Source organism: Colossoma macropomum, unplaced genomic scaffold (assembly GCF_904425465.1).
Source record: "Colossoma macropomum unplaced genomic scaffold, Colossoma_macropomum, whole genome shotgun sequence".
Classification (NCBI taxonomy): domain Eukaryota; kingdom Metazoa; phylum Chordata; class Actinopteri; order Characiformes; family Serrasalmidae; genus Colossoma; species Colossoma macropomum.
This window is the reverse complement of record NW_023494798.1, coordinates 9,798,768-9,869,153: the sequence shown is the minus strand read 5'-3', so window position 1 is coordinate 9,869,153 and position 70,386 is coordinate 9,798,768. Positions and strand designations below refer to the sequence as shown.

At 41.9% G+C, this 70,386-nt stretch overlaps 6 protein-coding genes across 8 annotated transcripts in view; 5 read left to right on the top strand and 1 right to left on the bottom strand.

Annotated features, from left to right (window-relative positions):
• LOC118818550 (zinc transporter 1) overlaps positions 1-5,490 on the top strand; it is an 8,074-nt gene extending 2,584 nt beyond the window's left edge. The window contains exons 2-5 of the mRNA XM_036585796.1: positions 1,273-1,926; positions 2,841-3,182; positions 3,700-3,736; positions 4,762-5,490. Coding sequence (XP_036441689.1) covers positions 1,278-1,926; positions 2,841-3,182; positions 3,700-3,736; positions 4,762-5,455 — 1,722 coding nt within the window. The 5' untranslated portion in view covers positions 1,273-1,277 and the 3' untranslated portion in view covers positions 5,456-5,490. The remainder of the gene's footprint in view (positions 1-1,272; positions 1,927-2,840; positions 3,183-3,699; positions 3,737-4,761) is intronic.
• Positions 5,491-10,045: 4,555 nt separating this feature from the next.
• Positions 10,046-17,003, top strand: selenot1b (selenoprotein T, 1b). The gene is made up of 6 exons (XM_036585431.1): positions 10,046-10,232; positions 12,400-12,510; positions 12,598-12,724; positions 13,868-13,955; positions 14,104-14,266; positions 16,641-17,003. The coding sequence occupies exons 1-5, from the start codon at positions 10,102-10,104 to the stop codon at positions 14,226-14,228; spliced, it is 582 nt and encodes a 193-aa protein (XP_036441324.1). The 5' UTR covers positions 10,046-10,101; the 3' UTR covers positions 14,229-14,266; positions 16,641-17,003.
• Positions 17,004-18,707: 1,704 nt separating this feature from the next.
• LOC118818040 (trypsin-3-like) lies at positions 18,708-19,547 on the bottom strand. Its single transcript, XM_036585144.1, has one exon. The coding sequence runs from the start codon at positions 19,495-19,497 to the stop codon at positions 18,754-18,756; it is 744 nt and encodes a 247-aa protein (XP_036441037.1). The 5' UTR covers positions 19,498-19,547; the 3' UTR covers positions 18,708-18,753.
• Positions 19,548-23,405: 3,858 nt separating this feature from the next.
• On the top strand, positions 23,406-27,486 carry tsen34 (TSEN34 tRNA splicing endonuclease subunit). The gene is made up of 4 exons (XM_036585666.1): positions 23,406-24,134; positions 25,348-25,483; positions 26,422-26,703; positions 27,206-27,486. Exons 1-4 carry the CDS (start codon positions 23,793-23,795, stop codon positions 27,409-27,411), a joined length of 966 nt encoding a protein of 321 aa, XP_036441559.1. The 5' UTR covers positions 23,406-23,792; the 3' UTR covers positions 27,412-27,486.
• Positions 27,487-30,960: 3,474 nt separating this feature from the next.
• On the top strand, positions 30,961-40,432 carry bcl7bb (BAF chromatin remodeling complex subunit BCL7B b). Its single transcript, XM_036585584.1, has 6 exons — positions 30,961-31,128; positions 34,762-34,837; positions 34,918-35,020; positions 35,218-35,391; positions 37,022-37,101; positions 39,533-40,432. Exons 1-6 carry the CDS (start codon positions 31,037-31,039, stop codon positions 39,602-39,604), a joined length of 597 nt encoding a protein of 198 aa, XP_036441477.1. The 5' UTR covers positions 30,961-31,036; the 3' UTR covers positions 39,605-40,432.
• A 4,602-nt stretch (positions 40,433-45,034) lies between these two features.
• On the top strand, positions 45,035-67,287 carry baz1b (bromodomain adjacent to zinc finger domain, 1B). Of its 3 annotated transcripts, XM_036585028.1 has the most exons (20): positions 45,036-45,805; positions 47,495-47,611; positions 50,516-50,660; positions 52,131-52,320; positions 53,219-53,541; positions 53,803-53,991; positions 54,670-55,611; positions 55,939-56,137; positions 56,820-56,958; positions 58,212-58,375; positions 58,502-58,622; positions 59,082-59,180; positions 59,823-60,000; positions 61,017-61,202; positions 62,038-62,185; positions 63,404-63,554; positions 63,652-63,758; positions 63,902-64,080; positions 64,498-64,604; positions 66,350-67,287. In XM_036585028.1, exons 1-20 carry the CDS (start codon positions 45,687-45,689, stop codon positions 67,032-67,034), a joined length of 4,488 nt encoding a protein of 1,495 aa, XP_036440921.1. In that variant the 5' UTR covers positions 45,036-45,686; the 3' UTR covers positions 67,035-67,287. The 3 variants fall into 3 exon arrangements, with proteins under 3 accessions (XP_036440920.1, XP_036440919.1, XP_036440921.1); XM_036585027.1 differs by having other exon boundaries at positions 45,035-45,805; positions 54,670-56,137; positions 63,407-63,554; XM_036585026.1 differs by having other exon boundaries at positions 45,035-45,805; positions 54,670-56,137.
• Positions 67,288-70,386: the final 3,099 nt, after the last annotated feature.

Genomic DNA, 70,386 nt, shown 5'->3' with positions numbered 1-70,386 from the left:
GATTGTGACCCAGTTTAACCAGAATAAAACAAGATGATGCTATAATGGCCTGATACCCAGTCAGCTACTTGTCACTATACACTTCATGCTGTCACTGTACTCTAGTTGTTTACAGGCTCTCTTTTATGATGCATGCAATTGTTCATTGTTCTAAAAGTACTGACGATAGATAGGACTGGGCAATATGACAATATTTAACATTATCATGATAAATTATGTCACAATATGTTTTTCTGAGCATAACGTTGATATCATGAGTACTTACAAACACCTCCCAACTGCATGTTTCATTACAAAGATAGTATAATTGGTCCTGTTTTAATGGATTGTGAAACATTAAGTACAAATCACTCATAGCTGTTGACAGTATTTATTAAATGTGTCACTACTTAGTTTCAATGTCTGAAAAAATAAACATTGTGACCTCATGTATCGTGAAAACTTCTTGAAGTATTGTGATATTAAGTTTTGGCCATATCGCCCAGCTCTGACAATAGCCATAATATAGCCTGTTTTTACCCTGTTCTTCAGTGGTCAGGACCCCCATGGACCCTCACAGAGCAGGTACTATTTGGGTGGTGGATCATTCTCAGCACTGCAGTAACACTGACGTGGTGGTGGTGTGTTAGTGTGTGTTGCGCTGGTCTGAGTGGATCAGACACAGCAGTGCTGCTTGAGTTTTTAAACACTGTGTCCACTCACTGTCCACTCTATTAGACAATCCTACCTTGTCAGACCACCTTGTAGATGTAAAGTCAGAGACGATAGCTCATCTGCTGCACAGTTTGTGTTGGTCATCCTCTAGTCCTTCATCAGTGGTCACAGGACGCTGCCCACAGGACTCTGTTGGCTGGATATTTTTGGTTGGTGGACTATTCTCAGTCCAGCAGTGACACTGAGGTGTTTACAAACTCCAGCAGCACTGCTGTATCTGATCCACTCAGACCAGCGCAACACACACTAACACACCACCACCACGTCAGTGTTACTGCAGTGCTGAGAATGATCCACCACCCAAATAGTACCTGCTCTGTGAGGGTCCATGGGGGTCCTGACCACTGAAGAACAGGGTAAAAGGGGGCTAACAAAGTATCAGAGAAACAGATGGACTACAGTCTGTAACTGTAGAACTACAAAGTGCACCTATATAGTAAGTGGAGCTGATAAAATGGACAATGAGCGTGGAAACAAGGAGGTGGTCATAATGTTATGGCTGATGTCTCTATTTTGAAAACACTGTGATTAATATTGCGCATTCGTGTGCTCGTAAAGGTGAAATGGAAAGATCGGCTTTCTGGGGCAGCTGCACTCATAGGTGCCTGCTGGTGTTCACCTCCGTCCTCCTGCTGTGTGAGATCGTGGTCGGCCGTCTCTGCAACTCCCTTATTAACACAGTGGACAGTTTCCACACCCTCTATGTCCTCATGCACTTAACCCTGCACCCATTGGAGACGCCGACAGGAGCTTCTGTGACCTCGATTACAAACCCCTACACCTCCCCAGATCCTGACGGACCGGTGCCACAGCATCTTACGTCGACCGCTGATGGCCCAGCACTAACTCCAGACTCAGCTTCAAGTACAACCCAGAACGATCACACTGTCACTGGTTCCGCCACTGACAGTGCCGCCTCTGAGGAAGACCAGTACAGTACTCTGCGTCTGCAGCCCTTCGGAGCTGCAGTCTCAGCTCTCCTACTGGGCTCTCTTTGTGTCTCCATCAGCCTTGAGATCATTACCCATACACTGCAGCCCCATGTCATAAAGCGCCCTCTGCTGGCCACGGTGGTAGGTGCGGCTAGCCTGCTGTTCAATACTCTAATACTGATCTGGAGAGGAGGCAGAGAAATGGATATAGGACTTGGTGGGATTAGCAAGGAGCTGACAGAGACACAGAGTGAGGCCTTCACCACAACAAATGATAAAGGTAGTATGCTTCATATTATCCTCTCAAATTCATTGACACAAGACATTGTTTTTCGATACTGTTGCCAATATTGAAACCTTAAAGGGCCCAAATCTTGTATTTTTTTGTCGATTTTTTTCTAGCATTTTTTAGCCGGAATGGAATCAGCCAGAAATGAACCCAATACCATTCTCCAAACTACATGGGCTGTAAGATGCTTTACAGATTGACTGGAACAAAACAACATTAATATTGATCTGGCAAAAAATGACAAAACTGAGCTGAACTTGATATTGCGGCAGTTTTATGGCTCAATCTGATTTGGTCAGACTCTGAAGATCAGACTACACGTTTGGCGAATGGTATGGGGTTCATTTCTGGCTGATTCCAGGTTGTTCGGCTGTTCTTCTGTCACAGCTGCCGACTGAAAAGCTGCTCAGTGGTGATGACAGTTTGGGAATTTAGTGTAAGGAGCTGGAGAACGAACTGCCGGCTGTGCAGCGAGTGAGCAGAGTTCGTTACTCTGACGTAGCAACAAGCTGCTTGTTAAGGAGCTATAATTTGGTGAAGGAACTGCGAACATTAAAACATATTAAACGCCGCGTTCACGGCCCAGTTTATTAATTTATTACTTTATTTATTTAACTGTTGTATAAAAGCAATAGAACACTCGAGGAGTGTGTTATCGCCAATAACATCACGGCTGTGATGATCTATGGCGACCAAATCACAGCCGTGGTGTTATTTCGCGATAACACACTCCTTCTCGTGATCTATTGCTTAATCACAATACATTGTTACACTACAATTCTGTTTCATTCTTTTTTTCCTTTGATATCTGATATTTTCTGCTGGTATCGACCCAATACTGATACTAGGTATCAGATCGGCTCCACCCCGAGTTAAGACTAAAATCTTGTTCTGTTTTGTCCTAGCAAAGAATAGTCAGCTTGGAGGGGGCACTACCACAGTGGAGGAGATGGGTCATCATGATCATTCAACTCTAGAAGGTTCTCTTTATGGTGGTGCACTGATGTTCTGTAACCCTGGAGCACCCAGTGTGCTGGATCCAGGCCAGTGCTCCAAAGAATGCTGTTCTTCCGTCTCAAGTTCTGAAACCCCAACAGCTCCCACCACTCACTCCTACCCACAGTCCAACCATGCAGAGAACTCCATCTCCCATCATTCCAATGATTACCAACAACCTCAACAGACACCTCAGCTGACAGACCCACTGAATGAGGTGGACAGCTACAATGCCTGTGTCGTCCACACTGGTGAGGAAAGCTTCTTAGCAACATACAGTCTTATAATGTTTCAGACACGTTGACTGTGACATTTGTAACTTTAGATAGAACAATTTACACTCATTTCAGATCATATACCTCATATCAGATAACAACCACTGAATTGATCTATCCATGCTCTGGCCAGTGCATTCAGTGCATTCTTTCATAGGCACTGTTGGTTGGACAAACTTTGCAGAACACTGGCAAAAACCCTATTCAATCTGATGAGACATTATAGCATACTGCTCAGTTCTGTCTAATGCCTACATTTAGAGTGCCTTATTAACTTGTAGTGTGTCTTGTAATATCACTGTGTCTTAACAACATAGGCTTTGTGTGGCTTGAAGGGACGCTCCAGCCAAAACGACAAATACAGGGTGATTTAAAAAGTCAATCCGATTTCAAAGTGCCATATTTTACAGCTGTGAGGCACCTAGGAACCAATCAAATACCAATTGTAAGAGGGGGTCATAGAGTTTCTGACAGTGAACCTCCAACAGCTCAGAGCGTTCGTCGCTGGTACCAACAGTTCCAAGAAAAAGGTCACCAGCATCACCAGATCTCACACCGTGTGACTGTTTTTTGTGGGGGTACGTTAGGGATTCTGTTTATGTGCCACTCCCAACAAAACTGGATGATCTCTGAAATCGCACTGAAAGAGCTGTGAGTGCAGCGACACCCGACATGCTCAATCCAGTATGGGGTGAATTTGACTATGGCGTTGATGTTGTCTGTACAGCTGGAGGAGGTTCACACTGAGACCTTGTACAACTACATAAACTTTATGCTCATTTAAACCATTTACAGTTTACTGCATTGATCTGTAATGATTTACAAGAGAAATCAATCATTTTGAAATCTTCATGGCAGCATCATGGAATAGGGGGAGACATTATCTGCTACAAAACAACTAATTTGTGGGCACAGCATGGATAGATCAATTATTGAAAAAGCTGAGATTTGGCATATCAACACACACCGATCAGGCATAACATTATGACCACCTCCTTGTTTCTACGCTCATTGTCCATTTTATCAGCTCCACTTACTATATAGGTGCACTTTGTAGTTCTACAGTTACAGACTGTAGTCCATCTGTTTCTCTGCATACTTTGTTAGCCCCCTTTTACCCTGTTCTTCAGTGGTCAGGACCCCCATGGACCCTCACAGAGCAGGTACTATTTGGGTGGTGGATCATTCTCAGCACTGCAGTAACACTGACGTGGTGGTGGTGTGTTAGTGTGTGTTGCGCTGGTATGAGTGGATCAGACATAGCAGTGCTTTACATCTACAAGGTGGACTGACAAGGTAGGAGTGTCTAATAGAGTGGACAGTGAGTGGACACAACACATACAAAGTATGCAGAGAAACAGATGGACTACAGTCTGTAACTGTAGAACTACAAAGTGCACCTATATAGTAAGTGGAGCTGATAAAATGGACAATGAGCGTAGAAACAAGGAGGTGCTCATAATGTTATGCCTGATTGATGTTTACTCTACTAACATACTCTGCTAATGATGTTTTGCACAGGCTGGCGTAACCAGGTGAGCAGCAGGCTGAAGAGGCAGAAGCGAGGCTGTATGAACAGCATCATCGCTGTGATACACAGCCTGCTGGGTTCCGTCCTGGTTCTTGCTAACGGCCTGGCCCTTCTTCTGTTTGGTGCTGACTGCCTGCAGCCTCACTGGGCTTGTCGTCTACTCCCTTATCTGGACCCAGTCTTCTCCTTGGCGACCGTGCTGGTTCTGATAGCCAGGGCCCTGCCAGAGCTCCGGCAACATGCCTTAATGCTGCTTCAGGCTCCCCCAGCACACGTGCATGTGGAGGAGCTAACAGCCAGCATCGGTCGTGTGCCGGGTGTGTTAGCGATTCACGAGCTTCATGTGTGGCAGCTATCTGAGACGCGTCTCGTGGCGTCTGTCCATGTTCACTGCCCATCGGGAATGGGAGCGCTAGAGTGTTCTGAACTCCTGGGGGCGGTCACAGAGGTCCTTAACCGTTTTGGTGTGAGTCGCTGCACTGTGCAGCCGGAGTTTGTCGCCATTCACAGTAACGATCCTCAGTCTCAGGCACGGTCAGCAGTGCCAGACACAGTGGACGCTGCAGTGCAGCCATACTGCAGCCTACGTTGCGGGAAGGAGTGTGCTAGGAAAATGTGCTGTGCACCTCCAGAAGTGCATCCCTGCCCTACAGCGCCCTCTGCTGTGGACATGGATGTGAGGCATCAGGACGTTGTCATTGAGAACACATACCTATAATGGCGATAAAGAAATGTCACTAAACGTCAGTGGAAACCAGCAGGCATCAATTAATACAGTTCCATTTGCTGAATGCTAATTGGTGCCTGTTCGTTTTCATGTAGTGTTAAGGGCGAATTAAAATATCTACATAATTTAATCATCGAGATGTAAACAGTGTCATTCAGAGTGGTTTGAGTGAAACACTCGATCCCTTGCCCCTCTGAGGGCTAACACCCTTCACTTGAGCTAATAAAGCATAGATATACATACCTAGACGCCGCATTGGGTCCAGTCAGGCACGTCAACGGTGCCGCCATTTTAGGGAGGTCAACATCGCTGCTGGACTGCGTTCAGTACCATTACAGAGCGGCAGTTTAAGAAAGATACTGTCCAAAATTACACTGTTTCAGGAACATTACACTCAGAAAGTGGGATAGGATTATATAACAGAGGGAACGCAGTGATCCACACTCATGTTTGTGTGATGCGGATTGTTTGTGTGATGTTTATGTGTAGATATGGTTGTGTGGTTAATGAGGCACAGAGAACCTGATGATGTGATTGTTTTTCCTTTGGTTTTATATTAAGCTTATTTCATTCCGCACCATTTAAGGTGGAACGGGAAAACTCGAAGAAGCTGGCGAATAGGAAGCTACCTTATTTTTATGTGTATTAAGATTAGAAGTGATTCACTCATTGATGGATTTGCTGATGTGTCTGATTATGTTTCTCGCGCTAAACTCGGTTTTTAACGTCAGGTGCAGACTAAATACTTTCCTGCTGGTCTGAATGGCTAATTATCACGATCAGTTACTAAAGTAATAAAAGCTCCCGAGAGCAGATCCATGCAGACTAGATTAATCTGTGTTTGAGGATTATAACAAAACAAATGTGGTGAAAATCGGTTGAGTAATAAGGAAGTTGTGGCCGATTTAATCCTGAGACTCGTCATTTCTTAATACAAGTGAATTTGTTTATAAGCAGATTATGACCTCTCCAACATGGCGGACATGCAGACGTATCGCCTCAGATAGAGAACAACAGACAGCGTGTCATCTAGGAATGTGTATCTATGGAACATCCCTAAAGATGGCGCCAGGGATTCCCTTGACAGGAAATGATGAGGCCCAGTGGATGAGGATTTGTTAGAATCGGTATAGAAACCGAAAGCAGGAACTATTTTTCTCAGTGGCATCTAGATAAACATGGCAAAGCGAGCTCTCCTATTGGTTTAGAGCTGAAGAGAAGGCCCAACACTACAAAGTAAATAAATATGCTTATATGTCATAAACTTCAAATAAAATATGTAATATCTTTTAGAAACTTTAAATGTCTGTGTTTAATTTAGAACCACCTTTCAAATTTACCGTTCCACCTTATATGGTGCCAAGTTGCTGTTAGCTCAGCGCTAACAAGCTATTAGACTTCACAGATGCTCGCAGATGTTGGCATAAATGTTGAGGTGGTTTTTTCCTCATGTTTTGACCTAGTTTCCACTTTAATGGCCTGATTTGAAGTCCTATTTCAAATAGTCGCGGTTCACCACTGGCTTTTAGAAGCGGCTCTTCCTGTCACCACCACTGTGGACAGTTCTGACTCTCCACAGCGAGCATTTCACATCAAACCACTGGCTTTGTTTTCATCTTAATGGTTTCATTATGCAGAAGTAAAAAATCGATGAATTTACGTTTCTGATTTTTTTATTGAACTTTTCCTTTAAGTGCTACATTTCTTACAGACGTCTCTCATTTGCTGTGATCACAAAGTGAAATATGAAAGAATGGCACTGTAACTTTGTATATCAGTGTTGTTGGATTTGCATGATGGTAACGACTGTGGTGTAACTGTACCAGGTGTCATACAGCCACAGACAACAGAGTGACGTTGTGAGCTTGTTGTTTCTTACTGCTTGACCAAAGATTCCTTTTTATAATAAATGTAAAATACTGCAAATTTCACCAAAGACAACACAAAGGGCTAAAAAAGATACTCAAAGATTCTCATTTCTCTAAGATTATATTATGTACAGCAAGTTTTAGAAGTTACAAATGATATTTGTTACATGTTCTTGAAATATACAGATCAGGCATAACATTATGAGCACCTCCTTGTTTCTATGCTCATTGTCCATTTTATCAGCTCCACTTACTATATAGGTGCACTTTGTAGTTCTACAGTTACAGACTGTAGTCCATCTGTTTCTCTGCATACTTTGTTAGCCCCCTTTTACCCTGTTCTTCAGTGGTCAGGACCCCCATGGACCCTCACAGAGCAGGTACTATTTGGGTGGTGGATCATTCTCAGCGCTGCAGTAACACTGACGTGGTGGTGGTGTGTTAGTGTGTGTTGTGCTGGTCTGAGTGGATCAGACACAGCAGTGCTGCTGGAGTTTGTAAACCCCTCAGTGTCACTGCTGGACTGAGAATAGTCCACCAACCAAAAATATCCAGCCAGCAGCGTCCTGTGGGCAGCGTCCTGTGACCACTGATGAAGGACTAGAGGATGACCAACACAAACTGTGCAGCAGCAGATGAGCTATCGTCTATGACTTTACATCAACAAGGTGGACCAACAAGCTAGGAGTGTCTAATAGAGTGGACAGTGAGTGGACACAGTGTTTAAAAACTCCAGCAGCACTGCTGTGTCTGATCCACTCAGACCAGCGCAACACACACTAACACACCACCACCATGTCAGTGTTACTGCAGTGCTGAGAATGATCCACCACCCAAATAGTACCTGCTCTGTGAGGGTCCATGGGGGTCCTGACCACTGAAGAACAGGGTAAAAGGGGGCTAACAAAGTATCAGAGAAACAGATGGACTACAGTCTGTAACTGTAGAACTACAAAGTGCACCTATACAGTAAGTGGAGCTGATAAAATGGACAATGAGTGTAGAAACAAGGAGGTGGTCATAATGTTATGCCTGATCAGCGTATGTAACATATTTTAAAATATTTTCTTTAACTCCATGAAGTCTGATTTCTAAACATTTCTAAACATCCATAACATTTATTTATTGTATTGTATATTGCAGTATCTATAAATATTGATGTATTATTTTATTTTTCTGTTTCAGATTTACAGTGGTATGCAAATTAGATTTTGTAAGTAAAAATAAGTTAATCAACCACAGAGAACACACTGCTGCACATTTTAATGCACAATTACTGTTTCTTGCTGAACATGTGGCCTGTGCAAAACTTAGAGCACATTTTGTATTTCATATTTAATTTTTTTTCCCAGTATGTTCAACTGAGCAAATAAATAGAAATTGTGCATCTTATTGAAAAATGTCATATTTTTATTTGCTCCCTGTGTGTAAACTTATTTTCACTCATAAAACCTACAAAATGTAATTGGAGCAGGAGTGCCCAGACCTTTGCATACTGTGTGCATATTATATATTTTAACTATACTTATATATAAAACATTTTTATTTCAACTACTTCAAACAACTGCTTGTTTTTATTTTATTGTTTAATTTTATTTTAACACAAGGTGGCATTTGTTTGCTATATATTAATATGTCACATACATAACATTATACATGCACACACACACACTTTCTAAACCGCTTATCCTCCTGGGTCTGTTGAGTGCTGGAGCCTATCCCAGCAGTTACATAACATTGTTATTCATTAATTGTTAAAATATGTTTATCATTTTATTCAATAATTTTACTGTTTTACTTTATTTTACCACATGGTGGCAGCTGTGAATTTGTTGCTAAATTTTGAAATACATAACTTTATCTTACCTGTCCGTCTCTCTGTCTGTCATTTATTTTATTTTATCTTACCACATGGTAATATATACAAAATACATAATGATGTCATATTTCTTCGTTTTTTCATTTGCTGAATTATCTTTTTCTTTATTTTGATTATTTTACTTTGAAAAATGCATAACTTTATCCTGTCTATCTATCTATCTATCTATCTATCTATCTATCTTTTCTTTTTTACATTTTTACTTTGTTTTATTTTATTTTACCACACAGTGGCAGCAACGTATATACACCGATCAGGCATAACATTATGACCACCTCCTTGTTTCTACGCTCATTGTCCATTTTATCAGCTCCACTTACTATATAGGTGCACTTTGTAGTTCTACAGTTACAGACTGTAGTCCATCTGTTTCTCTGCATACTTTGTTAGCCCCCTTTTACCCTGTTCTTCAGTAGTCAGGACCCCCATGGACCCTCACAGAGCAGGTACTATTTGGGTGGGGGATCATTCTCAGCAGTAACACTGACGTGGTGGTGGTGTGTTAGTGTGTGTTGTGCTGGTACGAGTGGATCAGACACAGCAGTGCTGCTGGAGTTTGTAAACACTGTGTCCACTCACTGTCCACTCTATTGGACACTCCTACCTTGTCAGTCCACCTTGTAGACATAAACTCAGAGACGATAGCTCATCTGCTGCTGCACAGTTTGTGTTGGTCATCCTCTAGTCCTTCATCAGTGGTCACAGGACGCTGCCCACAGGACTCTGTTGGCTGGATACTTTTGGTTGGTGGACTATTCTCAGTCCAGCAGTATATATATATATATACATATATTGTTCGACCACACGGGGCAGCAGTGTACGTGTTGCTGTGCGAGCTGAGCGGAAGAGCCGCTGCTGTCTCAGAGCCACCGCAGCGCCGCGGCAGCAGGATGGGGACTCGGTGTTTACCGCTCTTCTTCCTCTCCACACTCTTCCTCTTCCACGCTGCGGCCGACAACGGCAGCGTTAAGAAGCTCAGAATGCAATACACGACCGGACCTCTACTCAAATTCCAGATATGGTAAGGAAAGAGCTTCGAACAGGCGAGCAACGCAGGTAGTTAGCCGAGTGGCTAACAGCGCTAACAGGTTCGCTCCGTTCGAACTCAGCACGTCTTTCTGCCGAACTTAATATCGGCCGGTTAAACGTTAAACTCCCGGTTTATAGGTTTAGACACGCAGTCCGGTAAGTTGTTCTAGCCTAATTAGAGAAAACGCGACGTTTACTGAGTGAATTTGCTGTTATTACGAGGCTGAAGTTCTTCCTATTCTCCAGCTTCTCGTTCGAATTTTCCCGGTCCACCTTAAACGGTGCAGCAGTTACATTCTGCTACAACATTTAAGGTGGACCGGGAAAATTCGAACCATAAGTGGACTCGGGCTTCGGTATTATTTCTGAGTGAATTGTTGTGTTTCGTTAGTTAACCTTAGTGGAGCTAAGCTGGCTTACATTATTTGACTGACTGGATTTGGTGCTGAAGAGAAAAGGTCAGTTTACAAAGGAATTGTTTTGTCCAATTTATCGATTTGTAGCGTCTGAATTACGATATGAAGTGTCTGCTCGAGCTGTAGAGTATAGCTAGTTATCTAATGAGTACCTGTACTTTAAAGCAGATTCCACTGATTGTTAAAAATTGCATTATTACATTTTGAAAAGATGTTTAAGATGCAGTGAGGGTCATTCAGAGTACGACGGCGTTTTAGGGCCACTGTTAATAAAAATAAAAACAGTAGACTTCGAGGATAAAGAGGTCTAACTGTAGGGGGGCTGCCATAACGCGTTGGGGTCTCGGTTGCTGTACTGGCGCCGGAGCTCCACTCACTCCTGTCTCTCTGTGGATCATTCTGATCATCATTCTCACTGTCTGTGAAACTTCATGCCCTCTTTGAATGGTGTGGAGATGTAGCCGCGATAGCCGTGTAGACGACCCTGCCTGAGATTCTCCTTCAACAACACAGACAGACAGTTTCCTCCGAGTCCGTCTGGCTCTTTATTCTAGATAAACAGTTTCCTTCTCAGCCGTTTCAGCCGGTTCTTATACTAATAACAGGCTGGTGCTGATGTGCAGGAGAGACAGGGAGACTGAGTGTTTCTTTATGGGTGAATCGATATGAAAGTGTAACTCCACCAACTCACCGCCCCTCATTTAACATGAGGAGGTGCTGCCTTCACTTCGCAAAGCCTTTGGCCACAATATTGACCTTTCCTGGTGTTAATGCCACTTTAATGTCCTAATTCTACAACTTTTTTCTCGAAATAGTACGACTTTATTCTCGAAGTCTACTATTTTTATTTTTATTAACAGTGGCCCTACAGCGCCGTCGTATTCAGAGTGGTTAGATGTGTTGTAGAGAAATTACAGAGTTAGAATTGTTCACCGTGCTGGTTATAGCAACCAGACATCTGTAGTGTTTGTTGCTTCTAAAAACTAATGTTTTTTCCCCAAAACTTTATTACACAAAATGGTTGTGAATACACTGCCTGATGCCTGAGACACTGCTCTATGATAGTTTTGACATTGTTTTGGCCTAAAACATGTTTTAAAATCCATTCATGGTGGTGTGGTACATGCAGGGCACTGAACGGCAAAATAGTCTCCAATGAAACCTTTTCTTTTTCAGATTTACCATCATCAGCATTGCATTTAAAAACAGAAGAAATGTGTAGATTCACTTGCCATTTTGGATAGTAAATAAAATGGCTGTATTTGCGCGGTACACATTTTCCACTACATTTATGGCTCATTTATCCAGCGCGACTTAAAATTTTTGATCATTTTACACAGGTAGGTGAAGGCAGTGTTAGGAGTCTTGCCCAAGGACTCTTATTGGTATAGTGTAGGGTGTTTACCCAGGTAGGGATTGAACCCCAGTCTACAGTGTGGAAGGCAGAGGTGTTACCCACTACACTATACCAACCATCATCACATTGCATCACAACCCCTGGTTCCAACCACTGCCATTGTAAGGAAAGGAGTCGGTGAATTTCTCTACACTGTACAGTTTCCTATCACACTGCTCTGAATGACTTTACATCTCACTGAGTTTGTGGAATTCACCTTTTAATCAAAATACTGTTTCGTGTTATATTTGTTTAGCTTAAAAGTAGAAATACGAACAAACACTGTTGTTTTTCCCTCCCTTCCCACTATATGCTGTGAATCATGTGTGTCACGTCTTTGTCTACAGCATATCCTGAGGATATAAGCGGGTGTTTGAGGAGTACGCTCGGGTTCTGAACCAGAGGTACCCAGACATCCGCATAGAAGGGGAGAACTACTTGCCCCAGCCTATATACAGGTGAGTGGTCTCTTTATGTGTATTTAAGTACAGCGTGTGCCTTATGTATATGTTTTCTTCAAGCATGTCTTCATTTTCCCCTTGCAGACACATTGCTTCCTTTCTGTCCATGTTTAAGCTCGCTATAATCGGCCTCATCATTGTGGGAAAGGACCCGTTTGCACTTTTTGGTGTGGAAGCCCCTGGAATCTGGGCTTGGGGTCAGGAGAATAAGGTAAGGATATGTAGACCTTTAACAAGTAAAGAGAATAAGGGAATAACGCCGGGACTCATGGGGTTTTAAGGTGTAGCCCACATCATAGGTCCTATTGGGATGTTGTTAATCATGTCTAGTGGGGGGGTTTGCGTCAGCCTCGGTTTCTCTTGGTAATCGTGAAATAGGAGTGTGAAGAGCTGAGGGCCATTATTGTTTTTGACTGAAACTTGCATCCAAATGAATGCTTGCTGCTTATGATACTGCAGATACACCAATCGGGTATGACATTATGACCCCCTCCTTGTTTCTACGCTCATTGTCCATTTTATCAGCTCCACTTACTATATAGGTGCACTTTGTAGTTCTACAGTTACAGACTGTAGTCCATCTGTTTCTCTGCATACTTTGTTAGCCCCCTTTCACCCTGTTCTTCAGTGGTCAGGACCCCCATGGACCCTCACAGAGCAGGCACTATTTGGGTGGTGGATCATTCTCAGCACTGCAGTAACACTGACTTGGTGGTGGTATGTTAGTGTGTGTTGCGCTGGTCTGAGTGGATCAGACACAGCAGTGCTGCTGGAGTTTTTAAACACCTCAGTGTCACTGCTGGACTGAGAATAGTCCACCAACCAAAAATATCCAGCCAACAGCGTCCTGTGGGCAGCGTCCTGTGACCACTGATGAAGGACTAGAGGATGACCAACACAAACTGGGCAGCAGCAGATGAGCTATCGTCTCTGACTTTACATCTACAAGGTGGACTGACAAGGTAGGAGTGTCTCATAGAGTGGACAGTGAGTGGACACAGTGTTTAAAAACTCTAGCAGCACTGCTGTGTCTGATCCACTCAGACCAGCACAACACACACTAACACACCACCACGTCAGTGTTACTGCAGTGCTGAGAATGATCCACCACCCAAATAGTGCCTGCTCTGTGAGGGTCCATGGGGGTCCTGACCACTGAAGAACAGGGTGAAAGGGGGCTAACAAAGTATGCAGAGAAACAGATGGACTACAGTCTGTAACTGTAGAGCTACAAAGTGCACCTATATAGTAAGTGGAGCTGATAAAATGGACAATGAGTGTAGAAACAAGGAGGTGCTCATAATGTTATGCCTGATCGGTGTATGTTAAGTTCAGTCTTTTCTCTCTCTTGTAGGTATATGCTTGTATGATGGTGTTTTTCCTGAGTAACATGATGGAAAACCAGTGCATGTCTACCGGCGCCTTCGAGATATCACTGAATGGTATGGGCTTTTTTGTTTTTGTGTTTTGTTGGGTGTCTTTTGTTGATTTATATGAAGATTTTTTATGTCTTGTAGTTGTAATATGCAGAAAAGTTGTGAATTTTTCCAGATGTTCTGCAAACTGGCCTTGTTCTGTGTTTGAGTGCAGATGTGCCTGTTTGGTCCAAGCTAGAGTCCGGCCACCTTCCCTCCATGCAGCAGCTGGTTCAGATCCTAGAGAACGAGATGAAGCTGAATGCGCATATGGACACTCTGCCCCTCCAGCGCTCTTAAGTCAAGATGGTTGGGCAGTCAGAGTTATGCCCTTTCCTGTAAGTAGTAGGGAAACTACTGGTGAAATGATTGTTCATTTTTAGGATACGTTCACACAGCAGGTAAAAGTGGACCAAGTCAGATTTTCTCATCAAATACGATGTTTTTGTTTGGCTGTTCAGATTATCTTTTAAATGTGATCTGTACGAGACATCAGTCTGAACAGATCAGCTCCTAAACTGACCCACATGCACAAAAGAACAGAGCATCACGCTGCTTCACGGCTCATCCAGAGGTAAACAATCACGACCGCCAACGAACGCCAGTCGCTCCCAGAGGATCAGCTTCATCTTCACCAGCATCACAGGAGCCATCATGAAGCTTCGCTGACTGACAGCTGGGCTCATCACCCAGAATGTGTTCAAGCTCACCGTTAAAAGGGCACGGTCACTTCTTTGGTTTGCGTCCTCAGATTCTTTAAACTTTTTTATTTTTGACGCTGCAGCCTCATTTTCCTACGGCTGCGTTCGGCTGTTTTGTTCGCAATCTCTTCGAACACAAAGTGTTTTTGGAGTCTCTTCTAATTTTTGTATAGAAACATCAGCCGAAATGTTTATAAGTCTGAGCAGCGCAAAATTATGACAAATGCCGAATTGGATTGACATAAAAGTCTTATGAATTCATGAGTCGCATTGCCGCAGGTCGGATACGTATCGGATTTCAGTACCACATATGAAAGCGTCTCAAATCGGAACTGAAAATGTCAGATTTAGTCTGTTTATCTGTTCGTACTGAAACACAACAGGGAAATTCTCAGTGTTACGGCAGCAAAGGGAGAGCAAGACACTCAATAAAAGAAATTTAACAAGAAGAGAATTAACAAGCAAGTAATTAACTTTGTTAATTACTTAATAAGGTTTTTACAGTTTGTTACGGGTTACTATATAGACGATATATATAACTGAAAGTAAAAAATAAGATAAAAATATAAACTATCCTTCACAAAAAAAAATAATATAAAGAATTATAAATACAAAGAAAGCTAAGATATTTACACTATAAGGATATTTTGCCTGAAATTCATATGGAGTTTTGCACATGAGGTACTGGTTTATATTACACATGGAAATGGTGGGGAGTTAACAATAAAAACATTATAAATAGAAAAGCAAATAATCAGGCCCAGATATTATATATGGACGGATAGTTCCGTCTCTAAAATCTGTTTGGTTGAGCCACATATGAAGCTCTTGTCATACAGTCACTTAATTCTGTTAATGAATGCACCAAGTTATGAAATCCTCTTGTACTTTTCATGTCAAGTATGAAAAAGATAGGAATCACATGCATGCAAAAGAACTTTGTATAGAGTCCTAGAGCCCATGTAGTCTTATCAGGTAGTTCAAACACTACAGAACGAATCCAAATGTCTGTAAGCAAAGGGACTCGCAGTGTAAATAACATGCAGAAGTTGTGTAATTTGGAGCTGTAATGTATTTTGTAAAGCCAGCCATGATTGCAAAATAAACTATTTCATTTCCCTTTTTGGAATCTTTGACAGCTACAGCTACCATGTTAGTAAAGCTTGAACCACAACCTTCAAACCTTCAAATGTGATTTTGAGCCCAGCCCCAGTTTCTGATTTTATCTTGAGTCTCTTTATGAGATGTTAAGTGGCTTAAAACTGTACATTTTTGGCGATTTCCCTGCTGTAGCTCCCTAGAATAAACTTATTACATAGTCATCATGGGTCTCCAGCAATGAGAGCGGAAACCAGAAAGGTCTAAATTATTCTCGAAATACAGGGTGATTCAAAAAGATTCATCCAATTTCAAAGGGGCATGTTTTTACAGCCGTGAGGCGCCTAGGAACCAATCATAATCCAATTGTAAGAGAAGGGCTTAGAGTTTCGGACAGTGAACCTCCAACAGCTCAGAGTGTTCGTCGCTGGTACCAACAGTTCCAAGAAAAAGGTCATCAGCATCACCAGATCTCACGCCGTGTGACTGTTTTTGTGGGGTACGTTAGGGTTTCTGTTTATGTGCCACTCCCAATAACACTGGATGATCTCCGAAATCTCACTGAAAGAGCCACGAGTGCAGTGACACCCGACATGCTCAGTCGAGTATGAGATGAGTTTGACTATGGCGTTGATGTTGTCCGTACAGCTGGAGGAGGTTCATACTGCGATCTTGTACAATTACATAACAAACTTTATGCTCATTTAAACCATTTACAGTTTACTGCATTGATCTGTAATGATTTACAAGTGAAATAAATAATTTTGAAATCGCATTAATCTTTTTGAATCACCTGTATATAAGCCCCTGTCTGCTGGTCACTTTAATACTTGTTCGCTGTTACGTTTGAGATTTAGTGCTGACTGTTTTTAACATACCTGCCCTCACTCTCTCTCTCTCTCTCTCTCTCTAGGTATACGACGGGAGTTCCCGGTCAGTAAGGTGGCTCTAATGAAGGTCTGCACTGAAGGCAGTGCGTCTGCTAGTGTAGACTGGATGTCCTCGTCCGTTTTACTGCTACTTGTGGGATTCCTGACGTGCACAGTGGGTTAACCGCCTCTGGCTTAGCAATGGTTTTATCGTAACGGTGGGAAGTCTTATTTGAAACGTGCTTGTGGACTCTAAACAATATGCAGTAGGCAATATCTTACTAAGTTTAGCTATTCATTGTTAATCAGTAAGCAGTTTGATTAAAGGTGCTGTCAGTCAGTGAGAGTGAGGGATGTGCTTTTCAGTAAGTTTCCCATCATATTAACTGTATTTCTGTAAGACGTTTTGAGGGCCAAAGTTGTATGTTTATCACTGAAAACACACTTTTTCCATGCAGCTTTTTTTTTTGATACTTATGCATAATTTTACAGATTGAATAATTTTGTCTGATGGTAAACAAACAAACAAACGCACAGGTGTAAATTATTGTGAATTTGAATGGTCAAAGAGTTTTATCTATATCCAAATCTTAGCTGAATACAAATGAAATATGTTTATGCATATTTATCCAGATCATGAAATGTACTTCAGACTTAATATATTTCAATTTGTTGTGAATTTTTTTTTCAATGTTTCTTTTTATATGCTTAATTGAAATAAAATAACATGTCTAAAGTTGCTGTTTGCAGGCTGGTTTATTAAGTGAAAACGCAGCAGGCTACTTAACTCATCGTTGATGATGGGTAGATTGTGCAGTTTTCATAAGAGTGACAGAAAGATTTAATGAAATGTTCCTAATTATTAATAATCAATAAACTAAATATTAGCTAACTTGAGCATTTGGAGGTCTCCTGACAAAGGTAATATTGGGAAACAGGCTATAGACTGCATGCATTTGGGATGTCACCTCTAAAGACAATGAACTCAATGAACTCTTGAAACTCACAAAAAAGAAACTGTACAAAGTGTAGCTGCAAATTAGGGCTGAAAGGAGGGGAATTGTTGGATGGCAGTATAAACTATAAACTCCTTGAGACCACCGGTGGTTCCAAAACGCACTTCGTCATATTCTTCATTACTTTCATATTTCATAAACTACATTCTAAAGGTGGGGGTCGTATGAGAGCTGTAACTGTCTTCTTTCCAGTCAAATAGATGGGTCATGTCATTTTAAACCATTATAATAAAAGAAGCTGAACTCAAAATTTTTTTTCTACTGAAAGTCGCCTCATTTTTCCACAAATCTGGGCTATAAACTATAAACAGATGGCGTCTCTTCAGTGATCTGCTCTGTAAAAATTATTTTTATAAAAAAACACAAAGAGCGTCTAAGATTTTTGGCTTTCAGCAGTAAATTGTAAGCATATAGCAATATGTGATCATAAAACACATGTTCTGTTAATTTGAGGGAAACTTTTACAAAAAAATGAATGAATAAAATAAAAATTTGCATGTATTTCATGCAGTTACTGAATAATTTGCCTTACGATTTGATCATGTAAATTCAGATGGACAAACCAAAATATACCCTGGAGAATAAGAGGTTAAGTGAAAACGAATAAAGGGGGAATTGTGTTAGATGACAGTACAAATGATAGCTGAAGTGAACTCCTGAACTTGGGTGAAGACGCTGTGTAAGATGACCCTGTGAGGGTGGAACAGCCTGGTACAACCAGGTCAGAATGGTTTTAAAAAGAAGGACATCATGAGCGTTTGGTTTTAAGGGTTGCCAAAAAGGGTGCAGGGTTTGGATACAATGGGGACTAAGGTGGTGCCACTTAAAGCTCAATAAAGAGAGGGCCTTTTCCTTCCTTCCACAAGACTCAGCAGCTGAAGTCTTTTATTCCTTTTTATTCATTTTTATCCTTTTTTATCCTTTTATTCCTTTAATTCTGTTTAAAGAAGTTAGACTACAGTTAGTTATTAGGGCAATAGTATAGAACCTATTAGAGACACTCATATATGTCTAGACCCTGTGCAGAAGAGACAGCTCTTGGTCACAAGACTACAGACAGAATTGAGAAACAGCAGTGAACACAGAGACGCTGAATATTTTCGACTTGGTTTTATTGAGATGAGCTGCTGCGCTTTAGGATTTAATAGGAATTCATGGTGTCCCTGATCCAGGCGTTGTAGTTGCAGACCTTGGCGTAGACACCGGGCTTGTTCCTCTGGGCGCAGCCGTAACCCCAGGAGACGATGCCCTGCAGCTGGCCGTTGCACACCACGGGGCCGCCGGAGTCACCCTGGCAAGAGTCCTTGCCTCCCTCCAGGAATCCAGCGCAGAACATGTTGGAGGAGATCTGGCTGGGGTAGGAGTTCCTGCAGGAGCTGTCGCTCAGGATGGGGGCGTCCAGGCACATCAGGCGGTCGGGGTAGTTGCTGCTGCTGCTGCTGGTGTTGCCCCAGCCGGAGATGAGGCAGCGGGTGCCGGCGGCGGCGCAGCTGGTGGGCAGGGCCACGGTCTTCACGTAGCTGTTCAGGGTGGCGGGTTGGCTCAGCTTGATCAGCATGATGTCGTTGTCCAGGTTGCTGCTGCTGTAGCGGGGATGCCTGACCACCACGGCGGAGCTGATGAACTGCTCGGTGCCCTCGTTGACGGCGATGTTGTGCTCTCCCAGGCGCACCTGGATGCGGGACTTGTAGCAGTGAGCGGCGGACACCACCCACTGGCTGCTGATGAGGGAACCGCCGCAGAAGTGGTAGCCGGCGTTCAGGGACACCTGGTAAGGCACGGCGTTCTTCCTGCACTCGTAGCCTCCGACGATCTTGTCGTCGTCACCGTCCAGGGGGGCGGCGTACGCCGCGGCGCAGAGAGCCAGGAGAATGAGAGCCTTCATGGTTTGTGCTGGACTGGAACGTCTTGCTGACTTTGGGCATCCTCGGACCCTCCTTATATACCCCGCGGACAGCAGTTTGCTGATCGTGCACAAGGTCACCAGGTACATATGTTTCCATACCCAAACATGCCAATAACCAGTGTGTGAACTGACATATGGTTATTGATAAGGCCTCATGTACAGAACCCTTTGCAGCACGTCCGAACTTCAAATGAGTTGCATATGCAGCACTTTTTGTGTAGAATCATGGAAAATATGAGGCCAGAGCAGTTGGTACAGGTTGTGCTTAGTGATATGTGACCTTACTGTAGCTGAATGAAAAAATACACCTAAACTCTTATTACTGAATAACTGTTTCTGCTGTTTGTCATTAGGAGTTAATATATTAGTTAATATAATGATTAATATATTCTGTTAAGCCAGTTGTTCCCCTTTTTGTTAAGTGAGACCTCTAATTACATGATGGTCATAAATTAAAATGGAAAATAGAAGCAACAACACAATAGGTAGTCTGTTCAACCAGTTGCTATTAATTATATAACAATAATCAATTAATTAGTTGTCCATTTTTTAAAAAAGTAGTAAAGCCAATAGTTGTACGTAGAGCGACGATAAAGCACCATTCGAATGCTGAAATGGTTCTTTGCATGGTTTAAATGTTCTTCTCTATAATGGACAACCTACCGTCTCAGCTTTCGCTTGTATATGTCACCAAAAACTCCTATGGAAAATAAATACATGCCAAATATTTGTATTTAATGTGTTTAGAAATGTATGGAAAATGTTTTTTGTTTAATGTACTTAAGTGATTGGAAGAGAACAGTGTATTTAAAATGTGTCTCCCAAATAAAACCAATATATACCCATGTATTTTTCCCATATGTTACGGGTTCCTCTATTGTTGGCCATAGAACGCTTATGGTACTGTATAGAACCGTATTTAAGAATGTTCCTTGCTCTCTTGGCTTTGACAGTGCGCTTTGTAGATGACCTTCTGTTCTTTCTTCTTTTGATAAAACAGTTCAGACTAGATCAGATTATTTGATACTGTGTGGGAAACAAATGGTTGAATCTTTGTCTCTGGAACTGCTTTCATAAACCAATAACTTCTATATTTGTTTTCTATGAAGTTGAAAACATGTTTGATGCAGAAAAAGTGTTGTTACATCTATTTAATGCTATAAAAATGTTTTCAAAACGTATTCTTTTCTATTTGTGTTTACCAGGGGTAGAAAAAGTACAGAGAGGCTGTACTTTCTCAAAACCTTATTAGTTTTATTAAAAATTGAATTAAAACATGAATTAAAGTTAGAATGTGTTTACTTGTAACCAAAATCAAGTATATAAAAGCAAATGTTTTAATGAATAAATTCAAAGTTTTCTTTGTTGTGAGCAGGATCGTTTTATGCACTGGAACTCGACTGATTTGCAAGAGAAAAGAATAACCTGGCCTTTGAAATTTGAGTCGTTGGAAGGTCTAAATGAAAATATAAGGAGTAAAAAGTATTTTTCCTCTTTGCTATGTAACTGAGTAAAAGTACAGGTATTCAATTTCAATAAAACCTGATTCAATTACAGATTGTCCAAAATAATACTTAAGTACAGTAATGAAGTACAGTTACTCAAGTATTTTTCGCCCCGGCGTTTACAGGTTTTAATCCAAGAACTAAAAATCCTATTTTTATGTGTTCAAGAAGATAAAGCATCAATAGTATTGATATGGGATTAAAAAGAAATTTGGTGATGTCACCAGAGTCGGTTTATGACTTATCGCCCGCGAGCGAACCCTCGCTGAATGTGAGTGAATGGAGCTAAGTGGCTAAAAACGAAAGTCAAAATAGTCTCTAACCAAGACCTTCCTTTAATTTAGGAAAGTATACGGATGTATTTCACTAAAAAGCAAATAAAACGTACCTTTATTTTTCCTTTTTTCTACAGCAAACGGGTTTTAGGCAATAAAACACCAGCATTGCTGCTACTGAGTGCTGACTGGTTGGCGAGCGGAGTGAAGCGGTTCGCGCTCACTGACGTCATGAGGTACATGAGGCGCCTCCTATAGCTCGAGTTCAAAAGCTCTTAAAAATACAACAGCAGTGTTAAAATGCTTTATGCTGTTCTGCATTCAGTAAATAAATGCATTCTTTATTTTATTCTCCAGGGTATAATTTGGTTGTTCCATCTGAATTTACATGACCAAATCGTAAGGCAAATTATTCAGTAACTGCATGAAATACATGCAAATTTTTATTTTATTCATTTATTTTTTTGTAAAAGCTCCCTCAGATTAACAGAACATGTGTTTTATGATCACACATATTGCTATATGCTTACAATTTACTGCTGAAAGCCAAAAATCTTAGACGCTCTTTGTATTTTTTATAAAAATAATTTTTACAGAGCAGATCACTGAAGAGACGCCGTCTGTTTATAGTTTATAGCCCAGATTTGTGAAAAAATGAGGGGACTTTCAGTAGAAAAAAATTGTGAGTTCAGTTTTATTATAAGGGTTTAAAATTACATCACCCATCTATTTGACTGTAAAGAAGACAGTTCTCATACGACCCCCACCTTTAGAATGTAGCTTATGAAATATGAACGTTATGAAGAATATGACGAAGTGCGTTTTGGCACCACCGGTGGTCTCAACGAGTTTAAAAGGTTAAAAATCGCCCATCTGTACGCATAGATATACACACCTAGATGACGCGTTGGGTCCAGCCAGGCACGTCAATGGCGCCGCCATTTTGGGGCGGTCAACATCGCGGCTGGACTGCATTCAGTACCATTACAGAACGGCAGTTTAAGAAAGATACTGTCAAAAATTACACTATTTCAAGAATATTACACTCAGAAAGTGGGATAGGATTATATAACAGAGGGAACACAGTGAGCCACGCTCATGTCTGTGTGATGTGTATTGTTTGTGTGATGTTTATGTAGGTATGGCCGTGTGATTGGTGATGCTCAGAGAACCTGTTGATGTAATTGTTTTTCCTTTGGTTTTATATTAAGATTATTCCATTTAATAGTCTATTCATGGGATCTTAACTTTATGTAGTAGTTATTTATTTACAATGATGGTTAATACTTCATAGGTAAATTATAGTATTCCTTAATCCATGTAGACATTTACAGTAGATTAATGTTAGCAGCTTCTTACACGATGCTGAAGTCAGCGTCTTATTTGCCAGCTTCTTGTTCGAATTTCCACCTTAAATGGTGCATCAGCCAGCATCTTGTTTGAATTTTCCCATTCCACCTTAAGCGGTGCAGATTCAGGCACCAGAAACGGGAACAAGAAACTGGCGAATAGAAAGCCAACTTCAGCTTCGTCCTTCTTACTGTGTTTTGGGGGGTTATTTTATTTGTATGTGTATTAAGATTAGAAGTGATTCACTCATTGATGGATTTGCTGATGTGTCTGTCTGTGTTTCTCGCGCTAAACTCGGTTTTTAATGTCAGGTACAGACTGAATATTTTCTTGCTGGTCTGTATGGCTAATTATCACCATCAGTTATTAAAGTAATAAAAGCTACCGAGAGCAGATCCATGCAGCCTGGATTAATCTGAGTCTGAGGATTATAACTAAACAGATTTGGTGAAAATCGGTTGAGTAATAAGGAAGTTTTGGCTAATTTAATCCTGAGACTCATCGTCTCTCAATACAAGTGAATCTGTTCACAAGCGGATCTTGACCGCTCCAACATGGCGGACACGCAGACGTATCACCTCAGATAGAGAACAACAGACAACGCGGCATCTCGGTATATATATATATATGTATATGTATATATATATATATATATATATATATATATATATATGTACGTAACAGAGCCGAGAACCTTTGGTTAAAGCCTATTGGGTGAAGTGCTAGATAAGAGTCACGTGTCATGCAGTGACGCGGATGTAAACACAAGCGGGGAAGTGAGTGATGGAGGAAGCGGGGCTGCTAAAGCAGCGCGGTGAAGTGAAGATATAAAAGTCCTACTCGGCATTTAATGGTTTATTTCTTATTTAAATTAAAAAAAGATATATATTCATTTAAGTTGATTTCAGGTTGGAATTGAAGGCCAGTAGCACCGCTTTGCAGGAGTAAATTAGCTTAGCACACACAGGCAGCTGAAGCTGCTCTGGCTGGCCATGTGGTCCAATTCAACCAAAGCAAAAGTGACTTAATGACCAGGACTTCGGTGATTTACGGTATTTACGTTCGTAATAACATCATCTATAAGTACCAGGATGGTGACACCGCATTCGAGGTGAAGCACCGAGGTTGAACGAGAGGGGATGTGATGGATCGGGAGCACCGCGCTGAAGAACGGGGCGCTCCGAATGGAAACGCAGCTGCGGAGAGGAGTGAAGAGGAGGGCGCTCGGACTGAGAGTGACCGGGACGCGGAGTCGGAGCGACGTCTCAGCATCAGCTTTTGCGGAGACGCGCCTTTCCTCTGGAGGGTGGGCGACATTAAGAGAGCCAGGGAGGAGGACGGGGTGGTCGGGGCTCTGGTGGGCTCTCTGGCCAGGCAGCCGAGGCAGAATGTGCGGTTAGGGAGACCGCTGGAGGTCCTTCAGGAGGAGGCGTGTTTGCTGCTGGAGAGACGGAGAGCTGCTGCTGTTCGACATAAACACAAACAGGTGACTTTTGTTTTTGGCAAGGCTAATATCCCAGTACCGACACAGATATCCAGTAATACTGTTTACATTTCTACTGGATTCTGTGGCAGCCCGAGAAAAATATATAGCCATTTACTAAGTCATGATAACGAGAAAGTTTTCCATAAGTATGACTTATCTCATATTCACGACTTGCTATCTCAAATAATGAGATTCTACCTCATTTCATAATAATAAGAAAGTTTATCATAATCATGACTCAGTATCTCATAATAACTACTTTCATTATTATGAGAAAGTAAGTCATAATTGAGATGGCATATCCTAATTATGACAGTCATTATTATAAGATTCAATCTGATTATTATGAGAGCCATAATTATGAGACAGAAAGTCGTAATTATGAGATACGAGTCTTCATAATCGAGAAAGAATCTCAGGATGAGTTACCATGTCAACATTATGAGAAACTAAGTTGCATACAGTCTCATTATTATGTGATAGTAAGTCATAATTATGATGCTGTAACCTTTGCTAAGTCATAATTGTGAGATACTCATAATTATGTCGTCATAATATGAGAAAGAATCTCAGTATGGGATAGCAAGTCAAAAGTATGAGAAACTAAGTCATATATATAGAATCTCATTATTATGCGATAGTAAGTCGTAATTATGAGATAGTAAGTCATAATTATGAGATACTCATTATGTGTTCATAATTGAGATGGGATCTCATTATGAGATAGCAGGTCAAAATTATGTGAAACTAAGTCATATAGAATCTCATTATTATGTGATAGCAAGTCTTGATTATCAGATATCAAGTCATAATAACAGGCTTCTATGGGATTCTGTAAGAATCTTGAAAGTAAGGTTGGACCATTGGGGGTGAGAGAAGAGGGTGGAGGGGGAGGAGGAGGGTTGAGGAGAGAGGAGAAAATGCGGAAAATGCCGGTTGCTGCGCAGGACACCTTGTGACTGATAGTCCGGCCCCCACACCTTTGGCTAACCTGAAACCACACCTGAAACTAGTAATGATAATTAAGCTGTAGGTTCCACAAGACAGCCTTGTAACTAACAAAGCTAAAGAAAGTCTCATATCAGAGCCTGCCTTTACCAGCAGAAAGACAATATCCCAGTTAGAAGACACAAGCACCTTACATCTCCATTTAAAAAAGTTTCCTTGTGCTTCGTGGAGTGGACTGACTGTTCATGCTGCTCTTTTTTCATAGGAAAATGAAGAAAGCCGTTTGAAGGCTGTTCAGGAGTACCAGGCCAGACTAGAGCGCAGTTATGAGGAGCAGTGCTATCTGGCCCTAGAGGACAAGAAAGCAGTGCTGCAGAGAGTAATGAATGAGAAACAGAATGGTGAGTGACAGTCCAAAATACAGGGTGATTCAAAAAGATTCATCCGATTTCAAAGCGCAATATATTTCCAACTGTGAGGCGCTGAGGAACCAATCACAATCCAATTGTAAGGGGGGGTCATAGAGTTTCTGACTGTCAGTCTGGCAGTGAACCTCCAACAGCTCAGAGCGTTCGTCGCTGGTACCAGCAGTTCCAAGAAAATGTCACCAGCATCACCAGATCTCATGCCGTGTGACTGTTTTTGTGGGGTACGTTAGGGATTCTGTTTATATGCCACTCCCAACAAAACTGGATTATCTCTGAAATTACACTGAAAGAGCTGTGAGTGCAGCGACACCCAACATGCTCAATCCAGTTGTGATGATGTTGTCTGTACAGCTGGAGGAGGTTCATACTGAGCACTTATAACATTACATAATACACTTTATGCTCATTTAAACCATTTACAGTTTACTGCATTGATCTGTAATGATTTACAAATGAAATCAATCATTTTTAAATCGAATAAATCTTTTAGAATCACCCTGTATATCTAGAACTAATCACAAAATCACAGGATATTTAGTCTTTGTTTTATTTAGTTGTCGCTGCTGTTGGAATAAAACCTAATGTCAGTATCATTTGAAAACATTTGCCCTAGTTGAAAATTTCATAATTTCATTATTCATCTTTAACCGCTTAATTCAGCTAGAGTTGCTGTTCTTCTTACACTAACATTAAAATTTTAATGTTTTTTTTTTCCTGAAAAATTGTTCTGACAGTAATTTTGTTCTTCAGTTCAAATTCTGTGAAGATTTTTAGGTATAATAATGAAATAATTGATAATTCAAGTTTTCCAGTTTTTAGAAAGGCTATGAAAGTTCATCCCAGTGTGTAAAGTGATCTGAAACTCTCTCAGGTGCCATATGTCGAACTCTTTTCTGTGTCCTGTTGCTCAGATCACTCAGGTAATGGGGACACAGAGCGGGCAGTGAGAGAGCGTCTCAGCTCCCTGGAGAAAAGCTTTTGCTTCCCCCGTTCCTCCATGGCAGTCCAGCTCTGCACTGCCCGCGCTGGTTTCGGTCACTGCCCTGAAGAAGTCGGCTTCCTGGCTGCCGACTGGCCAATGCCTAGAGACAAGCGGTCGGAGACGAGGTTCCGGGTGTACAGGGACCTGAGGAGGAAGGGTTTCTACCTGACTTCAGCGGGGAAGTTTGGGGGAGACTATCTGGTGTATCCAGGTTAGTTTGAGATGGGTGGGGTTTCATGTTGTTTTGACTGTGTTTGTAGACATTTTAAAAAACATTGATTAATAAATGATTTACTTAATCTTATATTATCATTGGCATCCAAAAAAAGTATCAATTTTTTCCCCAATTTTCATTTTTCTACATAATTTGAGCAGAGCGACTGCCCCTTATATTGTATGAACATTTCATGACGATTGGATCAATAGAAATGCTCCAGAAATGCTTGTAATAAAATCTATCTATCTATCTATCTGTCTATCTATCTATCTATCTATCTATCTATCTTTCACTCGTTTGTTCATTTATTTATTTGGCTCTTATCGTTATCATTCATTTTTTTATATATTTTTTATTTATAAAAAAATTGCATGTTTGAACAGAAAGAGTGTCACTTTTATCAAGGTTTTCCTTGTAAACACAGGAAGTGAAATAGAATAAGAAAAGATAATAATAATAATAGAAAATAACTAATTATTTTGCTGTTTTCCTCCAGGTGATCCACTCCGTTTTCATTCCCACTTCATTGCGTTGTGCCTGTCTATGGATGAACATTCACCGCTCTGCGATATTCTTGCTATAGCACGCCTGGGTTCCAATGTGAAGAAAACGGTGCTGCTTTGCTCCCCACGAGATCCCAGTGACGGTGAAGTGGAGGAGGAGGTTGTGTATTCTTCTCTTCAGTGGAGTGGAATGGTATAGCAGAGCCTTTCAGCCATTCACCCCATCCTGCAAGCTGAGTTCATATTAATAAAACTACTAAATTCAAACCAAAAAAGGAGTCAGCTTGTATTTTGTGACTGAATCAGCTGCTGGGCTGTGCCTGTGCAGAGATTTAAATGATTATTAAGAAATAAAATCTGCTACTTCTTTAATCTTTCTTTGCTTGTAGAGTGGTTGGTTGGTGTAGTGAAGTGGGTAACACCTCTGCCTTTTAGGGTGTAGACTGGGGTTCAATGCCCCACCTGGGTAAACATCCTACACTACACCAATAAGAGTCCTTGGGCAAGACTCCTAACACTGCCTTCACCTCCCTGGGTAAAATGATCAAATTGTAAGTCACTCTGGATAAGAGCGTAAATGGTCAGGTTCCATTTCCTTTAGTGTTTTCCTGGCTCTACTAGAACTCAAGAAAGGCTTACTAATTGACTCTTTGGGTAGGCTTGCTAGCAGTAATAATAATAATATTAATAATAATAATAATAATGTTACTGAGGGGTTTAAAGTGTATGTTTGTAGTGGGCCAAAAAGACAACACAGCAAGCTAGCTTGTCAGCCTTACATTTTCGTGTCGTCAGTTTTTGGAAAAATTTGGAGCATGTGTACTTTCATAATGTTGATGAATGGTCTATTCTTTAAATACTTTGACCGTTTCCTTACATATGAACCAAACTGTTTGTAGTCTTTAACCTCTTTCTGCAGGCCCTTTAGTGGCCATTCTGCCAGTGGAATGGAATTTGACTCCTTTTTATTTTATATTTTAAAATATAAATATAATATTTTCTTTTTTTTTTTAAATTAATATGATCAGATCAAATATTTTTTCCCCAGAACTTTGCTATCAGATTAACTAGGACATTGTGTACCTATAACTTTTGCTGATTCATTGTTAGGAAAAGTATAAGATCAATCAAATAAAAAATAACAAGTCACATGAAAACATTTGTGCTCTCATTGGGTGATTGAGTGGAGAGGTAGGGGCAACGTTCTGGTGGGCCAAGTCATCATCCTTGCAAGCAAACTTTTGGTCTGTAGCCTTACTTTGGTCCCTGGTGTAAAGAGTTGGGTATGGGATCCAGACAGAAAAAACAAATACTGTGTTTTTCAGCTCACCACTCTATGCTGATGTCCACCACATGTCCAGAAGTTTGTAGACACCTGCTCATCTAACATTTCTTCCGAATCAAGGGCACTAAGGGTCCCATACTGAACTTTTTTCTTGCATTTTATTTTTTCCCCCAAGGTTCACTTACTGGGTGATTTTAAGTACCAAAAACAGTCATAATTAGTTTTTACATCATCATTTTCCGACCTCTATGACTGTTTTTGGTACTGTGCCTTTAAGAATGATGTAAGTGAGCTCAGTTCTGATTGGTTGCCCTATAATATTGTGCCATTTTTCAAAAACAGTGCAGCATGGAACATAACTTCAGTATGAATGGGCCGAGCTCAACTGCTGTCTGTTTTTACATTTTAGTTTCCATATGTGGGCAGAATAAACTGGGATTTTAACAGTGTTTACAAACTAAATAAGAGTCTTAAACAACATGAAATGGGGTTTTTCTTGATATGAGCCCTTTAATAAAGACTTTGTCCTTCTTTTGCTGCAATAACAGTCTCTACTCTTCTAGAATGATATTAGCAGATGTTGGAACATTGCTGTGAGGGTTTGCATTCAGCCACAAGAGCATTAGTGAGGTCAGGTCCTGATACTGGATGATTAGTTCTGGATTACAACTGTCACTCCACCTCATCCCAAAGGTACTGTATGGAGCTCTGTCACTTCAGAGTATGAAGTGACTGTTCCATAACTAGATGAGGAGCTTTATACCCCTCTAGGTCGGCATGGTGACTTTAGGCTCAGGTATAGATGCTCCAAAGGGTCCCTTTCTATTGGTAATGCTTTTTAATTACAAATTAAAAAGGATTTATGCACTTTAAAGTAGCTTAATTTACTAATTAGATTGGTTAGGATGGATATATTGGACATACACTGAACAGGCATAACATTAAAACCTTGTTTCTACGCTCATTGTCCATTTTATCAGCTCCACTTACTATATAGGTGCACTTTGTAGTTCTACAGTTACAGACTGTAGTCCATCTGTTTCTCTGCATACTTTGTTAGCCCCCTTTTACCCTGTTCTTCAGTGGTCAGGACCCCCATAGACCCTCACAGAGCAGGTACTATTTGGGTGGTGGATCATTCTCAGCACTGCAGTAACACTGACGTGGTGGTGGTGTTAGTGTGTGTTGCGCTGGTCTGAGTGGATCAGACACAGCAGTGCTGCTGGAGTATTTAAACACCTCACTGTCTCTGCTGGACTGAGAATAGTCCACCAACCAAAAATATCCAGCCAACAGCGTCCTGTGGGCAGCGTCCTGTGACCACTGATGAAGGGCTAGAGGATGACCAACACAAACTGTGCAGCAGCAGATGAGCTATCGTCTCTGACTTTACATCTACAAGGTGGACTGACAAGGTAGGAGTGTCTAATAGAGTGGACAGTGAATGGACACAATGTTTAAAAACTCCAGTATCACTGCTGTGTCTGATCCACTCGTACCAGCACAACACACACTAACACACCACCACAACGTCAGTGTTACTGCAGTGCTGAGAATGATCCACCACCCAAATAGTACCCCTCCTGTGGGGGTCCTGACCTTTGAAGAACAGGGTAAAAGTTGGTGTATCGTGTATTAGTAACTTCGTTTTATATGTTTTTATTTTTTATACCAGTCTATGATATAAATTCGTATTCGGTTCAAGGAAAACAATATGTCAGTCAGACAGACGGCGTTTTAGGGCCACTGTTAATAAAAATAAAAATAGTAGACTTCGAGAATAAAGTCGTACTATTTCGAGAAAACAGTCGTAGAATTAGGACATTAAAGTGGCATTAACACCAGGAAAGGTCAATATTGTGGCCAAAGACTGCGAAGTGAAGCAGCACCTCCTCGTGTTAAATGAGGGGCGGTGAGTTGGTGCAGTTCTACTTTCATATCGATTCACCCATAAAGAAACACTCAGTCTCCCTGTCTCTCCTGCACATCAGCACCAGCCTGTTATTAGTATAGGAACCGGCTGAAACGGCTGAGAAGGAAACTGTGTTTATCTAGAATAAAGAGCCAGACGGACTCGGAGGAAACTGTCTGTCTGTGTTGTTGAAAGAGAATCTCAGGCAGGGTCTCTACACGGCTATCAGGGCTATATCTCCACACCATTCAAAGAGGGCATGAAGTTTCACAGACAGTGAGAATGATGATCAGAATGATCCACAGAGAGACAGGAGTGAGTGGAGCTCCGGCGCCAGTACAGCAACCGAGACCCCAACGCGTTATGGCAGCCCCCCTACAGTTAGACCACTTTATCCTCCAAATATTACCTCTTTATTCTCGAAGTCTACTGTTTTTATTTTTATTAGCAGTGGCCCTAAAACGCCAACGTCAAAAACAAAAAATGTAAGTCAAAAGTAAAGAAAGAAAACTGACACCGATCGCGTAGCTGATCACAAACCCTCGCGAGACTTGAGAAGTTCCCGGGCGGCGGGCGGAGCGGTGTGGAGAGAAAAGAGGGACATCTTGACAAACTCATAAAAACAAGATGTCGGGGCGCTCTGTCCGAGCGGAGACCAGGAGCCGAGCCAAAGATGATATCAAAAAAGTGATGGCGGCCATCGAAAGAGTCCGCAGATGGTAAGGCTGAGAGCTGAAGCGCCGCGAGACGGCGGGGTTTATCTCGGTAGCCTGCGAGGCTAGTTACGAAAACACTGACTCCGGTCTGGCGGGGGAGGGACCAAGCCTTGAGTGACAGGTCAGAGGCGGTGAGGTGACCAATCAGGAGTTTGGAACGTCTTGCTCAGCGTGGGGGCGTGTCTTAGAAATGTCAGCACTGAAGGCGCAGCGGTGGAGTCTAACTTTGTGACAGTGGCGGTTTAGTTTATAACTAGACTAACGTTACTACACAGCACTCATATACCCGACATACACAGCTCACACGGTTATATCTGTCAGTATTCATAACATTTATTGACCCACGTTTGTTTCAGTTCTACCACCGCGTGCTCATTTGCACACGTGTGCACATATCTGCACTATTCCAGTGGTGAACGAAGGCATGTAGTTACTTGAGTTAAAGTAGAGATACCCAAGGTAAATATTACTCCAGTAAAAGTAGAAGTTCCTCCCTTTAGACCTCCACTTGAGTACAAGTACAAAGGGATTTGCCTTCAAATGTACTTAAGTATCAAAGGTAAAAGTACTAAAAGATTAATTATGATTTTAATGTCCTATTATCATTTTTGTAACTAGACTCACTTCATTAACTCATTTTAGATGAAAATACTCCAGTGTCTCTCTTGGTAAACCAGTCTTTTAATAGAATGTCATTAATTAGTGACGCTGATGTCTATTAAAATTATCATAAGCACAAAACACTGAAGGCGAACAGTTTCCATCAGGTAGAACTGAGTGGCTCTGAAATAACTTTTTACAAACAAGTAAAGTTTCAGTTTAAGATTTATTTAACTTAGTTACAAGTTTAAGTTTTAATAAAAACTTTAAACTCAGGTTCACAAATGAGTTTCCTTTACTAAACTGCATCTGTAGGTCTCTGTTCATAAACATAAACTAGCCAAAATGAATTTACTATAAAATGAAAGTGTTTGTATAAATTCAGAAAAAAAGACCCGTCAGTCACAACTGCATATGTGTACATATTTCTATATTGTGGTCTATTTACACAAAGTTAGTTTAGTTCATCATTTATGTTGAATAGACTCTCCCAATATTTTACACTGCTGCACTGATGTTGAACCGTGTGCTGCACTGGGTCGGTATGACCAACAGGTCAAAACAAGCTCAAAACAAAGTGCGCTCTGTGCCCTGATGGGTGTTCTGCTTCGCGCTTCTTTCATTTTGAGCATGTTACGTTTTTATTCACACATAAACCAAAAGGAACGACAGATTTCTCATAATGTGGTGGAGTAAAAAGTGAGATATTTGACTTTGAAATGTAGTGGAGTGAAAGTAAAAAGTCGCCCAAAATGGAAAAACTTCAGTAAAGTACAGATACACAAAAAACTACTTAAGTACAGAAACGAATTACATTTACTTACAGTTACTGTCCACCACTGCACTTTACATTGCACATATCCTTGTATTTTGTTATATCCTTATATTTTATATTCTTCCCTTTTTTATATTTTCCTGTTGGACAGTCACATTAGCATTTCACTGCACGTTATACTGTGTATGGCTGTGTGTGTGACCAGTAAAGCTTGATATGATTTGATTTGACACAGTTTAAGCCATAAATACAAATACATTTTCCTCATTGTGTTCCACTTTAATGCAGTGGCTCTGCATGTGACCTGGTGATGTGACTAGGATCTTGTGGGCCCCCAGTACAAAAACTACTTCCAATAAATAAAAAGGCCATTGCTGTGTCTGAAATGTTCAGAGTCCAGAGATGCTGTGAGGTAGTTATACTTTTCTGGGTTGTTATCTTGAGATTGCGACTTAACTACACTGTAATCTCAAGATAACAAAGTTAACAAAGTTATCTTGAGTTTGAAGATTCACACGCAACTAGGATTAGTACAGAGCCCTGCTGACATCCTGTGTAAATAAAAATAATGCATGGCCACACCTTATTAACGTGTGGGAACAAGATCCTAATGCATGGCCATGACTTAGTAAGACGTAGGGACGAGATCCCGGCTTACTAAGTCGTGGCCATGCATTATTTTTATTTATACAGGATGTCACCAGCGGGGCTCCGTAGGTTAGTGAGCCCAGCTGCAATGGCAGCGTCTTCCTCTGTTCAGACCCGTTACAGATGTAAGCTATTCTCGAAGTTATCTTGAGATCATGATTTAATTGTTGTGTAATCTTGAGGTAACAACTTTTGTTATCTTGAGATCACAACATAACGAAGGCGTGATCTCAAGATAACAACTGTCTTGTAATTTTAAGATAACAAAAATTGTTATCTTGAGATCACAACACAATTAAGTCATGATCTCAAGATAACAATCCAGAAAATTATCTCCAGACTTTCATGGAAATGGTCCCCTAATCACTAAAACCTACACAAGAACTAGAACACAATTATAGGGGATCTAATAATATAAGATTATAGACTTAAGAACTGTTGTTCTGTAACGGTTTCTGTCCTAAAATCAGTCTTAACTGAAGTTGCCATGACAACAATGCAGGTAAGATATGATCTCGGACTGTAGTAAGGCCCCTGGTTCCTATCACCACCACTGTGAACAGTTCTGACTCTGTAACGTTTCTGAAACAGAGCGTTTCACACCAAACCACTTTACTTGACTCTGTTTACATCTTAATTATTCAATTATCCAGACATTTTCAAAAATCGATGGAATTCCCCTTTAATGTTAACCTAATTGTTTGCGTTAGACTACCTGTGTAAGATTTTATTATTATAAGTAATTAATATATCATGTTGCAGGCTGTGAAGGATGAGTTTGAAAACGGTTACCATAGAGATGTATTATTAATCAATACATTTTTAAACTATTTTTATCTTATTTTCATTTATTTGTTATTATTATTCACATTCTTATTCTTATTTTAATTATAATTATTTTATTATTTGTCATTTTAATAAGTTTTTTGTTTAATTTTTGATCTTATTCACCTCTTATTTTATTTTGATTTGATTTGATATGATTAATCTTTACATTTTAGCTTTGTTTAAATGATTGTTTTATATTTTTTATTAGAGTTTTATGTATTTTTATTATTAATGTTTCACTTTTTTATACCTACCTAATTTGAGTCTTTGAGTCTTTGTTAATTATTAAATTTACTTTTATTATTTAAAATGTTCTTACACATTATCAATCCCTTGCTCTGTGTTAAATCGGCAACACTGTAAATGAGGGTCACCCTCAATGTTCTCTGAGATTAAATAAAGGTTGATTCATTGATTGATTGATTGATAATAAGAGGGAGATGAATAGACTGTCTCTGTAATGTTGATTGAAGCTAATTGGTGAGCTGTGTTAAGAAATTGGATCTTCCTGTGAGTCCTGGGTGTACAATTGTGTCTGTATCTATATGAGGCACAAAAAACACTGATCACAAAGCCAAAAAGCCAAGAGCCGATCACCACAGGCCCCCCGACACCATGCGCTCTCGGTAGTTACGCCACTGATGTGAACTATCACAGCACTCTGCCTATAATTTCAGTTATTTGGCTGCATTGAAATGGTTAGAAATACTTTTTAAGCATCAGGACTTCAGTGTGTTATAATCTAAATATACTAAATGTATGCTATTTTTAATGTCTTCCTGCAGGGAGAAGAAATGGGTCACTGTAGGGGACACATCCTTAAGGATCTTCAAGTGGGTCCCTGTAACAGAGACCAAACAGGTGTGAGCACTAAAGTTGACATGTTATTGGAGATCTCTGAGCACCTTCACAGGTCGATCTTCCATCTCTCTTTATTTCAGATATTTAAGACAAAAGGCTCCGCTGGGGCAGTGAGGGAACTGAAGGGATTTCCTACAGACGTGGTGCTGGAGAACGCTCGCTCAGTCTTACTGGATTTCCAGGGTAATGAACTTGAGGTTTTGCTTCGGTGAAGCGCCTCCAGAATGTTGATGCCATTTTAAATGTCACTGCAAAGCCACATAAAATGTAAGGTAGTGGTGGATAAAGTGACCTTTGTGCTGAAAAACCTCTAAATCATTATTGGTAATCTTTCCCAATTACTCATTTCTTTCTTTTCGCTAATTAATTTTGCTCAACAGACGACAACAGTAACCAGAGCTTCTTGTCGGATGCCTATCAGTCCAATAACAAAGTGGACAGCAGCAGTAACTCTAGTCCGCAGCACGCCAGCAGTGCCGTCAGCCCCTCTCACACCCCCTACTTCCGCACAGAGGACTCCCAGCCACCCACTCTGGGACAGGAGACCATGGAGGGTAAGCTACCGTTAGAAGTGCATTATTTAGTATTGTATGTGTGTTATAATTGTAAGTGGTTTTGGACGCAGCCGATGTCTTTTTCGCATCAGTAGGCACTATAATAATAATAACGATAAACTTAATATTTACTTAATATTAACATAATGTTGACTAATAATTAAAAAATTAGATAAAAATAAAGGCTAAATCAGAAAGCTTGTATAAGATGTCAGTTGTTTGCAGCAAATATTATGGGTAAATTAAAGAGTCATTACATTCTTGTCAGTGACAATGGCTGCGTTCTCATTACCAGGTTAAAGTGGCTGATGTCCACACAGTCCTGATGTTTTCAGGGCTGTGTGGACACGCAAATCGGATCTTTTCAAATCCGACCTGAGTCACTTTAGGTCCGCTCACATTACGTGCCTCGTTGCTCAAATCCAATTTTTTGCTCAAATCCGATCTCTCTGACATCATGGTTCACACTCGTTTAGGTAAGTGATTCAAATCCGTCATTAATGCGATGAACCGGCGTCCTGAAATGACCCTCATGAGCACATCCTACTCAGTAACGTCACGTGAATGAATCACGTTCATCATCAGCACAAACTAACAAGCAGAACGAGCTTCACTGAGAAGATAATTAACTCTGATCAGCTCTCAGCTTCATTATTAGAGCGAGACGAAGGAGAAAAAGGTGAGATGAGCTGCTTTTCCACTGTTTACAGGCTTTAACTTCTGTTCGGCGCTGCTGCCATAGTAACGCTGAATGATGGCGCAGTGGAAAAAAAGCACATGAATTGCAATCTGAGCGTCACATTAAGGATACGTATCCGATCTAGGACCACATATGAAAGCGGCTCAGTTCGGATTTGAAAAGATCAGATTTGCATCCACACAGTTCTGAAAACATCAGATCTGAGTCACATTAGGGCAAAAATCTGATTTGTGCCAGTTTAACCTGGTAATGTGAATGTAGCCTTTCGTATGTGGTCGTAGATCAGATACGTATCCGATTCGTGGCCATGCGATCGTAATGTGACGTTCAAATCGGAATTCATGTGGTTTTTTTCCACTGCGCCATCATTCAGCGTTACCATGGCAGCAGCGCCGAACAGAAGTTAAAGCCTGTAAACGGTGGAAAAGCAGCTCATCTCACCTTTTTCTCCTTCGTCTCGCTCTAATAATGAAGCTGAGAGCTGATCAGAGTTAATTATCTTCTCAGCGAAGCTCGTTCTGCTCGTTAGTTTGTGCTGATGATGAATGTGATTCATTCACGTGACGTTACTGAGTAGGATGTGCGCATGAGGGTCATTTCAGGACGCCGGTTCGTTCACATTAATGACAGATTTGAGTCACCTAAACGAGTGTGAACCATCATGTCGGAGAGATCGGATTTGAGCAACAAGGCGTGTAATGTGAGCGTAGCTTATGAGTGATCATATTCTTGTCAATTATCAATTATTACATTACATTTCCACTTTAGGTGACATAGGATCCTTATTAATTTAACTCATTATCATGTAATGTTATACTTTTAGCTTCAGTAACATACAAGGTTTTTTTAATGAAACATAATTACATGTTACACTTCTTCTTATGTGAATCTATAACACATTTAACACATTTAATCAAACTCTGCACACAGAGCCGTCAATGACCAGCAGTGAAGTTACAGATGAGCCACCGACTTTGATAAAAGAGGATTTACTGCCTCTTTCTGCTCAGGTAATGTACAGCAACTTCCCAGCAGACCCTTCTTTAAACAATAACAGTTCAGTTGTAGCTTAGCAGGTGTAATCACTTTGACAGGCTTTCAGAAGTTTGCAGTATAAATCGGATCATAACTTTAACCGATATCTCATTAGTTTGTTGGAGGGAGGGATTGTTACCCATTTCCTAAACCGAAGACACCAGTGAAGGACGTGCGCAAAACTGTGCCGACTAAACTAAATACCATATGAAAGGTGCATAATCTGCTCCACGGCTAAATTAGCTAATCAGTTAACCACCTAACCAGTGTCACCAGTGTTACCTGACTGGTTTTGGTATTATATGTAGCCTCCTTGTTTCTACACTCATTGTCCGTTTTATCAGCTCCACTTACTATATAGGTGCACTTTGTAGTTCTACAGTTACAGACTGTAGTCTATCTGTTTCTCTGATACTTTGTTAGCCCACTTTTACCCTGCTCTTCAGTGGCCAGGACCCCCATGGACCCTCACAGAGCAGGTACTATTTGGATGGTGGATCATTCTCAGTACTGCAGTAACACTGACATGGTGGTGGTGTGTTAGTGTGTGTTGCGCTGGTACCAGTGGATCAGTGTCCACTCTATTAGACATACCTGCCTTCCACCTTGTAGAGAAAGTAGCTCATCTAGTCTGTCATCGGTTGCTGTTGCTTCAATATTTTTGGTGCTGAGAATGACCCACCACCCTGTGGGGGATATGACCATTGAAGAACAGGGTAATAAGTAAGTAAGTAAGTAAGTGGAGCTAATAAAATGGACAGTGCATGTCGATACAGGTAGGTAAATGTATCTATCTAATCATGCATTTACTTAAGATGGTGCTGCTCTTTAACTTTCACTTTCACTTCTGTATGGTTTGTTATTTGATAAGAATTCTCACTTTTTGACTCTGGTCTGTTGGTCAAGAGGGTTTAGCCTCTGTCCTTATCCTTTCAGTGCTATTAAGTTGCTGGTAGAATATGATATTTTGTAAGTAGCCTTCAAATACATACTGAAGACTCTTTCTGAAATTGTGAATATATTGCTTTAAGTTACTAAGAGTTAATCCCTCATACATAATCCACCGTTGCCATTAAAGACTCTATACTGGGTATGGTGGGCTTGAAAGCTTGTCAGTGGTAGCATCAGTAACAGCAGTTGATACTTGTTTATGAAGCGTACTGTAGATTGGATATTACATAGGAAATTTGACTATTACTGGTTATTACACTGTTGTATGCAAATGTTTGGCCACCCCTGGTCAAAGTTCATGTTTTGTTGCTTTTTCAAGTGACAGTAATTTAATGCACATCCTACTGCAGAGTGAAATGTGGCCCTGGGTCAACAGGGGAGGTTCTTAAATTGAACTTGTTCAAGTTGTTCAAATTATGGCATGGTATATGTTTATATTGTACATTTAATGCTGTATTTTTTCATGTGTTAAATTCAGCAGGAAAATATAAATTGTGCACTAAAATGAGCAGAACTTGCAATGTTTACGTTTGTTCCAGTCCTGGTCCGGGAGATCGACCACTCTGTAGAACCCATGTGTCAAACATAAGGCCCGCGGGCCAGATCAGGCCCACGACGCAATCCTATCCGGCCTGCAAAAGTATTTTAATTTGCAATTAACATTACCGTGCTTCACAGTGTGCTGCACTACAGTCCCAAGCATGCACTCCAGCACAACGTGTGCTCTGACTCTTCAACAACAGTCTGTGGGACAGTCTACAGCGGTTACACCTCAGTTCTACACAGTTCTACCAGTGATATCACCAAACACACTCGCTGCATTTCAGCTACTGTTGAACCAACATAAATACTTAATGTCAGCTCAGCAGCTCAGAAATTGAGCCCAAGCCTTCAAGTTGCAGCCCAGAAAAGATAGCAGGCGTTTAGTTTAAGCAAATAGGTAGGTTTAAAAGACCACCATCCTGGGGACGTTTACATTTTGAATAATTTAGGTAATATTTCAAGGTCCACTACAAGTGCCTGTATTTTGTTGTTGACAACTTGGTGTATTTTGAATAAACAGTGGTCAGTTCATATTATAGCAAAATTTTAATTAAAAATGAAATAAAAAACATCTGCGTTCTCTGGCCCGCAGATTTGTTGAGAGTTTTTAATATGGCCCTTTTAGTGGTTGGGTTTGACACCCCTGCTGAAGGCTTAGCTCAAACCCTAACCAAACACATCTAATCCAGGCAATGATGGCTTTTAGGGGAATCTGAATATCAGAGCCAGGTGTGTTAGATCTGAACTCTCCAGGGTGGTAGACCTCCAGGACCAGGCCTGGACACCTCTGCTGTAGAGGATGTGTTAAATTATTCTCACTTACAAGATGAACAGAATGTAATTTTACCAGGAGTGTTCGAACTTTTTCACACAATCATTTGGGTTTTAATTTACACATTATTGCTTTTACAGGAGGATGAGGAAGTGGCGGTCGCTCCACCGTTGAAAAGAGTTTGCACAGATGAAAAGTCCGGTCTAAGTTAGTGGCACTGTGATAAGTACAGGTCACCTGGGCCTGCTGAACTGAAAAGGGCAGCCCTGTTGTCCACTTGGACTAGTATCATCTCATACAGATGGTATTCTGTAAAATTTGCAGTTGACAGAAAAACAACAACTTCACAACTTCAGAAGACTGCAAGGCACAAGCTGTGAAATGCTTGGGAAGCTGTTTTGATATCCAAAAGATTTGATATTTCTCCCACTAAATATTGTAATTACTTGAAGAAAAAGCCATTAGTATTACGTTTTGTAAATACAGTTCAAATGAAACTGAGAGGGAACCTAAATGCAATACGATGCATTATGGTTTAACATGCGTATGTTTTGAGTCCTTTTGAAAATCTGCTTGTTTATTTCAGCTTTTATAATTCAGTGTTTCTGCAAAATATCTTCTTTCAATGTCTTTGCTTTATGGAGTTGTTTTACTGCATGCTGCGTGGGACAGTTTCTTACGCCCCAGTCAGGAATGGTTGAAACTGCATGTAAGTGTATTAAAGGTTGAGTTGAGCTAAACAGTCAGTGAAGATGTGAACTCACTGTAGTTCACACAACAAGTTTCATACATACTGAGAACATAACGACAGTCAATTAACACTATCGATGTTTTTTGCAGTTGCAGCAGTTCCTGACTGGGGCTTTATTTATACATGTAAAGCAAATCAAGTTTGTGAACTGCAGACCTGCACATCAAGTATGAAGGTTTTTACATTTCATATGCCTTGATTTTTCCTTTTTACTGTAAATATGATGGTATTTACGTTACCTTTGTAAGAATATTTTGCCATAGAAAAAAATAAAAAATCCATGCTTTCAGATTTCAGTTTACATATAATCTTTCAAATATCCAGCTAATACTGTGGTGGCAAAGCAGTAATGAAATGCATTTTCATAAATTCTTCATAAAACTTCACGACCTGTTCTTGACAGCCACATTCAAAAATCGTTTTATTATACAAATCTACACCGATCAGGCATAACATTATGACCACCTCCTTGTTTCTACACTCACTGTCCATTTTATCAGCTCCACTTACTATATAGGTGCACTACTTGTGTAGTTCCGGCACTTTGTGTTGTGCTGGTCTGAGTGGATCAGACACAGCAGTGCTGGTGAGTTTTTAAACACTGTGTCCACTCACTGTCCACTCTATTAGACACTCCTACCTTGTCAGTCGATGTAAAGTCAGAGACGATAGCTCATCTGCTGCTGCACAGTTTGTGTTGGTCATCCTCTAGTCCTTCATCAGTGGTCACAGGATGCTGCCCACAGGACGCTGTTGGCTGGATATTTTTGGTTGGTGGACTATTCTCAGTCCAGCAGTGACACTGAGGTGTTTAAAAACTCCAGCAGCACTGCTGTGTCTGATCCACTCAGACCAGCACAACACACACTAACACACCACCACCACGTCAGTGTTACTGCAGTGCTGAGAATGATCCACCACCCAAATAGTGCCTGCTCTGTGAGGGTCCATGGGGGTCCTGACCACTGAAGAACAGGGTAAAAGGGGGCTAACAAAGTATCAGAGAAACAGATGGACTACAGTCTGTAACTGTAGAACTACAAAGTGCACCTATATATTAAGTGGAGCTGATAAAATGGACAATGAGCGTAGAAACAAGGAGGTGGTCATAATGTTACGCCTGATCAGTGTTTATCCAAAGTGTAAAAAGGCTGCATCCCTTCAACCCCAACCTCCAGTTCCTTTCCTGAAAGCAATAACACTGTATTTTAGCCTTTGGGTTCACTGTTTACCACCCATCATTCTGTTTATGAACCAGTTTTAATGCCTTCATTATCCAAATCATGTGTTAAAACAGGGAAAACATTAACCTAAGAGTGCAGGAGGGCTGAACGTATGTGGCAGTGTATTGTACAGCACATTCACTGATAGTCTGGTATTAGATAGACCTTTAAACATATGAAGACTATCACTGTTGTTATTATTAGCACCATTTAGTACAAATTGCAAATAATAACTGGCACGTCAAGACAAGTCCAGATCATGCTGTTATCTGGAAAATTGAGGTTGCATCAGCTGTACAATAGCGCCACTGTGTGGCTATTTGGGTGCACTAGCTGCAAAGGAAAGCTTTTCTTGTCCCAAATGACTGATATATTTATAATAAGCTCTAAGATACCTTCTGAATTTTTGTCATGGTTATTTGCAGTGATACAGGTATAGTTGTGTTGGTACATTAATCTTTGCACAGTCCTGTGTTTGGTAATTTTTCATTTCATTCTCTCATCCCTAATTTTTTACCCCCAATCCACCTAGTGCTCTCAAAGAATTAGGCCAGTCGTACATCATTTTCTTTGCTCTAATCACGACCTGAGGTTTAGTAAAGTGATAAACCTTTTTTGATATTTGGCTCTGGCTCTGGTTTGGCTGAATCGTTTTTGGTTGAAGTGATGAAGTACCATCCAGTGCCTTTGGGCAGAGTTGGAGTAGCATGTGTTCAGTGCCTGACCTCACTAATGCTCGTGGCTGAAAGCAATCAAATCCTCACAGCAACGTTCCAACATCTAATGAAAAGCCTTCCCAGATGAGTAGAAGCTGTTACTACGGGGGGAAACTCCTTATTAATATCTTTGATTTGATAAGAATCTATAAACTTGTAAATGTAGAGGTGCTGTATGTTACAGCCACTGAAATGACCATAAACTATTTTTACATAACTGACTGTTTTGGCTCAGTAGTGATTGTTATTATTATGTGACCCTGGTTTTCTTGCAAGTGAGCAAAAAGATCCAGATCTTCAATCACATCATCAGGTTCGCTGACAACATGACTGTGGTGGGTCTGATCAGCAAGAATGGTTCAGAACCAACAACCTGTCTCTGAATGTGGACAAAACTAAGGAGATAGTTGTTGACTTCCGAAGAGTGCGAGGTGTCCACCCCACACTGAACATCACTAGCTCTGCTGTGGAAATCGTCAGGAGCACCAAGTTCCTCGGTATCCACATCACAGAGAACCTCACCTGGTCCCTCAACACCCACAGCCAAGAGAGCCCAGCAAGTCTACCTCAGTAGCTGCTGAGCTCACGTATGTTATATTCTGACTGCGTAACTCACAGATCACAGCATGTTAAATATCTCTGCACCTTATTCTCACTACCTCACGCTCAGAAATGAGTGCTGTGTCGGCGCTGCACTGTTCTGTCTGTTTACTGTGTCTAATGTCTGTTTTATTTATTTGTTTCCAGATTAATGTTTTGCACACTCACGTCTGCACGTTTGCACTTTGTACTGTCTATTTTGTTCCATGTTGCACCATGTTGGTCCTGGAGGAACGTCATTTCGAATGACAATAAAGGCCTCTTGACTAGACTTGATCTTCTGATTTTAAAGTTAAGACTCATAATCACTTCCTTTTGAGCTACTATAAATGTTAATGGTATCGGCAGACCAGGCTACACCTAATCCAAAGCCGCATAAGCATCTTGTTCTTGGAGCAACTTCTCAACATCTGCATTAAAGTGTTTTCTCGCTAGTTACACATGCAGTGCAATGATCATTAAATTTACTGAAGAAACTCTGGTTTTCAACACCTACAGTCATGTTTCTCTTTTTCTGACATATGTGGACAGTACAGGTAAGTGTTACTGTGGAACTTTGACTTTGCAATCATTTATTTAAAAAAAAATAATAATTGATGTCATTTTGTCTGTTGAAAAAGTAAGTAGACCCCTGGCTTCAGTAACTGGTACTGCCCCCTTTTGGCAGAAACATGTAGCCATTTCCTGTAACTGTCCACCAGTTTCTGACATCCACTGGGAGAAAAATTTGCCTGTTCTTCCATGCAGAATTCTTTCAACTGCGCAATGTTTGAGGGGTTTATTGCATGTACAGTTTGCAACACCTTCCCACAGCATTTCAATGGGATTCAGATCTGGGCTTTGACTAGGCCATTCCATAACCACCCATTTCTTCCTTTTGAGCCATTCATGGTGGATTTACTTGTATGTTTGGGATCGTTATCTTTTTAGAAGGTCCACTTCTTCAGCCTCAGCTGTTTGACAGATGGTCTCAGATTCTCCTTAATCACTCTCTGGTATGAAAGAGAATTCATAGTCAATTCTATGCCTGCAAGTTGGTCAGGGCCTGAGGCAGCTGCCTGCAGATCCTATGATGACATTTTCAGGTTCTTAGAGACTTTTAGCATCTTACAGTGGCCTAGTCTGGACAAGTCTGCAGTGGTTTTACATCTTTTGCACTTGTGGACGATCTTTCGGGCAGTGAAATGACTGATTTCCAATCTTTTGAACATCTTCTTAAACCCCTTCCCAGATTCATAGGCATTTACAACTTTCTTCATTGAGGCTCTTTTGATCTAAGCACGACGATACCACATAATCCAATAACGAAGAGCAAACCAGACATGATATCTGAGGTTTAAGTAAGACAAGTTACTTACACTGCTGATTTCTTTACAGCAGTGGTGATAGGAACCAGGGGTCATGATGTCTATAAAACAAATATAGCCATTTTATTTACTATCCAAGACCACCAGTGAACCTGTGTCTTCTGAGTTTTTATACACTGACAGTGATAAATTAGTCAATAAGTTTGCTTTGGGGACTATTTTGTCTTACAACGCCATGCAGGTACCCCTCCGCATGAATAGATTAAAACACATTTGAAGCCAAAACTTAATATATCACAACACTATCAGAATACAGATATCAGGCAACATACATCAAACTATTTCATGTAATAACTTAATGTGAGGAGGCATTAAACTCTTCAGACGTCTGGTTCCTATCACCACCACTGTAAACAATTCTGACCCAGCAAGTTTCTCTAGAACAGAGCATTTCGCACCAAACCACTCTGGGTAGCTCTGTTTACATCTCAACCATTTAATTATGTATATTTTTTTGAGAAATCGGTGGAGTTCCCCTTTAGGTGAGGGGAACAGAGGGAGCAGTTACTTTTTCACACAGGGCCAGAGTGACAAAAAATGTCAAATGTACAACTATTGATAGAATTTCATCCAGTCAGAAAGAGAGACAGTGAGGAATTGATCTATAAATGAAACCCTATTGTTTCTCCTCCACCGCTACAACGCCGCCCTCCTTCAGCGGCTCGTTTAAAAACCGACGTATGACAATTAGGCGCCATTCTCGTGGAACTGCGTCTGATGTCATAACGGTGCTGTTGCCAGCTTTACAGCGCGATCGTGGGTTTAAATATAGTCTACTTTTCTACCGAGGTGTCACCAGCTGCCCTTTACCCCCTCATTCCCAACCTAACGCCGTCCCCGGTTGTATTTTCTCTCAGGGGTGCCGCTCTCGTTAAGGTAGACAGGGTCTGTTGATAGACAGCTGAGCGAGCCAATGAGCTCCCCCTGCTACGGGCGCGGTATCTGAGGAGCCAATGGGCGGCGGTGGTGGGTGGGCCGAAGCGTCGCGACGCCGCTTGCTGCCGGGGTAACGGAGTTTTTGGGGTCGTGAGGAATGTTGCCGGTGAAGTAGGATCTCCCGCCATTTTTCAACCAGGCTTATTTGTTGTTCTGAGCTGATATATCCCGCAGCGGGAGGCAGACGGTGTCGGGAGCTCCTATAGCACGGGATAAGGAGATTGCCCGTCACCGCGGGGGAAGGAGAAGGCCGAGAGCATTGTGGGACGGTTCAGAAAGCGCGCCATACGCCCTCGGACGGACGCCTCTGTTTTCCCGCGAGTCGGAGGGGCCAGTCGCGCCCGCGTCCCGGCTTTCAGAAGCTTCCCCTCAGCGGCACAGCCGCCTCTCTCCCTTCGGACAGCTTAACGTCAGCAGATCGGTCGCTGGCTATGCTGCAGTCGGCTCCCAGGCTCAGCGCGGCGAGGCGAAGCGGCTTATAACCCCTAAGTGTCTTGTTATTGTTTTTCTCCTTTTCAAGCTGCTAGCTTATCTTAGCCTAGCCTAGCCTAGCCTAGCCTAGCCCGGCCCGATGCGTTGAATGTCGGAGGGGCGAAACGTGTCTCAGGGTCTCGCTGGATTCCGGAGTTCATGATCGGGCTCGTGTTTTGACGCGGGATTCAGTGCTTACGAGGAGGTTCGATTGCTAATCCGAGTGAACGATGGCGCCGCTGCTGGGCCGGAAACCCTACCCGCTGGCGAAGCCGCTGGCCGAGCCGCCGGGCCCCGGAGAGCAGGTCTACACCATCGAGCACACCAAGGAGGCCTTCAGGAACAAAGAGTATCCTTTCTCCCTCAGAGAGCCCGCCAGCCGCTGTTGCTCCGCGCAGAGAGGCGAACGTTAGGACGGGTCTAACCCGCCCTCCGCGCTCGACTTACGGCCGGGTGTTGTTTTTTTTGAAAACCGGCTTCAGGACTGTTTGTTTTGCTTTTGCGTGCGTTTGTTTGTTTGTTTGATCTCCGCGTAGGAGACGCTTGGTTAGCTTTCGCCTCAGTGATGCTGTCTCCTCGAAGCTAACCGGCTAACGTGGTAATGCCGCTAAGCGCTGGCGTGATTTCAAGAGGTCGAGCGTTTTGGGGGATTATGGAGGCAATGGAAGGAGGCAGACTCCGGCTGGTCGGCGTTTAGTGCCTCTCATCTGCCTCCGTTCCGAGCGAGTTAGCAGACGTTAGCGAGCGAGCTAGCTGGCTGTCAGGTCGCTTTCTCGCGAACCCGCGTTTTGCTATCACTCAAGCTTTTGCGAGACCCGAGCTAGCATAGCACACTCGCTAACCCGGTCTCTTGTGGTCCAGACTGTCCGGTGCTTGAAGCATTAGAGTCGTCACACAGGCTGGACCACTGAGTGAGGACAGTTAGCTTTGCTGCTAACGCAATGTCAGACCTTGTGTCCGGCATTGGCGGCGCTTTCGTTTGGTCTCCTCTGGAAAGCGGATGGTTTCGTTTGCTCGGCGTTGGTTGTGGTTGTGAAGATGCGTTGCAGTGACAGTTGGGCTTCTCTAACGTCTCCTCAGGGTCTTTGGACTGTATTGGGGATGTTTATCGTTGTACTACTTGAGTTTTGTTATTGAACTGAACCGTCAGAAGTGTTCTTGCTCACTTTTGCCATTTAAATAGTTCTCATTTTCAGGCGTGAGGTCTGTGTGACCTGTATTGAGTCACTTTCGCCCAGATAAATGGTAGTTAATAGACCAGGTCATGTTTCCAGAGTAAACCTGTTAATGAATTGGTGTAAGTATAAACAGCCACGTGACTGACACTTGTAACCTGTCAGACTGCTTTGCCTCATTGCTTTTCTCCACTCTGAAGCTGCAATCTGGACAGATGTGTTACAGGGATCTTCCAGAGGTGCTTCTCGCCCTTTAATTTTGATCCTATCTGCTCACTGTATGCCTAGTGCTGCTCTTGGGATTCCCCGTGGTTTTATCACCATGTGCTTGCCAGGTGCTCGAGGAAGAAAATGTGCAAAGAAATCCAAGTATAACTTTTACGGTGTGTCTTGTGATAGTGGCAGTGTACTGGCATGGATTTAGAAATATTCCAAATGTGTGTGTTTTCTTTGGAGTGGATGTGTGGCGATGTGTTGCACCTCACATTAAATAACTTTTAATAGAAGAGTACAGCACAGTGTCATGGGTCACTTTAAGTCTGTCATCTCTTCGTGCCAAAGCAGCGTATACTCGCGTCATGTCGTATTCAGATATACGCCTGTCTTAGAGTCTTGGCTGATTCTGCGCCTTTTAATTATTGAGCTCTTCTGCTACACACTGTCATTAATTATGAATGAGGTGCCCAAAGGGCCCAGAGAGCGGAGCTCCACCTGATTAGGCAAGTCAGCTGCTGCCCTGGCTAGACGTCCTTTTGGAAATCAGTGGGTTTTCTGAATGAATCAATATATAGAAATGTAAGATGTAAGAGGGAAACCTGTTTTGTTCTGTCTGTGCACTGTTTATCCTTAACGATGCTGCTCAGAGAGTATGAGGCACGACTGCAGAGATACAGTGAGCGGATCTGGACGTGCAAAAGTACCGGCAGCAGCCAGCTGACGCACAAGGAGGCCTGGGAGGAGGAACAGGAGGTCACTGAGCTGTGAGTAAACCATGAGAGATAGTGTGCCTGAGCCTGTCTGTACTTAACCTCTTAAGCTCGTAGGTATTTTTCGTTTTTTCCGCATACCCAAATCGTAAGGCAAATTATTCAGTAACTGCATGAAATAAATGTAATGTAAAAGTTCTCCTCAAATTAACAGAAAATGTGTTTTCTGATCATAAACATAATGCAGTATGCTTACAGTTTACTGCTGAAAGCCATAAATCTTAGACGCTCCTTGTATTTTTTTTTTTATAAAAATAATTTTTAAAGAGCTGATCACTGAAGAGACGCCGTCTAAGATCCAGTTTGTAGCTCAGATTTGTGGAAAAATGGGTCGACTTTCAGTAGACAAAAAAACTGAGTTCAGCTTTTTTCATTATAAAGTTTTAAAACTACATTACTCATCTGTTGGTCTGGAAAGAAGACAGTTACAGCTCTCATATGACACCCACCTTTAGAATGAAGCTTATGGAATATGAAAGCTCTGAAGTAAAGAATATGACTAAGTACGTTTTGGAACCACTGGTGGTTCCACAAAGTTAAAAAGGTAAAATTGTCTTTAACACTGAAAAGCTGCCCTTTTCTGTAGCTGCTTATCTGCACTGTCCCCTTGCTTCTCTCTCTCTCTGGGTGCCTGTGTGTGTCAAGGTCTCTGTGTATTAGCCTTGCCGTTGTCAGAGGCTGGAGGATCAGCAGAGATCAACCAGCCTCCCATGTCACTCTATTCTGAGTCAAGTGAAAGTCACATGACCCCACCTCCACACTGGGGCTGAACGATTTGTGGAAAATGTCTAATTGCGATTTTTCTGACTGATATTGCGAAATTTAAATAGCAATTTTTTTTTACAATTGAGATTCAGATTTTTTTTTTGGGCCAAGAACACCAGAACATCCACCTTTTTTGGGCTTGAGGCTCGACCCCTGAACATAGCATGTTAAACTGCCAGTAAGTTGTGGTTGTGATGTCACAACACATGGAGGTTTGGTTGCCTCTGATTGGTCTAACTCATCTAAAGGCATTTAACAAACTCTTATTAGGTTCAGTTTCCCCTCTTAAAACTTAGAACATAATTTTTGTTAATGTACACACCTAATAAAGATGGTCATTTAGTAAAGACAGCGGTTCTGTGTAGAACCACAAACACTCAAAGAACCTTTTGCATGCTGAAATGGTTCTTTGCATGGTAAAATAGCTTTTCAGATTGATGGAGAATGTGTTGTATATAGAACCTTTTTGAAAAGAGTTCTCTATAGGACCAAAATGTTCTTCTGTTGTTATAAGTTTGACACTAACAAGCAACAAAGTAACAGACCCTTTTTGATGATATACAGAACCACATACAGCACATTCTCCCATCTGAAGAACCTTTTCACCATGCAAAGAACTTTTTATGCATGCAAATGGGTTCTATATGGAATGACGGTCTGTACTAAAGGACCCTCTTTTTAAGAACCTTGAAGAGCTGTGTTTTAAGAGTGTCGGCTATAATCAAAGAAAGTTGCAGCTCTTGCGATTTGAAAATTGCACTGCTTTAAATTGCGATTTCAATATAAAAACAGTTAATCTTTCAGCCCTAATCCACTCTTTCATTGGCTCTGCTGTTGTCACTCCTTCCAATGTAATAACAGTGCAGATTGAGTCTGTTCTGCAGTCCAGCAAAAAAGTACGGTGGTGTTTTAGGGCCACTGTTAATAAAAATAAAACCAGTAGACTTAGAGAAAAAAGTTGTAATATTTCGAGAAAAAGTCATAATATTTGGAGGATAAAGTGGTCTAACTGTAGGGGGGCTGCCATAACGCGTTGGGGTCTCGGTTGCTGTACTGGCGCTGGAGCTCCACTCACTCCTGTCTCTCTGTGGATCATTTTGATCATCATTCTCACTGTCTGTGAAACTTCATGCCCTCTTTGAATGGTGTTGAGATGTAGCCCTGATAGCCGTGTAGACGACCCTGCCTGAGGTTCTCCTTCAACAACACAGACAGACAGTTTCCTCCGAGTCCGTCTGGCTCTTTATTCTAGATAAACAGTTTCCTGCTCAGCCGTTTCAGCCGGTTCTTATACTAATAACAGGCTGGTGCTGATGAGCAGGAGAGACAGGGAGACTGAGTGTTTCTTTATGGGTGAATCGATATGAAAGTGTAACTCCACCAACTCACCGCCCCTCATTTAACATGAGGAGGTGCTGCCTTCCCTTTGCAAAGGCTTTGGCCACAGTATTGACCTTTCCTGGTGTTAATGCCACTTTAATGTCCTAATTCTACGACTTTTTTCTCGAAATATTACGACTTTTTCTTGAAGTCTACTATTTTTATTTTTATTAAGAGGCCCTAAAGTGCTGTTGTGAAAAAGTGACCTGTAGTGAAAATATCTCTCGCTTACAGTTGATGTAAGTGAGACTGCAAGTGAAACATGGCTGATTCATAGAGTTCTCTTGCATAACACACACACACACACACACACACACACACACACACACACACACACACACAGACATACGTTCACAGCGGAGACCGTGGTGAAGCCTCTGCGTGTGTGCCTTAAGCACTGCCCAGATTGGTATGGTCATGTTTCGCACAGCTCCCTCTACTGACCCAAAAAAGAATAGTCAAACTTTGTCTATCTGTATTCATTTTTATTTAGTTTCCATAACAACTTCTCTCTCCTTCTTTCATGGCTTGGTCTCATTAAGTCTCGGATTTGTGGAAATATTCAGAGTTCTGACATCACACTGGAGTTGGTTCTGTGTGAAGATCTGTTTCGCGTCTCCACAAATGCGTCAGACCCAGTGTTATTTTAAAAAAGCCGCAATTAAGTAAATGTATCTGTGGCTGTTCTGTAACGTTACCCTGATAATTCGAGAAATATGCCTGAACGATACTTGTGGTCCTGTGCTTTCCCAGGCTGCAGGAGGAATATCCCGTGTGGTTTGAGAAGCCAGTTTTGGAGATTGTGCACCACAACACAGTGTCCCTGGACAAACTGGTGGATCTGGCCTGGGTGGAGATCCTTACCAAGTACGCCGTGGGGGAGGAGTGCGACTTCCTGGTAAGAATTTTAAGTGCAGACTGGAGCGTTGCCACAGATACAGCAATTTCCTGTGATTACCCAAAGAAAAAGTTAAACGCTTTGGGTTTTTTTTGCTTTCAGGGGGAAGAGTGGAAGATTTAATTTCTTAATTGTTTCTTATTATAAATATCAGCCTTTTTTGGAGCACAGAGCTGCATCATTTAGGGTTTAGATTTGTTTTGTAAATCAGAAAGAATAAAAATAGTTTGAAACTTCTTATTGTTTGAATTATGAATGAGCATATTTGGAAATATTCATCTCACTAGAGATGGTACCCGTCTGATATCGGCAGAAAATGCTAGATTGGACAGCGGAGAGGAAAAAAAAGAATGAATATGGTCAAATCTTACAACAAGTCTAATCTGAAATGGCACACTTACATTGTGTGTCATATTGTTAGTGTTAGCAGGTTGTTTGAGCAGCATAAGCTATGTTCACGTTACAGGCCTTAATGCTCAAATCTGATTTTTTGCTCAAATCCGATCTCTGACACAATGGTTCACGCTCGTTTAGGTAAGTGATTCAAATCTGTCGTGATGTGACGAACCGGCGTCCTGAAATGACCCTCATGAGCACATCCTTCTCAGTAACGTCATGGCGCTGCTGCCATGGTAACGCTGAATGATGGCGCAGTAGGAAAAAAGCATGTGAATTCCGATGTGAGCATAACATTAAGGTTGCATGGCCACGAATCGGATACGTATCCGATCTAGGACCACATGTGAAAGTGGCTCAGGTCGGATTTGAAAAGATCAGATTTGTGTCCACACAGCTCTGAAAACATCAGATCTGAGTCACAAAAAAATCAGATTTGTGCCACTTTAACCTGGTAATGTGAACGTAGTCATAGTCTACTTTTAGGTGCTCATCTGAAGCAAAAACCTTAAGGTAAAAAAGGCGCATTTTAAAGCTTTGTAGTTTTTACAGAAGTAAATATCAGTGTCGGCAGATACTCAAGGTTTCAGCACTGGAATCAACAAGAAAAAGTGGCATTTTGTTCAGTCTAGTGTTCGCTGAAAATTCTAGCTAAAAATTAATATTAATCTCTTGGCTTGATAACTGATAATCAGGTCTTACTAGCTGCAGTTGCATGTGTTCTGATTCGTAAGAGGAAGAGAAATTGGAAAGTGATGTTTAGAAACTCATTGCAGCGACCAAAAACATTCAAATGAAGGTGGGGATGTAAAACAGCAGTCCCAGGCAAGTTATAAGATTACTTATGCTCTGCTCTTTATCAGCTGTTGCAGTAAGATATGAAAATAGTGGTGTAACTGTTGGAGAATATGGCATGGATGCATTAGCTGTATTGAAGTTTCTGAAGGCAGTTTTGTCTTTTTCTGTACTTAGTGGAAGCCTGTGGGAGGTGTGTTTGCACTGTCTTGCATAAACAAATGTTTGTCTTATATTCCACTCTCATTCACTTATGTCTAAATTTCCTCTCCTTCTCAGGTTGGTAAGGATAAACGTTTGCGGGTGAAGGTGGTGAAGATTCACCCGCTGGAAAAGGCTCAGGAGGAGCAGGCAGAGAAGAAGTTGGAGGGAGCTTGTGATTCCCCGTCCAGCGACAAGGAGAATGCCAGCCAGGAGAATCAGAAGAAGGAGCAGCCAAAAGAGGAGGACAACAAGAGAGACAGCCTGTGTAAGACACAAGTGTAGCTGTGGTTTCCAAAGACATTAACTGTATACAGTGATCAGGCATAACGTTATGACCACCTCCTTGTTTCTACACTCATTGTCCATTTTATCAGCTCCACTTACTATATAGGTGCACTTTGCAGTTCTACAGTTACAGACGTTTGTTAGTTTGTGTGTTAGTGTGTGTTGTGCTGGTCTGAGTGCATCAGATACAGCAGTGCTGCTGGAGTTTTTAAACACCTCAGCGTCACTGCTGGACTGAGAATAGTCCACCAGCCAAAAATATCCAGCCAACAGCGTCCTGTGGGCAGCGTCCTCTGACCACTGATGAAGGACTAGGGGATGACCAACACAAACTGTGCAGCAGCAGATGAGCTATCGTCTCCGACTTTACATCTACAAGGTGGACTGCAAGTAGGAGTGTTAATAGAGTGGACAGTGAGTGGACACAGTGTTTAAAAACTCCAGCAGCACTGCTGTGTCTGATCCACTCGTACCAGCACAACACACACTAACACACCACCACCACGTCAGTGTTACTGCAGTGCTGAGAATGATCCATCACCCAAATAGTACCTGCTTTGTGAGGGTCCATGGGGGTCCTGACCACTGAAGAACAGGGTAAAAGGGGGCTAACAAAGTATGCAGAGAAACAGATGGACTACAGTCTGTAACTGTAGAACTACAAAGTGCACCTATATAGTAAGTGGAGCTGATAAAATGGACAATGAGCGTAGAAACAAGGAGGTGGTCATAATGTTATGCCTGATTGGTGTATATAGATTGTTGTTCTCTGGGTTTGTTCATTGTATTATTTGATGTTTTATGTCTTTTTTTTTTTTAATTTTATTTATGTATTTTTACCCACATTGCACGCTCATTTGTTTTTTTCTGTGTCCTAGTGAGTGATCGGGCGCGGCGCTCACCCAGAAAGCTCCCGACCAGTATGAAGGAGGAGAAGAAGAAGTGGGTGATGCCTAAATTTCTGCCTCACAAATATGACGTGAAACTCCTCAATGAGGACAAGGTGATCAGTGACGTTCCGGCTGACAGCCTGTTCAGAACAGAGAGACCCCCTAATAAAGAGATCATGCGCTACTTCATCAGACACTGCGCTTTGAGGCTTGGCATGGGAGAGAGCGCCCCCTGGGTGGTGGAGGATGAATTGGTGAAAAAATTCAGCCTACCAAGCAAATTCAGTGACTTCCTCTTAGATCCGCATAAGGTAACGTGCTTATTTCACCGAACAGATGTTCCACAGCAGTGATCAGTAATTGTTAACATGGTGTATTGGCTGCCTCTGGACTAGTTCTGTGCACAAAAATATATTCTATTCATGAGTCAGTGTTACAGCAGAGGTCTTCAATGGTGCCTTCGCATTTTTATACAGATTTTCATTGTTATACCTTTGAAAATGCAGATGGTTTTGTGTAATGCTGTATTTCACCAAGTGCACCATAATAATGTAGGTTTTATATGCATGTAGTTTTTGGCAGAAAATCCTTCAGCCAAGAGAAAGAGTCTCAGCTCTCCTGAGGGAAAACCCAGCAAAAAGCTAAAAACTTCAGAGTCAGGGCCGGAGACAGACGAGAAAGGAGAGAAAGAGAAGAAGAAAAAGAAAAAGAGAGACTCTCAAAACATGCCTCTGAGCCCAACCCTTTGGGCAAATATGCAGGTATGTCTTTTTACGTGACACATTGCTTCTGATGTAATTTCTACACTTTTTCTTAATTTTTAAAAGGTCATTCAAAGTGTGAATTATGGCACAAAGATGTTTTTCTCTTAACCTCTTATGTTCGTGGGTATTTTTCGGTTCTTCTATCTGAATTTACCTGCCCAAATCGTAAGGCAAATTATTCAGTAACTGCATGAAATAAATGTAATTGTTTTTTTTTTTAAAATTAGCAGAAAATGTGTATTATGATCATAAACATAAGCATATAGCATTACAATTTACTGCTGAAAGCCAAAAATCTTAGACGCTCTTTGTATTATTTTATAAAAATAATGTTTACAGAGCAGATCACTGAAGAGACGCCATCTGTTTATAGTTTATAGCCCAGATTTGTGGAAAAATGGGTCGACTTTCAATAGAAAAAAAAATTGAGTTCAGCTTCTTTTATTATAAGGGTTTAAAATTACGTCACCCATCTATTAGACTGGAAAGAAGACAGTTACAGCTCTCATACGACACCCACCTTCTGAATGTAGCTTATGAAATATGAAAGTTATGAAGAAAATGATGAAGTGTGTTTTGGAACCACCGGTGGTTCCAAGGAGTTAAAAAGGCTAATGGTAATCTTGTTTGCATTAATGAATTTTTAATTTTATTTTATTTTTTTTATGTATTTAGGTGAAGAAAGTGAACGGCTCTCCACTGAAAGTGAAAAACTCAAGCACTCCTAAGAAATCAGAGAGCAAGAAGCTTCCTGACTCCAAGAAGGGTCGCAAAAGCGGTGGAATCAAGACACCAGGCAGCCAGAAAGCCTCCAAAAAAGATGAAAAGGGTGCCAAGAAGCCTAGAATGAAACAGATGACGCTGCTTGACCTCGCAAAAAGTCCCTCAGCTAAAGATAGCCCGAAAAAAAGAGCGAGGAGCTCAGGACCCGGCACCCCGAAACTGGGAAAACCTCTGCCGCCCATGGCCCTGCACCTCTTGCGCTTTTATAAGGAGAACAAGGGCAAAGAAGACAAAAAGAATGCTCTGTCTGCACTGGTGACCAGGGCAGCCAAGACCCTGTTGGCGGAGGACCGTGGACGCCTCCCTGAGGAGCTGAAAGAAATGGTTCAGAAGCGGTGGGAGCGGCTGGAGGAAAAGAGGCGCTGGGCTCTCATGAGTGAGGAAGAGAAGCAGGAAGTGATGCGCAAGAAGCGGGAGGAGTTGAAGGAGAAGCTGCGTGAGAAGGCTAAGGAGCGACGCGAGAAGGAGCTGCAGATCCGGCGTGAGCTGCAGCGGCGTTACGAGGACCAGGAGATCGAGGGGAAGAGCCTACCCACCTTCCGATTGGTCGACATGCCTGAGGGCCTGCCCAACACCCTGTTCGGCGACATAGCCATGGTGGCGGACTTCCTCAGCTGCTTCTCCGACCTCCTGATGCCGGACGACCAGTACCCAATCACAGCCCAGGCCCTGACTGAGGCCCTGGCTGCAGACAAGGGTGGCTTCCTTTACCTGAACCGTGTGCTGGTGGTGCTTCTACAGACGCTGCTGCAGGACGAGCTGGCGGAGGCCTACAGTGAGCTTGACATGCCTCTCTCTGAGATTCCGCTGACCATGCACTCGGTGTCCGAGCTGGTGCGCCTTTGCCTGCGGCCTTCGGATTCGCAATGCGACGAGAGCACCCGCAGCTCGGATGAGTGGTCTGGTGGAAGCAGCTTTGACGATGTGGTCAGCAGCGAGTTACTGGAGCGTCTGGATACGGCCGAGGTGTTCGAACTCACCCCTCCAGAAAAGGTGAGCCTGTTGGTGGCGCTGTGCCACCGCATTCTTATGACGTACTCAATTGAGGATCACGTGGAAGCCATGCAGCAGCGGGCAGCCGGGCTGTGGAGGGAGCGGCTTGCCACGCTCAAGGAGGCCAACATCCGCCGGAAGGCCGAGAAGCAGAGGCGCAAGGAGCAGATGTTGGCTGCAGGGGGCGCCACTGCTAAGGCAGAGGATGGTGGTGGGAAAGCGGAGAAGAAGAAGGAGGGGGGCGCCAAGAAGGAGCCCGTGAAGGCCAAGACGGAGCCGGAGGACATGATCAGCACTGTGAAGAGTCGCAGGCTGATGTCTATCCAGGCCAAGAAGGAGAAGGAAGAGCAGGAGCGACAGAATAAAGGTGTGGAGAAACAAAAGAAAAATAAACAGAGCAAAATGTGTGAATAGACTGGGAAGGAGCATTTGCAGAAAGGACAGTGAATTAGTATTGAAGTAATGACAAAATTTAAATAGAATCATTAAGGATGCACAATGTGTTTGGACTCATTGGTATCAGCAGATGTTTGCTTAAAAAAAAATTTAGCAGCCGATATTTCTAACCGATATCAGGCGTGTTTAGGCCACACTGGGCTGCAGTACTAAAATGTCTGCATTTGTAAAAGTCTAAACATAAATTTCATTTCTCTGTAATGCTAAACGAGGTGAATTCAATTCCCGTTCCTTTATTTTATAAATGTTTTGTAGCAGCATCTGCAGATATACATGAAAAATATCAGAGATATGCATCAGCCCAGAATTCTCAATACCAGCCATTACCATAACCGGCTAAAAGAGTCCTAAATTGCAGAAAAAATGGACACAAATAACCTTAAGAGTAAAGGGCATTCAGCCTGCAGCGTTCATGGTTACTGTTTCGGCCAGAAACAGTCCAGACTGTTTAGAAATACACAGCCAATGCCCGTAGCAATTATATCTAATTGACAGTGTAAATAGGTTTTTAAGGTAAATAGTAGTTATGGAGTAATATGATAGTCTGTTTGTGAGAGGTTTGCCTTATGTTGATGCCATGTGTTTGGATGTAGAGCGAATGGAGAAGGAGGCTGAGGAGGAGCGGATCCGGAGGCAGAGGGTTGCGGCAGAGCGAGCGTTCCAGGACGGCATCGCTAAGGCTAAGCTTGTTATGAGGAGAACGCCACTAGGCACCGATCGCAACCACAACCGGTAAATCCACTAGTTACTAAAACGCAGGTCCAGGTTTGTTCCCTCTGTAGACAGACTCATTAATCAATGTCTGTGTTTACATGCAAAGATTTTTGCCAATCCGATTGAATACATTCCAATCACAGATTAAGACTGAGGTGTTTATGATCACTCTAATCAACAGTCTGATGGAAAGTCTCTGTTTACATGCTCACTACAAGTAATCCGATCCAAAATAACGCATGTGCGTAGAGAACCGCTTAGTATAGACGTTACCATGACAACCAGCATCACCTGAGTCCAGTCAGAGTGAGGTGAGCAGCAGTGAGCAGTGCTTGTGTTTTTAATCACTTTAAAATGATGTCAGACTCAGGAAAACGTCCTTCACATGTCCTTATTAAAGAAGGCCGAGAGGAAGACGTCGTGTTCTGAGACACATAAGCTGGACGTCCGTCCCACCGCCGTCTTTTAAAGATCAGAGCATAAACTTCGTCTCCTCTGCAGACCAGTTTCTGCTCCGCCATGTTGAACGTTATAAACTTTCACTATGACGTGACGACACATGATCAGAACGGACTTAAACTTTCCGATAGGGAATGTAATCAGATTCAGGCGTTTACACGGATATTATTCTTCTATTTAACAGATTATTTACAGGATTACCCACCTCATTGAGTCGGAAAGAAACTGTATTCTGAATGGCCTCAATCAGACTAGACTATTCCGACTGAGGTGTTTACATGGACGTGTTCTATTCCGATTGAGCTATTAGTCGGAATATTAACAGATTATTAGGCTGCATGTAAACGTGGCTAATGCTTGATCAGAATATTGAATCCTAGAACAAAGTCAAGCGTCATTTCATGATCTAAATCGGTCGAAAAATTGAGGGTAGCAGACGAGTCCTGTGACATTCTAGCAGTGAAAACATTCACTGTGGATGGTTTGTTGTTGCTCAGCAATATATCAGACAACAGTGTGCCAGTTAGACCTGTGCCTGTGTTGGGGACTATATAGTGCACTTGCTACTGAGCAATTAAACATATTGATTTTGTAAAACTTTGAAACTGATAATGCCACTCGAGACCTGTCTTGTTTGTTGATATAATCATTAAAGGGTTTTCCTTTCTAGTTGTAACAGTATTTATGACGTAGAACTGCGTCTTTTTCCTTACGCCTTTACAAAGTAGCTTATTTACATTCTGTTTTAAATGTATGTGAAATGACCTGTGAAATGTATGTGATATGAGGCTGCTGTTCATATGTGTCTGCAGGTATTGGCTGTTCTCTGATGTGGTTCCTGGGCTGTATATAGAGAAAGGATGGGTGCATGAGAGCATCGACTATAGCTTCACTCTTCCTCCTCAGACTGAGCCAACACAAGGGCAGGAGGAAGAGGAGGATGAGGAAGAGATTAAGAAAGAAGAGGAGGTGGAGGGTGAGTTTGCCTTTTGTTTCACTCAGGCCGTTTCCGTCGTCTACATGTAAAGGTACTCAGTTGCTTACGGATTTAAACTTGTTCTTCTTGAGAAATCTTACACACATTCCTTTGTTTTTGTTTTAGATGCGGAAAAAGATGATGAGGGAAGCATTGGCAGCGCCACAAACGAGAATGGTCAGCAGGGGGTGCCAGCTCCTGAGACTTGCATAGAGACCACTGTGCCAAAACAGGGCCAAAACCTCTGGTATGAAAATATTAGGAGTATTTAATTAAAAGAATGGCTTAGTATTTTTCTGAGGCATGATATATTCATGCTGAGTGATGTACAGCTCAGCTTTATGCAAAATCCTGCAAATAAAAATACGTATACAATTTAGTGTAGCTTCTCCATTGAGAAAGCTTGACCAGGCCTTTATTGTATTGTGAAAAATAACATCTAAATATTTTTCAGCTAATCTGTGTGCAATTTTGAGGCACGGGTTTTTTGGTTCCACTGGTTATTACTTTCTAGATTTTGTTGACATAAGCCAGTTTAGTTACACGACTACAGCTACTTTATACTGCTGAATTATCCAAATATATGATGTTCAAAAGAAACTGCTATAATTTTCTGAGTCTTAATAGTGAGGTCCCTGTCTTGCATGAACTGAGGTAACAGGTACAGTTTATGCATCATGGTTTACAGGATTTGCTCTCTTCTCAGGTTTGTGTGCGACTCTCCTAAAGATTTAGAAGAGCTAATAGAAAGTCTTCATTCGCAAGGTGTGCGAGAGAGTGAACTGAAACTCAATCTGGAGGTCAAGTAAGTGTTTGTTTATTTATTTAACACCCCCCCCCATGTTTGTGTGTCCAAGTCATTTTGTGTCGTTTCTTTTGGTCCATTCATTATGAAATGTACACACAATGTAAAGGGCAACAAATATTTTCAAATTAAGTCAAAAATGAAAAACAACAAAAATGGAGATTTAGAAATGGAGGTCTTCTTCCGACAGCAGCGATATATACGTTACGTATGTATATGTGTGTGTATATATTTATATAACTTTACAGGAGATGCGATAAACATACTTTACTTTTAATGTAAGTCAATGGAACCAGAAGTCATTTTGGGGCATTTTTTGGTCCATTCATCATGAAATTTACACACAATGTAAAGAGCAACAAATTTTCAAATTATGTCAAAAACTACTGTAAAACGACAAAACTGGAGATACATGGTTTTGTTCTGACAGTAGCAATATGGGTATGGACGTGTGTGTGTGTGTGTGTGTGTGTGTGTGTGTGTGTGTATATGTATGTATGTGTGTGTATAGATGTGTGTATATTCTCCTGCAAATTAAATTAATTTTTAAAATTTGTTTATGTATGAATGACTTTTTCTCTAAGATAATTAAAAATTTTGGTCTTGTCTTTGATACCTCACACTTACTGGTTTGTGCTTTAGATGCCAGGACATCATGCATTCCCTCCACCTGAGCAAGAAAGGCAACTTGGGCCTGCGCACCTGCGACGGAAACGAGGAGCTCCTCAAATATCTGCGCAGCGACATCATTGAAGTGTCCTCTCGCCTGGAGAAGGGTGGACTGGGCTTCATGGAGGACACAGTAGAGTTTGAGGAGCGGGTAAGGGGCTGTGGAGAGGGTGGGGTGGGGGACTGTTTTGGCCGAAGTCGATAGGCCAGAGGTTTTCTGCCTGAATGGCTTGGGTTGTTTTGTACCCAGTCCTGTTAATTATGCTTTAGATGCTCGGATTCCACGTCAGGGGTTTTCCCGATCTGCTCAGTCTGACAAGTGGATTGGATTTTTAATAAAACAAATGGATTCTTTTTAGAAATATTACCAAATATAAACACATACACTAGACTTGGGTGATAAGGCGATGTAATCAGATATTGTTCATGATGCACAAGTAACGTGATACTTGCTGTTTTGGGAAAATCAGGGACTAATTTACCATTGAACAGCTTGTAAAGAGGGGAATTCACAGTCACGTTTGAGTTTTGGTCAGTCAGTTTTAGAGAGAGAGAGGGGTTTGTTATGAAGCTGCCTGTTAGTTCCCTCTGTAATGCTAACTTTACTGCATGGCTCGTCACCTTTTACTTGTATTACTTTATCTTAATATAAGCTTGGAATTGAAAATTGGTTTGTGCTTTGTAACTTCAGTTTGCATCAGAGTGACTTGCTGCAGTGGGAAAAGAAAAACAAGCTTAAGAGTTTGAATATTACCGTAGAGCAGTTAGCACTATTATTGAGAGAAACCTTAGCAATATAATTGCTACTCATATAATAGGTAACTTTTTACAAAAATATTGGGTAAATTATTTTTAGATATTGTTCCCGTACAATATCTAACCTACAAATACACAAATCTCTCAAGGGCATTACATTTAATCTTACAATAAAATTATTACTATTCTTACAATTATTATATAACGTATTATATAAAATGTACCTTTGAGGGTACATTTACATTATTTGTACAGCATCCAAACTGTATAGTACCTTTGTTTTCTGATACTGTGTGTTTAGGGCTCCTGAGAGCGAGCTGCAGTTTTTTTTTGTTCATGCATGCGTTCTCAGCTGTTCCTGTAAACTTTTGAGAATCTATTTATTTATATAATTTTTTTTTTTTTTTCCAGGTGCGAGGCCTGGAGAAGCTGAAGGATTTTGGCGAGTGTGTGATCACATTGCAGGCAAGTGTGATTAAGAAGTTCCTGCAGGGCTTCATGGCTCCCAAACAGAAGAAGAAGAAGAAGCAGGGAGGGGAAGAGAGTGGGAAGACCGAAGAGGTGGACGAAGAGAAGAAACTGGCGGAGGAGGCTCGGGTGAGTGAGTGCGTATGTATTTGTGTCCAATGAGAGCAGCTTTTTGTGCATCTCGGATGAATGTGGATTTCTGTTTCAGCAGAATTGCGGCCCTAATTGGGTGCAGTCCACATCACGTTGAACAGTAGTTTTCAACCCTGTTCATTTACATTTACAGCATTTAGCAGACGCTCTTATCCAGAGCGACTTACAAAAAGTGCTTTGTCTGTCTAGAGAAAGTATCTTCGCTAGTTACCGATAGGTTAGAGAGAAAACCAGTCCTGAGCTCAGATACTGCTAGAATCAGAAAGTCATTGACGCCTAGTGAAAAAGGAACAGAGTTAAACACAGAGCAGTGCTGTACAATACATTACAATCAATACTTAACTCAGCGCTCATTTAAGTGCTGTATAAAGAGACGGTCTTCAGTCGTGTTTGAAGACAGTGAGAGACTCTGCTGTACGGACAGCCAGTGGGAGTTCGTTCCACCACCTGGGTGCCAGCACAGAAAACAGTCTTGATGCTTGCCTTCCGCGCGCCTTGAGGGATGGCAGGTCAAGCCGAGCTGTACTCGAAGCTCGAAGGGCTCGTGGTACAGTTCGAGATTTCACCATTGCCATCAAGTAGGGAGGAGCTGGTCCATTTTTGGCTTTGTAGGCAAGCATAAGGGTTTTAAACCTGATGCGTGCAGCTACAGGAAGCCAGTGAAGGGAGTGCAGCAGTGGGGTGACGTGGCTGAAGTTCATACTCTGCTCTGACAGTCTTGATTGAACGAATCAGCTAGTTAACAGCCTTTCCTCAGTTTGTCTGAGATTCAGATTAAAATTTTTGTTTAAATAAATCTTCTTGACTCTAGGTGGCGACAGCAGTGGAGAAGTGGAAAGCTGCCATACGTGAGGCGCAGACCTTCTCCCGCATGCACGTCCTCCTCGGCATGCTCGATGCCTGTATCAAGTGGGACATGTCGGCAGAGAATGCTCGCTGCAAGGTGTGCCGCAAGAAAGGTAAGGAGCTCGACGCAGGTTTAAGCCGTATCAAATATTTAAGTCATGGTTTTTAATGAATCCACTTAAAATGAGGACAAATAAAGAAAGGCCATTATTCACAAAGCTTGTGAGAGTGAGGGTTCAGATCTGTGATATGTTTGGGCTTGAGATCACCATAAAGATTAGATTAGATTGGATTTGGATGAACGGAAAACCAAAGTTCATGTCTCTAAGCTTGTCCATCAGTTCCCCGGGGAGTAGTCCACAAGTCCAGCAGTAAAACTGCTGTGGCCAAAAACGAGCAAAAAGCCAAAAAAACCCAGACTATTTGAAAAAAAATAAGAAGTTCCTGTCCAAACAGGAGCTTGCGCTGCATTTACACTGTTCCGGCGCGTCGACGGACGTGAACGTACTCCCCCTCTTCAGCTGGCTACATGTGGACATTAACAAAGACATTCCCTGCATCATCCAATTAAATCACGTCCTGCTAAGTCTAATTTTAATTAATAAATCTGCTGATTTTCTAATAATCAAAAAACTAATTTAGTATGTTATTTTTTTATTTATTTATTTATTTATTTATTTAACACAACGATCAGGCGTAACATTATGACCACCTCCTTGTTTCTACGCTCATTGTCCATTTTATCGGCCGACGCGTCGGAGCAGTGTAAATGCAGCTTTGATCAAAAAGCAAGTAATAAACATACATTGAGGAAAACGTGAGGCGTCCCTTTTACAGCAAATTAGTCAGACAGTTTAAATAGAACATCTAATGGAGCACCTAGGCTACATGAAGGCTGCACCACTTCTTGTGTGTCTTGGTAAGTGCCTAGGTTCTCACCAGGTTCTGTTGTGTGGCAGGGTCACAAACCTACTACTTAAACATCATTTGAGGACTGCAGTGTAGACGGACACTATGGTAGACAACTAGTTAATTCTTTAAATACAAACAGTAGATCTAAATTAATCCCATTTGTTTATAAAACAAAATAACATGGTTTGACTAGGGTTTTTTGGGTTTAATCAGTTTATATAGTTAGGATTAGGGTATAATTGTGTTCATTACTGAGAATTTTCTTGGCTTCACTTTGGCTATTGCTTTTAAAAAATAAATAAATAAACATCAGGTGGTCTCAGATTGAATATTTATACATGGATAGTGTTGGTAATGTGACACAGAATGAAGGAAGTGTGATACTAACCCCGACACTAACCACATTCTTGTTCTTCCAGTAGGCGACGATGATAAATTGATTCTGTGCGACGAGTGCAATAAGGCCTTCCATCTCTTCTGCTTGAGACCGGCGCTCTATCGTGTACCTGAGGGAGAATGGCTCTGCCCAGCCTGCCAGCCAACCATCGCCCGCCGCTCTTCCCGTGGCAGGTGAGAGAACCACACATTCCTGGAATCCATGTGCCAAACACGCACTCGCTCCTACGCAGCAGAACCCCCCTAACGCAACTCTGTTTCTGTGTGACAGAAATTATAACGAAGACACTGAGGAGGATGAAGAAGAGGAAGAAGATGAAGATGAATCAGAAGAGGAAGACTCTGAGGAAGAGGAACACCGGGATACCGGGCACAGCTGTGAGTGTTTTTCGCTGATTTACTTCTGTAATTAACGGTGGATTTTTGCTTGCATACCAGTTTTTCCTAATCGGTTGCTTGTTGGAGTGATCCTGCCCATTCGCGTCTTGGTGCTTAAACAGCTTGTGTTTTGTGTTTCACAGTGAGACCGAGGAAGAAGTTGAAGTCCAAAGTCCAGAACAAGTCAGCGTCCAAGAAAAGCTCTCCTCAGAGTGCCAAACCTACGTCTAAATCAGTAGCTAAAACTGCCCCAAAACCAGCACCTAAAACTGCTCCCAAATCACGGTCGGCTCCAAGCAACCCTGCAGATATTGAAGAACTGGTGAGGAAGCCTTCTGTGGGTGTGGGTGTGGGTGTGGGTGTGGGTTCGGTGTTTGTTTTGTTTCGTTTTGTTTTTTTGTGAATCATACATACGTCGTTGCTCATGAATAAGATTTATCCACTCTAAGTCCTGATAAGCCTGCAGACAAGCATTTATTATTGTTAGATAAAACCTAGAAATATTGTTTTAAGATTTTGTGGTGTTTCATGATGTCATTGGATTTGAGATGGAGGTCGTTTCTGTGTAGGTATATAATGAGAGGTTTGAGATGGAGGTAGTTTCCGTATAGGTATATAATGAGAGATTTGAGATGGAGGTAGCTTCTGTATAGGTATATAATGAGAGATTTGAGATGGAGGTAGCTTCTGTATAAGTAGTGCTGGGACTTCTTTGAAATGTGGCCCTGTTTTTCTGTAGGTGCGTCAGAGCTCCAGATCAGGACAGAACAAACAAGCACAGGAGCTTGAGAAGTGTGAAGAGATCCTTCAGAAACTGATGAAGTTCCGCTACAGCTGGCCGTTCAGGTAATTGCACCAAAACGATCTCTCTCTGTCCGTGTCTCTCTTTCTTTGTCTCTCTCTCAACTGCGCTTTTAAAAGGTGCAAACAATACAAATCCTCAAATGTATAGCTATGCAGCACTCGTGTGCATCTCTGTAGTCTCAGCCACTAGATTTAGCCTCAGAAGTATGTAAACCATCTAAGATTTATTGCATGCTTAGATGGACATGGCTGTCGAGATTTTGTCAGTTACTTTCTCATTGACTGCCTTGTTAACTCACTTCATGCACTTGTTTTATCAGTTGTGGGGAATTGAGCTTTTTTTTCCCAAGTAGTTCCTCGCTCTGCAGTGTGGAAACAGTGTGGCAACAGTAGGACCTTCTTAAGATTTAAACCTTAGATTGAAAAGAGTTCATAGAATAATGTATTGGAATGTAACTTGACAGTCTTTCTAAAGCTGTCTACTAGGTGCTTTTGAGTAGGGCAGTTACCAAACTGAGCCTCAAGGACAGAAGTTGAACACCCGTGCTCCAAAGCATTTAGTAGGTAGTAAATGAGATTCACACGTTTCATTTTTTCACGTGGGACTGTTTTTGTTGGCCCTTTTTTGTCAAGGTAAGTGGTCAGTGGCCACTTTAAGCATCCCGCAGAAAATCAGTCATTTCTCCCGCCTGTGCAGTCCCGCTCACGTCCAATATCTGACAGTTTATTCACAAATACATTATTCTCTGCTGAAATAACACGACAGTCACGCTCATCAGACTGTGAAGTAACTTCACCAAACGGCATTTATTCCCAGTAAACAGAGCAGAAATTAAATCACAGAGCGTGGGTTTTTTTTTTTGTTGTTTTTTTTTTTGCGCTTTGCTGGGCAGCTGTGGCCGTCAGACCGAGGACTCTGCAGTCGCTCTAACGCCTATTCACACATGCTGACTCCGCATGGCAGCGCGAGCACTACAGTTCGGAGGCGCTGGCCTTTCATACATACAGCGTTGTCATGCAGACATTCCTGTTTCTAGACGGATAAATGGTCAGTCCGAAATCAGTCACTCTGCTCAATAAAAATATAATTTTATTATATATATTTGTTTATCCTGGACAGCATTCTGACTTCCGATTAGGCAAAAGTTTCAAGCCTGGTGGACAAACCGGGAAATCTGTTCATCACTAGTATTGCGCCATGAATTACATAAAAATGACCTTTTAAAGTTTCTGTATGGTCATCTGTTCAATGGTTATTGATTTTCATGGCTTACTTTAGTGTATTTAGCTGTGTGACGCATTCTCTAAACACTGTGCTGCTTCAGTGCGGCGTCTGGAACTCTGGGCCACTTCGCCCACGCAACCTGTTTGAAAGCGCTGACCAGTTAACGCGGGCGCCGAAATGAAAAGCAAGACTTTGTGCGTCGCTCACGCTGCACGGACGCAGTATGTGTGAATCGGGCCTATGAAATTTCGCACGTTGTTCACCTGACCGGTTGCTAAGAATGACTTTATTCTTCTTAACTGTTTTACTGTTATATTCATAAAAAATATTAGATTTAGTGATCGTTCTGCTTTATTTAGGCTCTTCATTAATTTGCGGGATTTCTCTTCATGTGTGCTTCCGCTAAAGACCCCCTAAAGGGGTCTAATTTCCGCCTGCTCCCACAAGCCACACTGAAAATTAGTCCCGCGCCACAAGATATTGTGTCTGGTCGGTAGTTTGGTCTAATGGTCTGGCTCGCAAGACTCGCATTTCTCTAACTCTGCTCTTCTTTCCCATCCAGAGAGCCAGTGTCTGCAGAGGAGGCCGAAGACTATCACGACATAATCAGCACTCCCATGGACTTCAGCACCATGCAGAGCAAGTTCAAGTCCTCGCAGTATCGTGGCACGAGTGACTTCATCGAGGACATCAAGCTGGTGTTCTCTAATGCCGAGGAGTACAACCAGCCGGGCAGCAGCGTACTGCAGTTCATGAACCGCACGGAGCAGACCTTCACCGAGCTGCTGCACAAGATTCTGCCGGGGGTCAGCTACATTCGCCGCAGAGCCCGCAAACGCACAGCCACACACCAAGAGAGGGATGAGGAGGAAGAGGAGGACGACGAGGATGAGGAAGACGACAAAGGAGGGAGGAAGATGCAGAACGGTAAGCAGGGCAAAGCGGTGTCAAAAGGCCAGGATGAGAGCAGCGCCGGCCGGTCAGCGAAGCACAGCAGCAGATCGCGCAAACTGCCGGAGAGCGAGAGCGAAGATGAGGACGAAGAGACGACGAAGAGGAAGAGCAAGCGGACAGGGGCCACGTTGAACCGCAAGGATTACCGGGAAGAGGACAGCGACAGTGAGAGGGAAAACAGGAGAACTGGCTTGAGGCGATCAGGGAGGAGGGCGGCGGAGGACGCGGAGGTCAGCAGCGACGAGGACTCGGCCAGCCAGCGACATTCCAAGAGGCAAAAACGCTCACGATAAAGTGCAGGGTGCTTTTTGTGTGTTTCGTACAACAGATTCTTACTCCCTCTTCTCTCCTACCTCCCTCAATTCCAAAAGGCAAAATGGACCCTCATTACATCTTTTGAGTATCAGAAACCCCGCAGTCGTCTTGTGTAGTGTTTGTTTTTTCTCCTCCTGGTATATCACACCTTTTTTTGATGTTTTATGTTCATATTGACAAAAGCAAAAGAAAACTGATTTATATTTGTAAGTCGTTTATAACTGGTGATTTTCTTCTAGCCAGGAAATTTATGATCTCTGAGGAGATGATCTCTCTAAGCGCTTAAGACATTTTCATTTAAAATTTGACCTTAAGCCACTTATTTCATGGAAAAAAAAAAGCATTTGTCGTTTGGTGCACGTCGCCACCTGTCCGGGTCTCATTTTGAAGATGTCAGAATGTCAGGCAGGGCAGCTAATTAAACACAGTCAGCGGTGACTGAATGTTCTGGAGTAATCTGGATGATTATTATTATTTTTCTTTGTTTTTTGTTTTTTTTTGTTTTGTTTTGTTTTTTTTTAAACGATGCTCTAGAATTGAAACCCCAGCTGTTTTTGTGGTGCACCGATACTACTTTGTACTATTGTTATGGAGAGAAACCAGCACCAAAATATTTTTTTGTGATCTTGTGATTTAACTTTTCAGAGTACAAATATGAATGAATAAAGCATTTTTGATCCAGCTGAAATCATGTCTGCTGCATTTGGATAATTTCTTTAAACCTGAGTGTGATTATGGTTAACCACTGATTGTAGTCAGTGCAATGACACAATTTGAACCAGAGGTGCAAATTTAAAAGCCTCTAGAACAGAGAAATTATCATGGTGCTGAGTACCAATGGATTATTTTTCATTAAGTCCACATCTCTATTGTATTGGTGCACCCCAGCTTCAGTCTCTGCTGTTGGAATTCCTTCTGAACTGTTCAGGACTGTGGATTAAACTGACCAGAACTTTTTGTTTTTTCTTTATTTTGTGTAAAACATGCCACAACAGTCTGTTAATTTTTTTTTTAACTTTTACAATAAAGTTTAGTGGAAAAATGTACCCACTCATTTGAAAGAGTGCAGGATGGTCAGTGTCTTGAAGTGTCAACAATGTCGATTGAGTGATTTTGATCATTTTAAAGTCGCTTGTTTGCCGTTTCAACTCTTTCAAGGGTCTAAAACAGTCCAAGACTTCATGACCCCTTTTCCTGGAGATGTTGCCTCTTGCAAACATTAGTTCAGGTGCCGATTTAGTGGAATGTTGAATTATTTTGAAGAGCTTTATTTGATTAGGATTGGAGTAAGCTCTCCAGATTGAGGGGTCAGGGCTAATTAAAAAGACCCTAAAGTGGTTCCTACTTATTTGAAATATCAGGAAGAATTTGGTCATTTGCCATTATCCATGCTGACCTGCAGATGGCAGTCTACCATTGCGTTCATGCTTTGCCAGCACGTCCAATGAGAAAGCTGCTCTTTGCTTGTGAATAGGAAGCTTCATTTAGTCCCTGTTAAATATCGTAAACATGTATTTAGTAACGTGCGGCTTGGTGTGTCCTGTCCATCGGAGCAGACCGGCCCTGTTTTTGTTTATATGGGTCTGTAAATACAAAACTGTGCTTGATAAGTTGCTGGTTGCCTCAGTATCAGACTGATAATTGGATAAGTGATTCATTTCTGTGCATATTTTGCTGAACAGCTGGATGAGAAAAGGCTTTGTACAGATGTACAGACCCACAGTTTTGGTTTTTTTTTTAATTTTTTAAAATGCTGCTTGAACAGAAACCGCTCTCACCAGACATTGACGCTTCTCAGAGGTTTCTAAACCGGCTTAGGCCGAGCCAGGCATGGTTTAATGAATCTCCTAGAACCCGACCGCTGATCCAGGATCAGCTGTAGCCAACCGTGTGTTGATATTGATCAATATTGATTAGTATGTGATGAGCAAAAGCTGCTTCTAGATCCACAACAACTCTCAGCCTAAGGTGTTCGACGTATGTGACCCAAGGGGTGGTCGTAGCAAAACTTTGGCTGCTTCTAAATGAGTCGTCTTGTGATTAAACGAGGAGGAGGAGTCTGATTTTAGATTGGCAGTCGGGCTCTGGGATGCTGAATGATTGCTTAATTAGGCTTTGAGAAACTTGGCTATTATGTCATAGCAGTTTTCTTTTTTTTTCTTGTTTCTTTTTCCTTCTGGTCCACTTGGCTTTTGGTTTCAGCTGCCCATGTTGACGCTGTTAATGATCTCCATGTAAAGGATGGCTTTAGTTTTTAGGGTGAATTCGAAGCAGAAACCAGTCAAAATGCCATACAGGTGCGCGGTTGTAGAGAGAAAGAGCAGAGCCCTCGTGTTTTCTTTTCGTAGCCATGTTTCCATATGTATTTATAGACTACATGCTACATGAACGGTCATGATCGGGATTCCTCCCCTTTTAAGAAAGTGTAACTAAAGAACATTGTTTTTTTTTTTTGTATGATTTTATTTGGAAAGGTGCCCCTAGCCCACCTCGGTCCAGCACTGCCAGTTGTAAAACCTGTAGTATATCAATGGGGGGGGTAGGGGACGGCATTGGGAACCTGAGGTTGATTTTTGTGTTATTTTTTTTTTCTTTACTTTTTAATAAAACCTTGAACAATGTTCAAAGTTTGTCTTGGTCTTTCCTTTCGGAGCCTCCAACTTGTCTTGCGCCTGTGCTATAAAAGAGCAATTGGTGGAGCGAGTTATGAAAGTGGGGTCTGGGCCAAAGCGAGAGTGTATGTTGGCAGCGGCTTTTGGGTCACGCTAGAGGTGTGAAAGCGTGGCAGTCATAACAAGCAGATGAGATTTTCCCCCATTTCTCATCCCGCTGAAAGACGCTTATTTCGGTCTTGACCATTCGTGCCCCCCCCAGCGCTGCCCCTTGCGTCCAAACGAACTGGGGCCCCTGATCTCGAACGTAGAGAAAGAGACGTGCTCCTTTCATTCTTTTAATTACAGGCGCTGGTGTTTTGCTTGGAGCTCTCAGGTGGCACCAGGTAATTATCGTTCCTCGCGCCTCCCGGTCCAGCCTGCCTGGCCCCCAACACTTTCCACTGAGGGAGCGGGAGAGGGGGAGCCTGAAAGGCGAGACGTGGGGAACAAGGGGACCTTCTGTGGAGGATGGATGAAGGGCGGCCTCACAAAGACCTAAGCAGAGGGGAAGGGAGAGGAGAAGGCCTGCAGTGATGGAGTGGAGAGAAACAGCCTGACTGCTGAGATAGATGGGTGGAAGGAAAAGTGGGATCCTGTATGGAGAAAGCAGAAGAACCAAAGAGGAGGAGAAAGTGAGACATGATAGTCTGTCAAACAACATTTACACAGTTTCACA

What these genes read in the sequence shown, in the direction of transcription:
- bcl7bb (XM_036585584.1), top strand. Translation starts at nt 31,037, where the DNA reads ATGTCGGGGCGCTCTGTCCGAGCGGAGACCAGGAGCCGAGCCAAAGAT. An exon ending in ATCGAAAGAGTCCGCAGATG is followed by an intron (nt 31,129 to 34,761) that starts GTAAGGCTGAGA and finishes GTCTTCCTGCAG; the next exon opens with GGAGAAGAAATGGGTCACTG. An exon ending in GGGACAGGAGACCATGGAGG is followed by an intron (nt 35,392 to 37,021) that starts GTAAGCTACCGT and finishes CTCTGCACACAG; the next exon opens with AGCCGTCAATGACCAGCAGT.
- LOC118818040 (XM_036585144.1), bottom strand. Translation starts at nt 19,497, where the DNA reads ATGAAGGCTCTCATTCTCCTGGCTCTCTGCGCCGCGGCGTACGCCGCC.
- baz1b (XM_036585026.1), top strand. Translation starts at nt 45,687, where the DNA reads ATGGCGCCGCTGCTGGGCCGGAAACCCTACCCGCTGGCGAAGCCGCTG. An exon ending in AAACAGGGCCAAAACCTCTG is followed by an intron (nt 58,623 to 59,081) that starts GTATGAAAATAT and finishes CTCTCTTCTCAG; the next exon opens with GTTTGTGTGCGACTCTCCTA. An exon ending in CAAGGTGTGCCGCAAGAAAG is followed by an intron (nt 62,186 to 63,403) that starts GTAAGGAGCTCG and finishes TTGTTCTTCCAG; the next exon opens with TAGGCGACGATGATAAATTG.
- tsen34 (XM_036585666.1), top strand. Translation starts at nt 23,793, where the DNA reads ATGGATCGGGAGCACCGCGCTGAAGAACGGGGCGCTCCGAATGGAAAC. An exon ending in TTCGACATAAACACAAACAG is followed by an intron (nt 24,135 to 25,347) that starts GTGACTTTTGTT and finishes CTTTTTTCATAG; the next exon opens with GAAAATGAAGAAAGCCGTTT. An exon ending in AATGAATGAGAAACAGAATG is followed by an intron (nt 25,484 to 26,421) that starts GTGAGTGACAGT and finishes CCTGTTGCTCAG; the next exon opens with ATCACTCAGGTAATGGGGAC.